At 58.8% G+C, this 67,090-nt stretch overlaps 5 protein-coding genes, 1 non-coding gene and 1 pseudogene across 6 annotated transcripts; 6 read left to right on the top strand and 1 right to left on the bottom strand.

The window, feature by feature from the left end:
* The first annotated feature begins 13,293 nt into the window (after window positions 1–13,293).
* LOC124507921 (lymphocyte antigen 6E-like) lies at window positions 13,294–17,947 on the top strand. The gene is made up of 3 exons (XM_047074391.1): window positions 13,294–13,345; window positions 15,268–15,366; window positions 17,736–17,947. Exons 1-3 carry the CDS (start codon window positions 13,294–13,296, stop codon window positions 17,945–17,947), a joined length of 363 nt encoding a protein of 120 aa, XP_046930347.1.
* An 8,679-nt stretch (window positions 17,948–26,626) lies between these two features.
* Window positions 26,627–27,967, top strand: LY6D (lymphocyte antigen 6 family member D). Its single transcript, XM_047073895.1, has 3 exons — window positions 26,627–26,678; window positions 27,388–27,486; window positions 27,726–27,967. The coding sequence occupies exons 1-3, from the start codon at window positions 26,627–26,629 to the stop codon at window positions 27,965–27,967; spliced, it is 393 nt and encodes a 130-aa protein (XP_046929851.1).
* A 4,823-nt stretch (window positions 27,968–32,790) lies between these two features.
* Window positions 32,791–32,897, bottom strand: LOC124507960 (U6 spliceosomal RNA). The gene has a single exon (XR_006961175.1). It is a non-coding gene; the product is annotated as a U6 spliceosomal RNA (small nuclear RNA).
* A 3,716-nt stretch (window positions 32,898–36,613) lies between these two features.
* On the top strand, window positions 36,614–37,820 carry LOC124507498 (heterogeneous nuclear ribonucleoprotein A1-like; annotated as a pseudogene).
* Window positions 37,821–48,898: 11,078 nt separating this feature from the next.
* Window positions 48,899–50,110, top strand: LYNX1 (Ly6/neurotoxin 1). The gene is made up of 3 exons (XM_047073832.1): window positions 48,899–49,025; window positions 49,245–49,346; window positions 49,553–50,110. The coding sequence occupies exons 1-3, from the start codon at window positions 48,974–48,976 to the stop codon at window positions 49,747–49,749; spliced, it is 351 nt and encodes a 116-aa protein (XP_046929788.1). The 5' UTR covers window positions 48,899–48,973; the 3' UTR covers window positions 49,750–50,110.
* Window positions 50,111–54,633: 4,523 nt separating this feature from the next.
* Window positions 54,634–59,242, top strand: SLURP2 (secreted LY6/PLAUR domain containing 2). The gene is made up of 3 exons (XM_047073834.1): window positions 54,634–54,683; window positions 58,769–58,875; window positions 59,106–59,242. Exons 1-3 carry the CDS (start codon window positions 54,634–54,636, stop codon window positions 59,240–59,242), a joined length of 294 nt encoding a protein of 97 aa, XP_046929790.1.
* Window positions 59,243–64,346: 5,104 nt separating this feature from the next.
* LYPD2 (LY6/PLAUR domain containing 2) lies at window positions 64,347–66,126 on the top strand. The gene is made up of 3 exons (XM_047073891.1): window positions 64,347–64,407; window positions 65,375–65,494; window positions 65,921–66,126. The coding sequence occupies exons 1-3, from the start codon at window positions 64,347–64,349 to the stop codon at window positions 66,124–66,126; spliced, it is 387 nt and encodes a 128-aa protein (XP_046929847.1).
* The last annotated feature ends 964 nt before the right edge of the window (window positions 66,127–67,090 follow it).

Here is a 67,090-nt window from a genome sequence, read left to right as displayed (position 1 = left end):
GGAGCTTCCACTCCTAGCGGTGGAGTTACAGTGAAGTTGGGGTGAATACAAATTAAAAGCTCCAGGGAGTGGGTGGCCCTATGGAGCTCCTACAAAGATTCCCGGGGAAGGGCCGAATCTGGGGCCGGGCCGGGCCCACACCCCGTGAGGGGTGTCTCTGGCTGGGGTCTCGGGGGGGGGGGGCGATTACACTAGTCGCGACGCCAGAAGAACGGCAAAACAGGACGGCAGTGGTGGAGAAGAGGCCTCCACCAAGCGAAACAGCGCCCCCCCCAACCCGGAAGCCACTGAACCGGAAGTCGCGAAGAGCAAGCCGGAAGTGCACCGACAGGAGCCTGCCGCGTCCGGCGCCCCTAGCGGCGGAGCCTCGCATGGCGGCACCGGGGAGGGGAAGCCGGGCGTGCGGGGCTGGGGCCGGGGCCGGGGCCGGGGCCCGGGCCGGGGCCGGGGCCGGGGCCGGGGCCGGGGCCGGGGCCGGGGCGGGGGGTGGGGCGCGTTTGGGAGCTCGTGGGGCTGAGCTGTTTTTAGTAATTGGCACACGGTGCGAACTGTAAACAAAGGAAGGCTGGTAGAGCTTGTAGTGTCCGAGGTGATGCCAACCCAAGAAGCATTGCTATAATGGAGAGCTTTTCCCAACTGGGAAGGGCGGCTCCAACGGGCCGCCAGAACTCTAAATTTGTAGGCATCCGTTCACATGGCCTCAACATCTCTGAAGCGAACAGTAACAGAAAGAAAAGATGTGGTGGTAGATTTCAGGGCTCCTCCCCGTGTATGATAAAACAAGCCAGCAAATTAATAGAGAGACCCTCTGAACATCAGGATTAACAATCTCAGTGGAATGCCATAGAGAGCCCTGCATCCAACAACTGAAAAGTTTGTTTTTCAAGTGGACATGAAATGTTTACCAAGTTTTTGTCCCCTATGCTGGGTGTTCAGCAATTCTCAACAATTTCAGGGATTGAAACCATCTTGAGTGGGTTTTCCACCATAGTGAAATTGAGTGACGAAAACTAATAACGAAAATCAAAATATCCCCAAGTCTTTGGAAATGAAGCAGTAAATTTCTAAATATCCTAAGATGAAAGAAAGAAAGAAAGAAAGAAAGAAAGAAAGAAAGAAAGAAAGAAATCACGATGGAAGTTAGAACATATTTATATTAAATTCAATGTGTACATTATGTGAAAGTGGAAAAAGGGAAACTTTATTTAGAATGCGGGGGCGGGGGGGGTGGGGGGGAAGGCCAGCTTGGAGTGCTCGCTCACCACCTCCCCTTCCTTGTCAACTGCAGATTCTCCAGCAGAGGAACCCACACCTTGCAGGCGGATATAGCTTCACTCCGCCAGGCGAGACAGAAGGTTCCCTCACGAACGACCCAGCCAATGAGCAGCCACTAGGCATCCAGTTTCTTCTGTTTTGGGGAGCCCCCCCCATCCCCAGCTCCCCCTTTCCTCCATAAAAGAGCCTTCCAATGCTTTTGACTTAGCTTGCTCGTCCTGGGTTGCAATTTTTTGCTCTTCTCAAATAAGCCCTCCTTTTTTTTAATTAAAAAAAGTTTTTAATGTTAATTTATTTTTGAGAGAGAGAGAGTGCACAAGTAAGGGAGGGACAGAGACAGAGGGAGACACAGAATCCGAGGCAGGCTCCAGGCTCCGAGCTGTCAGCACACGGCCCCACATGGTCCATATCGGGAATGAAAACGATGGTATGTTCACTGATCCTACAAACATTAGAAAGATTTGGGAAAGATACCATCCAGGGCCCCGGCCGAGTGCTCGCAGCTTGACACTATGGCACAACCCGTGGCAGGAACAATGGATAAATTGGACTTCCCCACAATTAAAATGTTTTGCTTTGCTAAAGACCCTGTGAAGACGATGGGAAGATGAGGTACAGACGCGGAGGCCGTCTCTGCAAGCCACAGAATCCTACAAAGAAGTATCGTCTACAGTCTAGAGAACTCTCAACACTCTGCATTCGAAAGACGAAAATGCAATTAGAAAATGGACCAGAACATACGAACAGACACTTCACCAACAAGCACTCAGAGATGCTCAACATCTGGGGCATCTGGGAGCGCCCGGGTGGCTCAGTTGGTTGAGCGTCCGACTTTGGCCCAGGTCATGATCTCACGGCTCGAAGGCTTGTGGGTTCAAGCCCCGCATCGGGCACTGTGCCGACAGCTCGGAGCCTGGAGCCTGCTTCGGATTCTGTGTCTCCCTCTCTCTCTGCCCCTCCCCCGCTTGTGCTCTGTCTCTCTCTCTCTCTCAAAAATGAATAAACATTAAAAAAAAAAAAGATACTCAACATCACCGTCCGTAGTGGAAATGCGACTTGAGCGTTAGTCACAATGAGATGTCACCTGTCAGAAAGGCCACAATAAAAAAATAGAGACCACACCACATGCTGGTGAGGACGCAGAGAAACTGGGTTGCCCACACGCGGCTGGCGAGGATGTCAAGCGGTCAGTCACAAAGGAACACGGTCCGGCAGCTTCTTCTAAAGCAGAACACGCAAGCTCCGCATGGCCCAGCTGTCGCTCGAGGGCGCTTCTCCCGGCGATGAAGACATGTGCCCGTGCAAACACCCCCCGCAGCCTCGTTCAAAACAGTCAGGGCTGGAAACAACCTAGATGCCCTTGGGCGGGCGAGCGCGGACACCGGCCGTGCTCCGTCCACGCCATGGAACACTTCTCAGCAATCAAAGGGACCAACTAGTGACACGGGCAACAGCCTGAACAAAACCCGAGGGAATCAGGCCGAGTGAGAAGAAGTCAAGCCTCCCTTCATACGACAGCGTTCCATGTGTATAATATTCCCCCAAACGGCACAGGCTTTGTCACACCATCCAGAAAAACCCAGAGCTTTTTGTGGGGAACCCTTACGGCGGACCCCTGAGGGGTGGAAAGGCAGCGGCTTCTCTGTGGCAGGTGATGATGGTGATGAATGAATGAGTGAAGGAAAGAATGATATGTGGTGAGTTCTCATTCCTCACTCACGCCCCCATCTTTTTTTTAAATTTTATTTTGAATGTTTATTTTTATTTTTGAGAGAGAGAGGGGGGGGGAGACAGAGTGGGAGTGGGAGAGGGGCAGAGAGAGAGGGAGACACGGGATCCGAAGCAGGCTCCAGGCTCCGAGCTGTCGGCACAGAGCCCGACGCCGGGCTCGAACCCACGGACCTCGAAATCATGACCCGAGCCGAAGTCGGCCGCTTAACCGACGGAGCCCCGACTCACATCCCATCCCGCAGATAAGGAAATGAAAGCACGGGCAAATGAGTATTTCAAACTTGCCACAAGGGTAAAAGCCAAGTCAGACACCTCCCTTCTCTTCAGGACACTTTATAGAAAAAGGACATGGTTAGGTCAGCTCCGGTGCCCTCCTGCTGGGAAGTTCCTGGTCTCGTCAGGTGCACGGGAGGTGCGTGCGGTGCTTCGGAAGGAGCAGAGAAAGCAGGCGGGACCGGGTAGAACGTTCTGTGGCAGGTCAGTGCTGGCTCCTGTCTCTGTCAGAGCCTCACGGCTGGCTCTGGGTTCTTCTCTATGGCAAACGGAGGGAGACGGGGTTGTGGTCATCCCCACGGGGCCACTTAGACAAGTGGAACTTATGAGACACGTCTGGTTTTCAGGCGGACGAACCACTTTTCCTGAGAAGTCCAGATAATCTAAATAACGTTGGTTTGCGTGGAGTTGGGGAAACGGGACAAGGAAAACTTTTGTGATCCAAAGACACACTGCTCAGACTTTGCTGGGCACTGCACTCCACGTGGGGCCGGTTAAGATGCCACCAGTCCCTTGCCCTAGGTAGTCGCTGAGTGCTTAAAAGGCTGCGAGTGTGGTAGGGGAGCCGAATTTTATTTTAGTATTTTTTTTAATGTTTTTTATTTATTTTTGAGACAGAGAGAGACAGAGCATGAGCAGCGGGGGGGGGGGGGGGGGCAGGGAGAGAGAGGGAGACACAGAATCTGAAGCAGGCTCCAGGCTCTGAGCCGTCAGCCCAGAGCCCGACGCGGGGCTCGAACTCACGGACTGTGAGATCATGACCTGAGCTGAAGTCGGATGCTTAACCGACTGAGCCACCCAGGCGCCCCAGAGAAGCTGAATTTTAAATGTTCTCTAATTTACAGCCTCGGCGGCCGTGATGTGCTTGGGGGGCTTCTGGTCGGGGGCCCCAGCGTGCAAACAGCCCTGGGCTCCCTGTGTGGCCCCAGCGCCACCTGCCCGGCCTGCCCTTTCCACTGACCGCTCTGGGTCTGGGCCCAGCCCACCGCACAGCCCCTCTCCCTCCCTTTGCTCCCGCCTCACTTTCCCACTTAATGCTTTCTCTCCGCGTTCTTTCTTCCCTTCTCCCCACTCTGCCTGCTGTTCCTAGCCGGTGGCGACGGTAGACACGCGCCGTGGCGGGGCTACTGTGCGCCCCTTCCCCGCTCGCCGTGCACCCCTTCGGCGGACGGAAATCGGCAGGAGACAAAGTCGCGTCTGGGTTTATCGTGTTGTCCGTTGCTTGGACTTCAGAAAATGAGAGAGACCGTTGCCCACGCGGAAGCGATCGTAGCCGTTAGCCTTGTGAGTGGCCCAAGACCGGGGGTTTGACAACCGCGATCGGGAGCCCCCAGGTGGCATCTCTGCGGAGGCAAGTGCCTCTTGCTCTCCAACACGGACACAACTCTCAGTCAGCCGCCCAGGCAGAATGGGCGCCTCGCTTCGGCTGCGAGCAAACGCGTCTGCTGGCCGCGTGGGACGCCCCACAGAGAGTCCGGTGTATTTCCTTCTCCTCTGTGACTGGTGCCCCACGTATCTTTCATGAGCATATAACCGGTAGTAAACTTAGGCCCAGATACAGCCGCACGGTTTTGTGGGTGAGCTGCTTGCTGAACCTTCCCCGCGCACCCCCGAGGGGCTCCCTCCCTGCCCCCGCGTCTCTCTGTCTCGTCTCTGCCTCTCCCTTCTTCCCCCTTTCTCTCTCTCATCTCCCCTCCGTAAGAATCCCTCTCCCTACCCTTGGATCGGTCCTTCCAATTAACGGCATCTGAGATCACAATCTCTGTCACATTTCGACCCTCCTCGGAGGTCACGATGCCTGTGTAGACACACCTTTCCTGGACCGTCTGGGCTCCGAGGGGTCTAGGAGGATGGCCGGGCTCTGCAGGTAACAGAGCACTCCACCCCTGTCTGACTCTCAGGGCCAGCCTGGAGGAAGGCCCCCAAACCCAACTCGGGAGACGGAGGCTCTAAGCCTCGGTGCCACGCACGCCCCACCCCCTCCACCGCCCCAGCTACAACACGGAGCCAGACTCTGGCCCAGCGCCTGTGGTTCTCGGCCCAGGCCTGCCTCCCCACGGCCGCTGCCAGAGACAGGGCTCCCTTGGTGGGGAGACATCCCGTTCAGCTACCACTTGGGCATGTGTTCCTGGACTCAGTAGCCCAGGGAACATCAAACCACAGACGCAGATAGAAGTCTGGTCTACTGTGCGGATGCCCGCAGCCTGCCCAAGGGTTCCCGCAACAACTGAGGTCCTCGTTATCACTGCCACGGCTGCCGGTTGATCGACCACAGGCCGGCTACCGAGGGTGCCAGGTTTGAGCTCCCCTAGAAGCAGCCCCTGAGCTGAGGATCGGAGAGCAAGTGACTCATTCAGGCCACGAAGGGCCATCTCTAGGGCACACGGGAAAGAGAAGGCATCGTCCAGCCAGTCACCCCTGCAGGCCACGGGCTTCATCCCAGGGGAATCGCCTGGTGTTTGCATAGATCCCTCACCCCGGAGCCGTCCCACCCGGGTGAAGGAGTGAGGTGGACGGACTCCTCAACCCCAGCTGTCATTGCTGGGGGCCTTGGGCACTGAAGGGGGCACCAATTTGCTGGCGTTGCTAAGATCCAGGGTTGGAGGCCAAGAGTGAGCCCCAGGCCAGGAAGTCCAGTGTCAGCCCTGGGAACCGCGCACGAGGCAGAGGGTACAGGTGAGCACGGATGGTGCCCGTTGGCATCATCTCATTAGATGCGCATCAGTGCCTTTCAAGGTTGGCCACATGGAGGTCCCTGTGGTGAAGACGAGGGAAGCGAGGCAGGAAGCTTGCCCGAGGCCTCGCTGCCGGGAGGACCCAGCCAGGTGTGGGAGCCTCGCCGGCACTCGGTGCCCCCGATGCCCCCGGGGCCCGCCTTCCTGTGAAAACCACTGGCCCTCCCACTCCCAGCCGAGGCCGCGTGGGCCAAAGCCAGGCACGGTGCCCGAGACACGGGAGACAGGAGAGGTGTTTGTGGACTGAACGAATGACTGCATGACCAGTGTGGGGGAGGGGGGGACCCTCCCATCTCCAGCTGGACAAGTCCTCTCTCACCCGGCTCCTGTTTGCAGACCGAGGGTCCAGGTGGCTGAGGCACCAAGCCCCTGTCTGCCCACCGGCCGGGCTTCTGGAGCACGGCCAACAAGGTGGTGCCACCAGCAGGGTGTCCCAGCCTCCAGGCCAGCCAGCTGGCCTCTCCGGGTCCCAGACACGATCCTGCCACAGCGACACAGGGCCTTCCAGGTGGCAGGTGCCAAGCTGGGCCCGGCAGATGCTCCCTTCCTGTAGAGGGGCCTCGGCGGACGCACAAACAGGGTAGCGTGGAGAATGAGGTAGAGGGGGAACCTGGGCTCGTCTGCGCAGGGCTTTGGGAATGGAGGGCCGCGGAGCAGCGCTGGGGACGCGACGTTCCCCTTCAAAGCCACCTCGCCTGGTGCCCACCCGGCTGGGGGAAAGGTGGCCGTGGCCGCCCCGCCTGGACCCTGACCTACCTGGCAAAAGGGTGTGAGCTCGAGGTCTGGACCCGGCGAGGAAGGCCCAGGCTCCCCACTCAGCGTGGCCTCGGCCGTCCCCTGCTGTCTCCCGGTGAGGAGAGTGGCCCCGAAGTCACCCTGCTCCACGGCCGTCTGGCAGCCTCGCTCTCTGGAGCCCTAGAAGCTTCCTGGGTCCCTTCTCCTGTTGCACGGGGCCCTCCCGACCCTTCTGCGGTCTGTCCCCTTTCACCCCCGTCTTCCCAATGGCTGGAAGCAACCCCACGCCTTGGAGCCCCGACCTTACCACCCTCCTCTTCGCCGGCACATCGTCTCCTGATTCCGGGCTGTTCCAGACGCGTCACACACTTTATCCCCTTCCATTTTCACCCCAGGGGAGGACACCATTACCACCAGCTTACGACAGGATGTCAAGCTGCAGAAGGAGAGGCCGCCCAGCCAAGACCAGGCCAGCCGGTCCGCAGACCCCAGAGCCCGGCCTCCCCGACACAGCCCCGCCACCTGGGAAGGAGAGCCAGCCCCGTGACGGGCCGAGGCCCTGCGCAGCGACGCCTCATGACGGCCGAGAGGCTGGGCCAGGCCGGGGGCCTGTGAGCACGTGTGCACGTGCGTGTGAGTGGGGTGGGTCAGGGCACACGCGCACGTGTGCGTGTGAGCCCGCGCGCGTGCACGGCAGGGCGGCGCGGGGCAGGCAGGGGCGTGGGCCGCTGCTCGGTGCGTGAGTTCACACCCGGCTGGGGCCCGAAAGGTGGTGGGAGGGAGTCGGAGCGGCCGAGGCTGCCCTCTTGCAGCCGGGAGGGGGGAGGATGCTGTGAGATGCCGGCGAGGCCCCGGCTCCCCGCTCGTCGCCCTTGGCTGGAGCGTCGCCCGCCCTGCTCTGTGGGGCTTGAGGGAGGCTTGGGGGTGCGGCCTCAGTGGCGGAGGGTGCTGGCCAAGCCAGGGCTCAGGTCCATGCCGCTGCCGCTCCGCGTGGCCAGTAGGAGGCGCTAGATAGCGCTGGATGCCGGAGGGCAGGGGCCGTCCGCAGACAGCAAGGTGGAGCCGCTCGGGTCCAGCGGGGGCCTGTGCCAAGCAGCGACACAGGCGGTGAAGGACACCGCCGCCACGAGACCTCGGCCAGACCGGCATCAGCGGACACCCCGGAACTGACGACAAGCAGAAGCAGAGGAGGTCCGCTGGGGCCCCGGGACCAACTGAACCCCCTTCAAAGGGGCAGGCTTTTGCAGCAAACCGTCAGACTCTTCAGACACGACCCCTCTATGTGTGACCACCTCAAAAGGGCAGCTGCGGCCGAGGCCTCTGCCCGACCGGTCTCCGAACAGCCCCGAGACCCTTCAGGGCTTGAACGTGACGAGCAGTGAGTGCCGAGAGCCGGCTCGGACGGGACCGAGGCTTCCTCTCCACTGTGCGCCCGCAGACTGACTTGGCGTTTGTCCCCCTTCCGTTGCCTGGTCTGTCGTGTGGCCTGTCTCGCGTTCTGCTCCGGGTGCCGTGGGAGAAGCCAAGTTAATCACGTGGCGAAACGTCCCTGCGTTTGGAACCCAGAACCTGCTCTATGATGGCGTCAGCCTTGTTGGGTGACCGAATAAAGCCGTCACTGCGGAAGGACACAACCCGTGTGTGCGCCTTCACAGCGTGCTCGTGACACGATCCCTGGGCACCAGGACGACGGAACACAGAACTCCACGGCCAGCCTCTGCCCGGAGAGTGCCGTGACTTCCGAACCAAGTTGCTGGGACAGAACTCAAGAGCGCCCTGAGAGGCAGAGGCACACGCTCCCTGAGACAGCCTCCTGGTCCGCCTCGGCCCCTGCCCCGGCCAGCGGGCGCCCGCGCACCCTTCCTGGCTCACTGGCAGCGCCTGTCCTCTGGGAAGCTGGCTGTGGGGCCCCACCTGCAGGGGAGGGCAGGCCGGGCCATCAGGTGTGCCCCGCGGGGCGCCAGCAGGGGGCACATCCTTGTTTATCCAGTTTGCCGTCTTGTGGCTCCTGGGAAGGACCAGCTGCCCGGGCTTGGCATCGGGCACCCCTGCATCCCGGCTCCGTGCTGTCCAGACGGCCCAGAACTGGAGCAGCAGACACCCCACCCCCGGGCACCCAGAGGGAATTTCCACCCCCAGCCACCACCACCCCCCCCCCCCCCCGCCACAGTCTGACCTCTCAGAGAGGCCATCCGGGGCATGTCCCGACAAGCAGCCCCTTGTGCTTGTGCGTGCACTCGCAGAGCACCCCAAACCCTGAGGCTGGGGTCCCTCGGGGTGGATACCGAGAAGCTGGGATTCTCCCTGCTGTAGGAAAGCGGAAGGCAGTGGGGCCAGGGCCAGGGAGGGAAGAGGACAGAATGACCCAAAACACCAAACTTTCTGCTCAGAGCACTCAGTCTCACCAGCCAGCCCCCTCCAGCTGCTGTTAAAGGCCTTTGTGGGGTCCCCTCCGCCCCAGACAAACCGGCCTTTCTTTGCTTCTTCCCATGCCCTGGTTGCAGGTCCCAAGACCAGAGAAGCTTCTCCTCTCTGTGGCCAGGGCTAGGGCTCAGCCCGTGAAGGGGGTCAAGGCTCAGAGTGTGGCCAGGTTCTGGGCTCAGTATGTGACCAGCGTCAGGGAGCGAGAATGCCTCACCCCTTCACGGAGAGCAAGAACTCCTGTTCCCTTCAGGGTCCTTTTAGCTGCATTGGGAATCAAATCTACCTGAGACAGATGAACAGGAGAAAATCGAGTTTCACAGGGAGAATCCACAAAGACACGGAAATTCCAAAGGCGGATGTCACTCTGACCTGAGGAGAAGGGGGTCTGGGATTTCAGAAGGAAAGAATGCGTTTCACAGGGTGATGTTTGGTAACCAGATGTTTGTCTTACCATCCAGATGGGTCGCTCAGATAAAACGTATGTCTGCTAATAACCCTTATTTTGGGAAAGACGCCCAATTTACATTCCTCTCTGTAGTTAAGGGAGGGGCAAAAGTGCTCGCGAGCCCTCAGGGTCTCAAGTTCCTTTAGCTCAAAATAATCCAGGGGCCAGAGTGATACGAATGGCTGGGGAGGAGGGGGTGGGGACTGTCCTGAACCCCTTCGTCAGGGTCAGGGCGTGAACATGATGAGGGCTTAGGGTGTGACCAGGGTCAGAGCACAGGAGTCCCCTCTGGCTAATGGAGGCACACGAGCCCCCCTTTCCCGGCCCCTGCCCAACAGGGAGGGGCCTCCGTTCGAATTCTGGGTCCTCTTCCCTTCCTTCCCAGCACGGGAGGGAAGAGGGGTAAGAGGCAGGGTAGAAAGAAGGGGCCAAGGGCGGGGTAGGAGAGAGGGAGGGGGCGGCAGGGGCAGGACTCTGCCTCTGGTTCGTGGGGAGGTCTGGGGGTTCCTAACGGGGGCCAAGGTCTCTCCCTGGAAGGTGGGATGAAGTTCTTCTGTCCTGGCAAGTCCACGGCCTCACCTGCTGCCCCAGTTCCCTCACCTGCCTACGCACCTGTGGGACAGGAAGCCCCACGTCTCTCTCTCAGCCACTCTGAGGAGTGGAGTTCTACACCAGGCGAGGGAAGCCATGCATCCCTGCCGTCGGGGGTGGGAGTCTGGACCTTAATTGGAGAACACCCAGCTTGTAAAGTTTCAGGAGCCCAATTAGTTCAATGAGGGGGTAGGTCCACCCCCCCCCCCACCTCGCTCCGTCCTTGAAGGATGGCTCCCCAGATAGGCAGGCCCTTCCCAGGGCTCCCACCCCTTGAGCTGCAGAACCTCTGCCCCAAAGACTTTTTGAGATGCACGAGGTTCCGCGTTCCCCAGGTGGCCCTATGGGAGGGGAAAGTACTCACAGATCCCCAGGAATACGGACCCCAGTTTGAGCCACGCTGTGCCCGCTGGGGAGGGTGCAGCCCACTTTGCTTGCGCGGAGAGTTTGGGGCCCTGGCGCCCTGGCTCAGCCAGCTCCTCTGCATTGGCTTTTCCTCTAGTTTCAAGGGTCCCCTCCCTTCAGCCCTACTTCAAAACGCAGCTCTCACCTGGTACCTCTCCGGGTAGCGGCCACTGGCATTGGTAGAACCAGGCCGGGCACGGGGTGCCCACCACCTGAGCCAGCTGATCTCTCTTAGTGTGGGTCCACCAGCCCACGCTCGGCCCCGCATTCCTGTACCCCTGCGCCAAGGGCCCGAGCCTGACACTCAGTGGGAATCAGAGCCGTGGAACCAACGATCGTCTGTGACCTGGGGCAGGGGGATCCCAGAGTCCCAGGCTCCCTCCCCGCCCACAGCTGTCCAGCTGCACACTCAGACAAGCACAGAGGCCCAGGCAGGGTTACCCGGGGCCTGGGGGTGCCACAAAGGTGACAAGCAGGTCTGAGTTCAGTGAGAGGAGGGGCTGGCCGTGGTCGGCGTCACCCAAAGAGCGCTGGCAGCTGGCACTCGTAGGGAGGGGATCCCCCTCCCTGGAACGCAGACTGGGCCCTGCTAGAAGACTAAAGGATGCTATTGGCCGTTGGGCGCTCACCTGGCGTCTCCCCGCTGACCTCTAGCTGGATCTAGGGCCAGCCACCTGCCTTACGCTCTGATATCCTGGCACCAGTCTGGGCTCTATCGCACCCTTCCCAGTCCCGTAACCCTCGCAGCAGAGGAGAGAACTTTCTCAGGCCTGAGGTCAGGATGAGGTGAAATCTGGCAAGGAGCTCGGTCCTCGGAGTCCGGTGTCTATCTCATGACCGCTTCACGCAGGGCAGGGGTTCAGACCAAGGAAGCCAGGTGCTGCTGGGCAAAGCCCAGCTAACCGTCACGGGCCATGGCCACAGAAAGTGACCCAGCTCTGACGGCAGATGAAGGTGGGAGGAGTACGGTAGATGCCGTGCAGCGTATTAGAGGGTATGGGAGGCGTGGATGGGGTAGAGCAGACGGGGCGAGATGCACGGAATCAACCCCGGGATCGCGCGGGCCTTACCCCTCCCTTCTCAGCACACTGATGTGCCCTCGTTCCGGACGCAGCGACTGCAGCTCGTGCGTTTGCTGCGCCCTCGCGACACTCTCAGCAGGTTCCTGCTAAGGGTGAGCCCACCCCGGTCCTTTGGGGGCCGTGGCAGATGGGACCCCACACACCATACCTCTAAAACTGAGAAAGTTCTACACAAAGTTTAAAAACAGCCAATATGAAATATCAGTGTTCCAGGCTCCTTGACGCTTTGCTAGGCGGCGACGGTGTGGAGAGAGCTTGTCCCAGCGCGGATCTGACCCCTGCTGCACCGCCAGGGCCCCACGTCCATGCACGTGGCTCCCGACCTGTGCACCTGGTTCTAGGGGTGAGCAGCTGGCCCAGCCTCCGTGGGTGACGGAGCAGAGGCCCTGCGGGGGACCTGGGGAAGGACACGGGCTCCAGGCAGGCGCCGCCAGGGCACAGGCAGGAATAGTGGGTCTAAGAATGTTCCGGACAAAGACAATGATTCTGCCGCGGAAGGAAAGGAGGGAAGGGTGTTCCGGGCATCAGGCCGGGCCCGGGTGAGGGCATGGAGGCATGTGGCTTCACTCTGGAGGCCGAGGGGAGGGCGGGGAGGCTGGAGGACACAGGGGAGGCCAGGCGAGGCAGGCTTATGCGGACGACGTGTGCCTGCAGAGCTCTTGGCGGACTGTGACACGGTCGGAACTGCATCTGGAAGGGAGGCTCTGGTCGCTGGGGAGGGGACTCCAGCCGCCAGAAGAGAGAGGCCGGTGGCCCTCGGAAGGGACGCAGTGGAAACACCAGGAGGTGTGAGCTCCAACCTTCAGCCTCTGGAACCCTAGCCAGACCCCAAAACAGCAACTGGGGGCAGCCCACTGTGCCCAGGCTGGTCCCTGCATCCTCCCAGGGCACCCTTGTCATTCAGGGTCCCCCAAGCCCGGCCTGGAGGCCAATGGGCGGTGGCTCAGTGCCATCTGAGATGCTGGGCCCCTCTGGCCCTGCCCACCCCTGCTCGGTCATCCCTGCAGCCCAGCAGCACCAGCCTCTCCGGGAGCTTGTCAGGGATGCAGGGTCCAGGGCCTCAGACTCAGCATCTTGCCAGGGTCCCTGTGATGTGTGCGCACACAAAGATTGAGACGCGCTGGTCCAAAGCCAGCCTTCAGCCTGCAGTGTCTCAGTGTCCCCACTCAAATGGGCTTGGCGCCTCCCTGATTGGCCTGGCCTGGCCAGGGGAGAGACACAAGAGAAATGGCTGTGCTTACCCGGAAGACCCAGGCAGGGCTGTGTCCCCCAGGCCCCAAGCGTGGGCTGTCACCCATAGACCATCGAGACCTTCCCTTGTCCCCAGCCGGGCCTGGGGCCTCACGATACCTCGAGGGACCGGGAGGCCAAAGGCTCAGGACAGGGAGGCAGGCAGAGAGAGGGCACAGGTGACCTGAGAGCCCCTGGAGCCCTGGGGGTGGGGCAGAGGGGAGCCCAGGCAGCGTGAGTCAGGCTGGCCCTGCCGTCCCAAGTTCAGCTCCAGCTAAATTACTAGGTCTGACCCGGCGAAGAAGCCAGTCATATAAAGGCACCTGGTGCCGGCCGCTCCCCAGTCCCAGCCGGTGGATGCCCCACGATGAGGCCACTCCTGCTGTTTCTGCTTCTGGCCGCTCTGTGCACTGACCTGGGTAAGAACCACTGACCCGGGTGGGAGGGTTGGGGACAGACAGCTGCTGGGCGTGGCTTCCCCCTGAGGAGTGTGTGTGTGTGTTGGGGGGGAGACCTGGAGACCTTTGTGTCCCTTTGGGCATAGTTTCTAGTATATCTGCCTCTCGTGGGTGAAAGAGCCGGTGACAGGCCTGAGTCTGCAGAGCTCTGGGCCGACAGGGGGACCAGCTACCAGCCAGGAGGCCAGTGTCCTGTTTTCCTGGACAAAGGGGATTCTTGGGAGGCAGGACTCTCGGTGCTGGAATCAGGGGAATGAGTTGGTCACTCCCACCCCCTCTTGCTGGCTGTGTGACCTTGAACGAGAGCACCTGTTGCTTTGGGGCCACCGGAAATGGGGCCCCGGGGAGGGGGTGATCCAGCCTGTGATTAGCAGCTGAATAATTACCACCCAGGGATAATAGCCCCCTCCACATGCCCCGAGTGGAGGTGGGAGAGCTGGGGCCTCCGGCCTGCCTGGGGAACCGCCTGGGGGGAAGGCAGAGACAGAGGCGTCTCCGAGACCAGGCCCATCCCGAGGAGGCCGGAAACACAGATGGAGGGGACACTTGGGCAAAGGTTCGAGGCTGGCTCTGGGGACGGGGCAGGGGACAAGGTGTTTGTCAGAAGAGAGGCTGGCACAACGGTGAGGGGCGGCTGCCCGGAGGCCCCAGTGAGGCCTCCCCAGTGTGGAGATCCCCCCACACAGGGACTCTCCGACCCCTGAGGGCGAAACAGAGGCTATGTGAGTTTCTAGTTCAGAGGAAGCTGGGAGTGTCCCCCCCACCCAACCAGACTCAGTTGCAGACAGGAGCAGAGGAACAGCCAGGGGTCACCCGCAGAGATGCCTCTTTTTCCTGGGGGTGTTCCAGAGTCCTATCCTGGGAAGAAAGCCTCTGAGCCTGGGGTCTGTCTGAGCTTGACCTCACCACCCGTGGTTCAGCCACAAGTGTCCCCACTTCCCCAGGGGAAGGGGTCCCTGATGTCTGCTGAGCCGTGTGTGCAAGATGCTGTCACTCCCCTCCACAGGTGCCCGCTTTGATGTCGGAGCGGGCACACCACAGCCCCCAGGCCTGGCATAGACGTGCCCTTTCTCGCAGCACGTGCCCCTCCACCCTGGTTCTCCCACCTGCCCAATGGCCCCTTCGCAGTTCCAGGGGCACCCCCTCCAGGAAACCCTCCCAGATGGCCCCCTCCCTCTATGAAGACACCTGGGCCAGGTGTCCCACAAAGTGTCACTCTATCTCACTCACCCCACTCCATCCCAACCTCAGCTGGCCGCCCCCACCCCCCGGGCAGCCTGCAGGCTCCTCCAGGCCAGGAGCCTTGTCCTGCATCCTTGTGGTCGGGGCCTGGGGCCGGTCACAGTGCACGGGGCGGGGGTCACCAGGGCCTTTTGCTGTGGACTGTCCGCTGATCAGTCTGGGGTAGGGGCCGCTGGCAGGCCCCGGGCAGGGAGGGCAGGGCTGTTCCCTCCTGTTAACTAAGCAGCCCTTGGTGCCCACGGTGAGCAAAACCCTCCCAGCCCTCGCTGTCCTCCGGCCCAGGCCGCGGTGCAGGCCGGGAGCCCCAGCACAGGAGGGTGGGGCAGGGGCCAAGAGCCTGTGACTTGTCATCCGGGCAGCCTCAGGCTGTGCTCGGTCCCATCTCATAGGGAGGACTCTGTCGCTCAGAGAGGGGCAGCGGCAGTGAGAAGCAGAGCCCAGATCCCCCCCGAAGTTAACCCTCCTCCGTCCCAGGGCCCCCTCGCTCCTGCTGACCGGCCTGCCGAGTCTCTAGCCCCGTCCCCGGGGACCGGGAGCACCTCCGGAGGGAGGGGGGGTGGCGGAGGCTCAGAGAGGGCCAGACATGGCCCCCAGGCTCTCCCCAGCCCACGCTGACAGGGGTCCCTGCTTCCTCCCCCCAGCCCGGGCCCTTCACTGTCACGTGTGCTGTGGCCACAAGGACTGCGAGTCTCTGGTGGAGTGCGCCCCAACTGACAAGTACTGTGTGATCACGCAGGCCAGTGAGTACCCCCGCACGCACCCCCACAGCCCGGCCAGGGGCCCCCCTGCGGTGCCGGAGGTGGTAGGGACCCGCCCACTCTGCCGGACCCCGCCTCCGTGTTGGTGGGAGGTGGGCTAGGAGCAGCCCAGCGACACCCCGACACGACACCGACACCGCAGAGCAAGGCCAGATGTGGCCTTCCCGCTTGAGTCAGAGGGAGTCCGTGTGAGAGATGCGGGAGGAAGCAGGCCGCACAGGGATTCGGCAAGACTGGGCCTGGAGGGAGGCCGGCGCCTGGAGGACAGGGCGGGGTACAGGGCTGCGGGGCAGCCCGGCCCATGGCATCATGACAGGACCCACGGCCTCGGCCCCGAGGCCCGTCACCATCACCCTGCCTTTCCCGGCCGCACCTGTAGCCTGCCTCCAACAGACGACCCCCCCGCCCCCGTGCCCGGACCCCCAGGACAGGCTCCCTCCTTCCTCTGACCTCCCAAGTCCCTCTGTGGGTCTGGTTCTTCCCTGAGCCGTCAAGGGCTGGGCTGGGGCCCCGAGCTCTCGAGTGGTGCTTGATGGTGACCTTGGCAGGCGGGGTCAGGGTGCGAGGGGGGGCCACAGAAGGTCACATGGTGGGAGTTTGAGCACGGCAGGGAGGTGAGGGGCCCGGTCGCTGTGGTGGCCCCGAGGGGTGGGAAGCCTGACCGGGTCACTAGACAGGGCAGTGGGGAAGTTGGCCTGCAGGGGCAGCAGGCACAGGGTGGGACCCTGAAGTGAGGGGTGGGGGGGGGGGTTGGAAGATTCTGCAGAGACACTGGGTCCCTGAGCGGCCCCGAGAGAGGCGGGAGGCATGTGTGCTGAGGTTTGGCCGCAGGTGGCCGCGCGGGGTCCAGGAGGCAGGAGCGACTGCTTCTGGGAGGGGGTGAGGAGCCCCCTCCCCCCACCGGTCCCTGTCCCCGTTGGTGTCCTGTCTGTGGAGGTCCCGGCAGCACGTCAGATGCCCTGGATGAGCCAGGCAGCCTCGCTGGGGCCCCAGCTCCCTGTGAACCTCGATGATTACAAAGGCCCTCCCACATGGGACGCAGAGCCCCCTTATTACGGGGAGACATGGTGTCTGGCTGGACCCCACCCCTCCTTGGTGCAGGGACGCTGTGAGGAGGCAGCACAAACCCCTCGATGCCTCCCGGACCTGCTCCCGTCAGGCGGAGGAGGACCCTGCCCAAGGACCAGGTCACTTTCTCAGGGCCTAGGGGACGCTCCCCCACTTCTGGCCAAGTCCTGGGCGTGTGGGGCACAGGCAGGTCGTGTTCTCTTTCAGTCACCTGGCCGATGGTCCCTGAGCACCCGCTGTGCTCTGCGGCTCTGGCTGTGGCACAAGGAGGGGTGGGTGGGAGGGCTGGGGAGGAGCTGGTCCCGGTGGTCCCCCCCATGCCGGGACCCCCCCCCCCCGTGGGTGCCTTTTGCCGCTGAAGCATCAGTTCTTACACCCGGACAGGACCCAACACCCTGAGGGCCCCCGTTCCCTCCCCGGGGTGGGGCTTCCTTTAGACCCCCATGCCCCCCCCTTATCCCACCTCCTGTTCGCTCCTCACTGCCCATTTGCTGAGTCTGTCTGTCCACCCGTGTGTCCTGCCAGGCGGTGTTCCCCGAGCGGTCATGGCCCTGGATGACAATGGGAGGGTGCTCCTCAGAGGGAGCCCTGAGCAGAGGCCCCCCAAGTGGGGAGGGTGCTGATGCGTGAGGGGGAACAGGAGGGATCCCGGAGCAGGAACTGGGGGACGGGACCCGCGGCCGCCGAGAGGCCGGTCGGTGGTCACGCCCGTGTGCTCCCAGCATCACCAGCAGGTGGAGGTGTCTCCTGGCCCCCTGCTGGCAATCCTGGGGGAGGGGCGGGGGCTCAGCCAGGGAGGAGGCGGCCACGCTGGGTCAGTGTCCCGGGCAGCACCTGCCCCCATCCTTCCCCTCTCCTCGGCGATAGCTCAGGACAGGGTTCGTGGACACTGCCCTGTTCTGTAATAGCTGAGCGCGGTCGTGACCACTCATCACGTGTGACCGGAGAATTTGCTCCTCGGGCGTCTGGTGTCCCCCCCCCCCCCGCCGTGGGCCCACGTGCGGGCGGGGGGACTGTGCACAGAGGTGGGTCCTGAGCGGGTGGGGACCGGCCCCCGACACCCTCCTCGTCCCGCTGCAGCCTGCCTGTCCCTCTGCTCTGCCCGGGCTGGCTACTGTCACCCGGCCACCCCACCCCTGCTCTAACCACCTCCCACGAGAACGGAGCCCCCGGGAGCCCTGGAAGCGGACGGGGCCTGCGGTGCCGGCAGCCCCGGGCCGCGGCGGGCCGCGCGGGGGACGCACAGAGCCCTCCACCCACGGCCCTCGCCCCTCTCTCCACAGCAAACCCTGGCGGCATCCTGGTCATGAAGTCCTGCTCCCCGGTGTGCCCCAACAGCACAATGTCCTCGGACGGCCGCACCCTCTCTGTCTCCTGCTGCCAAGGCAGCCAGTGCAACCGCAACGCGGCCGCGGGCCTGGCGGGCAGCCACGGGGCTCTGTGGCTCAGTGCCTCCGTCAGCCTGCTGTGGGCGCTGCTCCGGGCGGCCTGCTGAGCCCACGCTCCACGGGCGGGCCCGGCTCTCACCCGGCCCCTCGCAGGCCGTCGCCAGCCTGCCCCGCTCCCCGCACTCGGCCACGCAGGCGGGAAGGGTCCCTGTCTCTCCTGTGCTCCTCCCTGCTTCCCCCGGGGCCGCCCGGCCCCCTCCTCGGGCTCCCACCCCGGGGCGGGAAGCCCCCCTACCGCAGGGGACCCGCCTCTGAGGGACCCTCGGCCCTCTCCCGGGGTCCCGGCCACCCGGTCCTCCCCGACACCCTCCACCCCGTTGCGGGGCCTCCCACGGGGGCTCCTCCCACTCTGGCCTCGAGAGCCCGGATCCACCACGCACGGGGCAGGCGGGTCAGAGGTCTGGGCGTCCCCTGCACCAGCCACGCCTGTGCTCCCCTGCGCACCGACCCGCCACTCCTTCCACGGCTCGCTCACACCTCAGGGGCGAATTCACTCCGCACAAGCACCCACCCCCGGGCCTCCTGGGAGCCAGGCACCCCGAGAGAGCCCACAGGGCCACCCCAGGTCAGCACATGGGATGAGGGCTTCCAGGAGGCCGCCTCGCCCCCACCCCCAGTCCCTGCCAGCGAAGGCAGGCCTGTTCATGGTCCCCTGGCTGCCGCTGTGGGGGCAGAATCCGTGTGGGGCCTGTGTTCTCACTGGGCACGGGGGCTGGCCCGCCCCCCGCCAGAGGCGCCCACGGCAAGGCCTCCTCCCAGGAGCTCGTGGAGGAGAATAAAGCTGTACATCCTGTCCCCATTGCCTGAGATGTTGAAGTTTTGGGGGGTCCCCCGTGCCTCGGGGCCAGGCAGGGGCACTTTACGGAGGGCGGTGGCATTCTCCAGGCATAAACTCAGAGAGCAGGAGGCACTCTCCTCAGAATCCAAAAAGCCAGCACCCCTTCCCAGCCCTCAGCCTGGGGGCTCCCGTGGGGTTCCCCAGCATCTGTGGTCCGCCCTGCGGGGTGCCCCACAACTCCTACCGCCCTGCACCCCCAGTCAGGGCCCAGCCGGGCACCCGGGGCTCTTCTTGGGGGGCAAGGGGCCAGAGGCTCCAGCTCTCCTCCCTCACCTCTGCCCGGGGCCTCTCCCCAGGACCGCATGCAGGTCCCGGGCCCACAGCTCTCTCTCGGGGCCTCCCTGCTCCTAGCCCCGGGGCCCTGCCCTGGCCCACCCGCCTCCTCCCCTCGCAGGCCCTGGTAATTTCCCTCCCCCGACATCGCTGTCCCTCACATCCCTTCCGGGGGCCCCAGAGGCCAACGTCCTGCCTGCCTGGCAGAGCGCGGCTCCCACAGCCCAAGTGCCAAGGTGACGGGACGCCGTGATGGCCGGGGCCTTCCCTGGTGGGGCCTGGGCCTCGATTCTGGGAACCAAGGGACAGATTGCAGCCGGGACAGCCGGTCTCCCACTGCCTTCCTCTCAGCCTCCACCTCCGCAACTCGGCCGGACACTAGTGTCCCCGGAGTTCCCAGAGTACCCAAAAGGGACAAAGGTCCTCCCGTTCCCAGCAGCCGCCTCTCTGGCCTCACAGGGCCGCCACCCCCCCACCCAGTGCCCGCAAGCCCAGCCTGCTGTCCGTCCCCCGTGCCTGTGACGCTGCCGTGGCCGCCATTCTACCCGGGAGTGCTCCTGAAGCGTGTGGGGAAGCGGGGCAGGGGCAGGGACTTGTGTTCTCGCAGGCTTTCTGTGCTTCTGTCCACACCCTGGAGGACAAGGTGGGCTGAGGGGGCCCTGCCTCGAAACACGGATGTCAGGATTCCCTTGGGGCCCCTCTGAGTCACTAGTACAGTTCCCTTCGTGGCCAGGCCTGCTGGGCTCCGGGGACCCAGGAGCAGGTTGGCACAAAGTCCACGTGAAGTGGCCTTCTCGGGAACAAACTTGGGGCTCAGGGTTGGGCCACCCCACCCAGCCTTTGAAGTTTGGGGTTTCTTTCTCAAAGAGAGTGGAAATTCCCTCTCTTGACTCCTGTCCGACCAGCTTCCCCGCTAGGGCAGGCCCTACTTGTACAAGTCCCAAGGGAAAGCCACATTGGGTGCCACGGGACGACCGGTGGTCTCCTGCGAGACTTCGACATTCAGAAGTCGAGGTGCGGCCAAGAGACATTTCCAATGAGGACATTAATTGCCCTTGCTACAGATGAGGACGCTGAGGCACAAACTGCTTTTTGGATTTAATCCCTGGCTGGCAGATTGGTCTGCCCCAAAGCCTGAATTCTCTCTGCCTCCTCCCCGCCCCCACGGCTTCCCCACAGTCATTAAGTCAGGGGACTCTCAGAGACCGCGCCCACCGCATACCAGGATCGTGTGGGCCCTGGGGCACCACAGACCTGTGGGGGTGGGGTGCTGGAGGGCTCACCGGACTCTCAGAGGGCTGCGATCCCAGCCCTGGGAAGGCAGTGAGGACAACAGGTGCAAAGGCCCAGAGGTAAGAAAGGGCCGGAGGGGCTGCACGGAGACCCAGGCGGTGGGGGAACACTAAAGGTGGGTCGGCTGAGCAGGGCTTGTGGGAAGCTGGGCTTGATCCTCAGGGAGGGGCATTCTGGGGCTGTGTGGGCGTGGGGCCACAGCCAGGCCACAGGCTTTGACCTGTTCCCCCCGGCAGGAAGGCAGGGAGGCCGCTGGAGCTCAGAGAGCTTGGCTGATACTCGGAGCACAGCAGAGCTGTGGCCTTTCTCCCGGTTCTGCATCCCCCAGGGTCACAGTCGGAAGCTGGGCCTCTGCCCTGCGCTCAGCCCTGGGCGGGTCCTGGGTCTCCCTGTGTCACCTTCCTTCCACCCGGCCTCTCCTCCTCCCCAAGTAGCAGCACTTGTCCAATCTTACGTAATGTTCCCGGGCAAAGATGACACAGGCCTCTGATCCCCTGAGTTCTTGTAGGCAGAGCATTCAGCTCCCTGCCAGGCCCAGCTGGGGCCCCACTCCCTGTCCCCACACCCAGAGCAGTTGCCACAGCATGCAAACCCCCTGCACCGGGGCCGGGTGCCAAAGCTGAGCCCCCGAGGCCACCAGGCTGAGCAGGGAGTGGCTGAGCGGGGCTGCTGCAGATTCAAAGCTCAGCAGCTGCCTGAGGCCCAGAGGAGCAGGGACTGGGTGTCCTCGGCATCTAGGCCGCGTGAGGACAATGCACCCCTCGCTCCCAGGCCACCTGCTGATGCAGATGTGGTGCTGCCAGCTCCTGTTATCTTGTCCCCAACAAGAGTCCGGAACCTCGTCTATAAAGTGCAGAGTTGGAAAGAGGCTGTCCGCCTCTGAAATCTGGGTCTCACTGGAAGATTGAAGCCCTCCCCCACACGCACTGGGGAGGACAGTAGTCCCCATCCGAGCACTTCATCCGCTGTTGCCAAAAATCTGTTTTTTAAAGGTTTATATATTTATTCTGAGAGAGAGAGAGAGACTGAGAGCATGGGGGAGGGGAAGAGAGAAAGAGGGGGAGAGAGATAATCCCAAGCAGTCTCCACACCTAGCGCAGAACCTGATGCAGGGCCGGATCCCATGAACTGTAAGATCATGACCTGAGTGAAAACCAAGAGTTGGACACTCAACCAACTGAGCCACCCAGGCACTCCCCCCAAATCTTTTTTTTTTTTTTAATTTGGTTGTCCTGGCAGGGGTTTAGTGCGGCTTAAAGGGTGGCGGGATCCAACAGGGGTCCATTTCCTGTTCCCAAGGGACAAGGGACAAATGGGGGAGGGGTCGTTAAGGAAAGGAACTTACACTGCTCTGTGTAAGACGTACCAGGGCCAAAGACACACAGACAGACTGACAGGGCACATGTCCACGTAAGATGTTTATTTCTCTCTTAAGTGTTAGGATCAATGATGTCCTCTCAAAGCCACCCCCAAATCATATATAATCTTAAGTAAAAGGAACGTGTGTGCATGTTGGGTGTCGCAAATCCCAGAGCTGCTTGCCAACCAGTTGTAGATCTAGGGCCTCTCAGAGGCCCCACTGGGTTTCACTCCACAGTCTTTGAGAATTACTGTTTTCTCTTGTCAGGCGGTAAGTGTGTATGTGAATGAGAAAGGGACGAGGGGACAGGAGAAAGAGACATCACTGTAACTATCTCCTACAGGATACATAAGTTGTATGAGTGGATGAGTGGATGGATGGACAGATAATGGGTGGATGATGGAGGAATGGATGGGTGGATGGATGGATGATGAGTATATGATGGATGGATGAACGGATGTTGGATGAATGGATGAATGGATGGATGGATGGATGGATGGATGGGTAAGCTACAGATGTGTGGATTATGTAGGTGGTAGGTGTTCACTACCCTGGAACCTACACCCAATGCCATCACGGAGCTCAAGGGTTTAAGGCCGCAAGCTCAGGCTACAGCAGGAGGAGCAGTGAGCAGTGGCACAGCAGAAGGGAGAACCTAGGGGTAGAACATGAGCACATTCTCTTTTTCTCAAACCCTAGAGGGAGCTTATCCTAACATGCGGAGAATAAACCCCCTCCAGGGCACCTGGATCTCAGGTGCTTTAGCTTCTGCAGTTCCAGGTTTGCGTGTTCTGCAAGCCCACACTGCTAAGAGCCTGCAGCCATGGAACTCCGAGGTCCCCAGGTTGCTGTGGCTCTGTGGCTCGGTGCCCGTGCCCTTCGGCAAGCTCTCTTCCTCTACTTCATGGAAGGACACAGCCCTCACTCCCCACTCTGAGAGCTTCCCCCATCACCCGGTCCCCTGAATCCCAGTGCCTCTCACAGACACAGCCGGAGACGCCGATTGGCAGGGCCCACGTCAGACCTCTGCTGGGGGACCCGGGGCTGGTCCTAGGAGCCGTGCGGGGCCTCTTGCAGGGGAGCGGCCCACCAGGCCTGAGAACTGGCATGTCTCTCCTGGTCTACGGGAGCCTAGGGCTCCAGTCCAGGCATTCCTGGGGGACAGGCTGCACCCCAAGGCAGGGAAGGGCTGCCCATGTGGCTGCTCCCCGGATTTGCACTCTGGCAGAGCGGGAAAGGGAGGCCCCACACCGGTGGCCATGGTCCCAGGAGATGATGAAGAACAGGCGGGGCCATGCCAGGCCCTGGGAAGCAGGTGAGAGGGACCCATGTCTAGGCCTGTGGCCCTGTGTGTAAGGGTGAGTCTCCTGCACATGAGGGAGGAGCAGGGAGGCCTGGGTGTGGGGTAAGAGCCCCAGGCCAGCAGGGACAGAGTGGAGGGTGGGCCCAGTTTTGGTTCCCACTTGCTGACTGGGTGACCACGGACAAGGCCCTCTCTGTGTCATCCGAGGGAGGCCCCATGCGTGTGTGCAGGCGTGTGAAGGAGGCGCAAAGGCCGCAGGGGGCACCGTATCCCTCCACTGGCTGACTCACAAGGGAGTCACCTCAGCCCTACTGGGGAGGAAGGGGCAGAGACAGGAAAGGGCTACGGCGTGCCAGAGGCCACCGGGGACCAGATCCAGGCCCTGACCCCCTTGTCCTTGCTCTATCCTCAGGAGACCCCCCCTCCCTTGGCCTCCTTGACCTCCCACTCACATGGGGTACGCTTGTCTGTGCACCGTCTCCCTAGCTCATCCAGGGGTCCCAAGGGCTGGGCCTGTCTCTCCTGTCTGTCCCTGTCGTGCCCAGAGCGCAGGGTCTATGATGGGCACTGCTAGCCAAGGGAGTGAGTGGGTAGGGGCGGTGTCCCCCTGTGTGCAGCCGTGGGACCCGCCTGTAATGCAACTTGAAACTGAAGGAGGCTTGTCCCCAGGCCCCAAGGCTTGGGGGTGCACCCAGTGGGGGAAACTGACTTGCCCACGCGGAAGCTCACCTTCAGCCCAAGGCAGGGCCCCAGGGCCTCCCCGGCTGCATTTTCAGAACGCCTGGAGTGGCCCCTGTGCCGCGCTGCTTCCCTCTCTGGGCCACTCACCCCTTTGTGCGACCCCAGGGACCCCCATGGCCTGGTGGTCTAGGCCTTGATTCCTGTCTTTCCCCGCACTCCAAGGCTGAGACGTGGGGAGCAGTGGAAGGCAGGGTGTGGGGCCTGTGGGGCAGGGGGCATGAGCAGGAAAGGCACACTGCAGGCGTAGGTCTGGGCTTGTCCCGGCGCCTGGCCTCCTGGCCCGCTGTGTTCAGGAAGCAGGCAGGGCTGAGGGTGGGGGCTGGTAGCACCCTCTGCCTGTGCCCCTCCACGACCTCTTCTAGCCGTTGTTGCTGTTGGCTCCAGGGACTGGGTGAGAGGGCTTGAGTTCTGGAAAGTAGCAGTTTTCTCCAGAGGATGAGGGGGACAGGAGGAGAGGCCATGGACACAGGAGTGTCCGGGTTCACGCCACTGCCAGGGTGACCTGGCTGGAGCCCGCAGGGCCCTCTTGGGACCTCACTTCCTCACCAGTAGAAGGATGCTGGAAGGGGGCCAACTTAAAGGGCCATGACGACTCCTCTCTCCCCTGAAATGTGCCTCCAAGATCAAGGCAATCAGGTCACCACCTGCAGGAAGTCCTCCCTGACTGCCCCTCCAATGACTCCCAGTTCTCAGAAAGCTCCCGCCATGGGAATTGCCCACTTTTTCCCCCAAGCAAACTGTGACTGAGGCTGCTGTTGATAGTTGTGCTAGGAGGCCCCCAGGACAGGCGGCTCACACCCTGGTGGGCAGCCCCTGTCCTCACTGGCCGCCTCACCAGAGACAAAGGCTTTCTCCCCATGGAACCAGGGCCTAGCTGCCACGTCTGCTCCCATAGGTGTCTGTCCCTGCTTCCAGAGCACACGGCCACAGTGAAGCCTGAGGTGCCCTGTGCGGATGGGCCAGGTGGGCAGGGTCCCCTCCAGCCCCAGGGGAGGGGACCCTGCTGCCCACGGGCCTCACATCCAAACTTCCAGTCCTGGTCTGCCCGACACCCCTGGACCCCGTAGCTCTACCAGGCCCTACAGGAAATCCAAGCCCCCAAACTTGTTTTTCCAGTAGCTTCCGTGCCCCTTGGCCTCAGTGAGTCACCCCTCCCCATCTGCCAGTCACCACCCCCCCTCCCCAAGCCCTATATCCTGCTTCCCAGGACCCTGCCTTCCATCTGCCCATGAATGGCTGTGGAATGAATTCGGGAAGGCCTCAGAGCTTGGGGTGACTTTCTCTCTCGGGATGTGGGCATGGGGCCCCCCGCATCACCTGCCTTGTCAGGGGACACCCCAGCTGCGCTAAACAAGGCTCAGGGAGGCTGGGACCAGCTTGTGGGACCGCGTCAGGGGCCTCCCTCCCGGAGTCCCCCAGGGTCCTGGAAGGAAGCCACACCACCCCCCACCCTTGGCCACTCCCACCAGGTCCAGTAACGTCTTTAGGGAGCGCAGCACAGAGTGTCAGGCGGCACGTCCTTGGACCCCTGGCACCGGATGTAACCCCGACTTTACCCCACGTGGCAGGGGAGAGGGGAGGCCCAGCTCCGGAGCTGGCCCGCCCAGGGCCACGCTGGGAGGAAGGGCCAAGGGGTCCCAGACCTCCCCAGCCTGAACCCTGTCCTCCCTCCAGCCTCGCCTCCCCTCCCTGCAGCAGGCCCTCCAGTACTTGCGGGATGGGGGCTGCGGCAGGGGGAGGGCTCACCTCCGCCTGTGCTCTGGCCCTACCCGCACCCACGGTCGGCTCCGCCTGCCAGGGCAGGGACAGGGTGAGGCCTCGGAGGGCCCACCGGCACCACCCAGCAGGGTCCAGCTGGCCTAGCAGAGCAGCAGCGGGGGCCCAGGGCCGGCAAGGAGACCTACAGGGGCGGGGGGAGGGCGGCCCCTGTGCCTAGGGCCAAGCCCCTCCGCCCCGCGTCCCCGCGAGCACTGTGAGGTGAAGTTAGGGGGATCTGCCAGTCACCCACAGCCCCTGGCCTGGAAGAGCTCACTGCCCTCGGGACCAGAGCAAGAGACGGACAGCCACGGGTCCCGGAGCAGGGTGAAGGCTGGGGCTCCGCCGGGAGGGCCGGGGCCCAGGGCACGGTGGACAGAGTCCTTGGTGGGAGGGTGGAAGGAAGGGCTGTTGGAGACTTGAGGGGCCCTCGGTTTCTCCCAGTTGGAGAGCGAGTTGAATCTCTGCCTCGGCACCGTCCCCTCCCCCATCAGCCCTGCCCCTGCCCCTCCCCCAGTGCCCCAGGTCCTGCCCCTGGTCCCACGCTCACCTCTCTGCAGGCACATCCAGCCTCCACACGCCGAGCCCGCGGCCCACCCTGTTCCTCTTCCTGTCACTACCCCGAGGTCCTGGCATCTCAGCAAGGTGCCTTCCTTCCGTGGGGTCCTTTGCCCAGGGCTCCGTGGGTGGGCCTGGCGATCCTGAGCCCCAAGCCCAGGAAGGCAGGGCCAGCGCGGGGGGCACAGCCCTGGGCGCCCACAGGGCACCTGCATAGGCTTGTGACCCTGTTGACCTTATCTGAGGGTGGGGGTCGCAAGGGAGGAGGTGACAAGTCTGAGACAAAATGATCCGGGGGTCGGACAGAGAGCCGGAGAGAGGAAGAGGACGCAGTGAGCTGCAGAGCCAGCGGAGGCCTCTGTCCCTCGCCCGAAGGTGGGCGGAGGGAAGCCCCCTGCCCTGGGGGGCAGGCAGCCAGGGGCAGAGGTCCCTCCAGGTGGCAGGGGAGGCCGCACTGGGCGGGTGGGTGTGGGCCAGCCAGGGTGGGGCGGGTGGAACGCTACTGCCTGGCCACCTGCCCGCCTTGGTCCCTCCCACCAGCACCTGCCCCAGCTATAAGGCCTCCAGAGAGGAGGGGCCCCCACTGCTCCCGGAGACACCCCAAGATGAAGCCAGGTCTGCTGCTCCTCGTCGCACTGGCGGTAGCCGCGGGGCCAGGTGGGTGAAGGGCAGGGTGCAGGGCTGGGGCGGGTGGGCAGCTTGGGTCTGTGGGACACACTCTGGAAGCCTGAGGTTACCGGCCTTTGGGCTCAGGGAATCCTGGACTGAATTTCAAACAAAATGAACCCATGTCTTAGTGGAAGCAGACTTAAAATATCGCAGCATCTTCGAATCGGCCCGTGGGATCAGACACGCAGAGGGAGAGAGGCTGGGAGCGGTGCTGAGATGCCTCCCCTGGGGAAAGACCAATGTTCCGATCACCCAGCCCCTGACTGGTCCCCGGGAAGCCCCTCCTCCCACAGGCTCAGCGTGGTCGGCTGAAGCCCTGGGCCTTGACTCAGGTCCACACGACCACTTTCGCCCGCTGGGGGCAGCCTCTGGCGGCGGCGGCGGCGGGGGGGGGGGGGGGCAGCAATCGTGTCTTGTGAGCTGCTCTTAGCAAGTCTCAGAGCTCTGTGACGTTCCTGGGGAAGGGTCCCCCGTGTACCCAGCACCGCCAGCTCTCTAGACAGGCCCAGCACGGCCCCTCCTCCCGGCACAAGGGGTCTCGGTGTCCCAGGCTCTGGGCAGCCAAGGACTGCCGCCTCCTGCCTCCGGGGAGACAGGAGCCCTGGCAGGGCCTGGGGTGTAGGAGGGGCCTGGCGCGGGTCAGGGGCGGCAGAGGGCTCGGTCCAGACAGTGACCCCTGTGCCCCTCGCCCCCCCAGCCCTTGCTCTCCGCTGTCACGTGTGCTCCAGCTCCACCAACTGCGAGAAAGCTCAGGACTGTGTGGCCAGCGCACGCTACTGCAGGACCATAACCAAGCGTGAGTGACCCGGGAGCACGGAGCCAGGGAAGGGGGCCCCGCAGGGCACCCCAGAGCTCTGCTCAGGGGCCCCGACGCCAGCAGGCTGGTGGGGACGGGTCGGTGATGGGTCGGCCGGGGAGCGGTGGGGGCCGGGAGCTGGGACTTGGGGTGCTGGGGAGGCCAGACGCGGGGCGGGGGGGGGGGAGGCGGGGGGCTCAGAGGCAGCTGCCCAGCCTGACTGTGCCCATCCGTTCCAGTGGAGCCCCTGCGGGGGAACCTGGTGGAGAAGGACTGCGTGGAGTCGTGCACGCCCACGCACAACCTTCAGGGCCAGGTCAGCAGTGGCGCGACGGCCACCCGGTGCTGTCAGGGCGACCTGTGCAACAAGAGCCTGCAGAGCAGCGCCCCCGCCCGCAGCCGGCTCAGCGGCCCCGCCCCCGGCCTGGCGCTGGCCCTCGGCCTCCTCCTCGCCGCCCTCCTCTCGGCCCCCAGCCTGTGACCTGCCCATCCCCTTCCCCCCGGGGACTTCCAGGCCCCCCGTCGCTTCCTCTCCCGGACTGGGAGATTCCGCAGCCCCTCCCTCGCCACGACGGGGGAGGTTCCCGCGTCCTGGGCTGGGGGCCCCCTCGGAGGGTCTGGGGCCGCAGCCAGGGAGCTGATGGCCTGGAGCCCCGCCCCCCAGACGAGAGGATGCACGTGTCCCTTCTGACTTTACATTCATTCTGTTGGGTTTCCATTTATTTTTCTACTTGAACCTCTGCACAGGAATAAATGATCGAAAACCAGTGTGGTTGTGTCTTCCTGTTTCAGGAGCGCAGGGGGGAGGGAGGAGGCCATCCCGCCTCACAGGCCCCCAGGGCCTGGGACTTGTCACCCAGGGCCCGTCTTGGCCTCGCGCAGGACTCCTGAAATACTAGTGTCACCCCCCCCCCCACCTCAGAGGAGACACAGCCCTCCCCAGGCATCTTCTCTGCAGCCCCAGGAGAGGACGCTCCTGGAGGAGGCTTGGGTGGGGGGCACAGGGCAGAAGGCCTGTGACCCAAATGGTCAGAACACACACACACACACACACACACACACACACACACACACACCGCCTCCACCCTAGGGAGGCTGGCAAAGGGGGCTGTTGAGCTCACCTGGATGCGGTCAACCCAATGTGGGTAAACTTACCTTGGCCCAACTGCCTGGATCTGGGCCCCGCTGCCCGGGTTCCAGGTTTGCTGCCCCGATCTGGGCAACTGGATCATTGTGTCCCTGTGAGTTCTCAGCACCCCCGCAGATGCCCAAGCAAGCAGCCTGCCCCTTCCTAGGAGGACCAGAGGCTTCGGAGGCCTGCACCCCCTGCCGGGCGGCCGCCACCTTCTGAGGCCTCACCTTGGGCCGGACAGAGCCCCGACTCGGGTGCCGGCAAGGAGGAGCCCTGGCTGGCGGGGCCCCCGCAGGGTGCTTGGCTGAGGGACCAGCGGGAGCAGGGCCCGGGGAGCCTGAGGGCCCTGGCGCCCAGACCTGCTGGGGGGGCGACGCCCGCTCGGCCTGCCTCTGTGTCTCCATCACATCACCTAAATTAGGAGCTTCACACGGGTGCCACCATCAGCTACACCCACGTCCCCAGCTTTGCCCACGTGTGTCCCGCCCCAACCCCCATGGCTTCGTCACCATCCAACATCCTCTGTCTTTGCTCAGCTCGGTCAGGGCACACCTGAAGTAACGATAGAGTGGACACACCCAGGGTGCACACCGTGATGAGACTTAAACGCTCTGTGCCCCTGAAGTCACCACTAGGACCAAGACAGTGAGCAGCCCATCACCCGCAAAGCTGCCTGCAACCCCTTTGCGCACCCCCTCCGTCCTCCCCTGCACGCCCCGCCCCTGGCAACCACCGCGTGCGCTGTTTGTAACAGAGCTATTCGCCGCCCCCCCCCCCCAAGCCTGGAAACGCCCCATGTGCATCAGCCCACGTTTTCTAGAATTGGATAAAATGGAATCTCACAGCACGTACTCTTTGGTCTCGGGTTTCTTTCCTCAGCAGGATTCAGAGACACATCCCTGCTGGGGGGGGGGGGGTCTCTGTCATTCACTCCTGCTGCCCACAGGACTCCGCTATACGGCCACATCATGGTCCCTCCGCCCACGCACCTGTTGATGGACATCTGGGAGGTTCCCAGGCCTGAGGCCTCATGAGGAATGTCGCTGTGGGCAATCGCCTCTGGTCTTTGCGTGGACAGATGTTTATACCTCGCTTGGGTACAACCCAGGAGTGGAATCCAGGGGCATGTGATAGGGGGATTCTTCCGTCGGAGGGGCCACCAAACTGCTCTCCAAAGAGGCTGCTCTCCCCCATCCCCGCCGGCAGCGGAAGAGGGCTCCGGCCACTCCACACGCTCGCCGACACAAGGTGCTGTGGGTCCTTAACCGTGGACACTCCGACGGGTGCGTCCGTCTGTATGTCCGTCTTGACGCCCTTACCACACTGTTGTGAGTATATTAAGGCCGAAACTCGGGTCGTGTGACACCTCTACCTTTCACCTTCATTTTCAAAATGGTCTTAGCGATTTTAGATCCTTCGCATTTCCATATGCATTTCAGAGTTAGCCTCCTAGTTTCTTCATGAACAATGCCCTTGGGATATGGGCTGGGACTGCACCTAATCCATAGATCAGTTCAAGGAGAATTTACATCTCATTATTTTTTAATGTTTATTTTTGAGAAAGAGAGAGACAGAGAGAGGGAGAGAGAGAGAGAGAGAGACCGCACACGAGCACGCATGGGGGAGGGGCAGAGAAAAGAGGGGAGGACAGAGGATCTAAAGCAGGTTCCATGCTAACAGCAGAGACTCCGATGGGGGGCTTGAACTCACAGTCCGTGAGATCATGACCTGAGCCAAAGCTGGACACTCAACCAACTGAGCCCCCAGGCACCCCTACATCGTATTATTAAGTCTGCTCATCAATGAGGACGGCGTACCTCTCCATCTGCTGACGCCCTTAGCAATGTATTTCAGCAGTGTTTTGCAGCTTTCAGAGCAAACAGGCTTTGCACATCTTTTGTCAACATCATCCCTAAGTATTGCACGGGATGCTCTTTATAAATGGTATTTTCAATGATCAATTGTTGGTTGTAAGAATACAGAAATACAATGAATTTTTTGCTCATTAACCTTTTATTCTGCAACCTTGCTAAACCAACATAGTTTTAGAAGGGTTTTCTTGAGTTGTTTTTTTTTTTAATATTTTAAATTATTTATTTTTTTAAATTTACATCCAAGTTAGTTAGCATAGAGTGTAAAATGATTTCAGGAGTAGATTCCAGTGATCTATCCCCTGTGTGTAAAACCCAGTGCTCATCCCCAAAAGTGTCCTCCTTAATGCCCCTCACCCATTTAGCCCATCCCCCCTCCCACAACCCCTCCAGCAACCCTCAGTTTGTTTTCTGTATTTAAGAGTCTCTTATGGTTTGTTCCCCTCCCTGATTTTATATTATTTTTGCTTCCTTTTCCTTATGTTCATCTGTTTTGTATCTTAAATTCCACCTATGAGTGAAGTCATATGATTTTTGTCTTTCTCTGACTAATTTCACTTAGCATAATACCCTCCAGTTCCATCCACATAGTTGCAAATGGCAAGATTTCATTCATTTTGATTGCCGAGTAATACTCCATTGTATATATAAACCACATCTTCTTTATCCATTCATCCATCAATGGACATTTGGGCTCTTTCCATACCTTGGCTATTGTTGATAGTGCTGCTATAAACACTGGGGTACATGTGTCCCTTCAAAACAGCACACCTGTATCCCTTGGATAAATGCCTAGCAGTGCAATTGCTGGGTCATAGGGTAGTTCTATATTTTTTTTTCAATATATGACGTTTATTGTCAAATTGGTTTCCATACAACACCCAGTGCTCATCCCAAAAGGTGCCCTTCTCAATACCCATCACCCACCCTCCCCCCCCCCACTCCCCATCAACCCTCAGTTTGTTTTCAGTTTTTAAGAGTCTCTTATGCTTTGGCTCTCTTCCACTCTAACCTCTTTTTTTTTTTTCCTTCCCCTCCCCCATGGGTTTCTGTTAAATATCTTAGGATCCACATAAGAGTGAAACCATATGGTATCTGTCTTTCTCTGTATGGCTTATTTCACTTAGCATAACACTCTCCAGTTCCATCCATGTTGCTACAAAGGGCCATATTTCATTCTTTCTCATTGCCACGTAGTACTCCATTGTGTATATAAACCACAATTTCTTTATCCATTCATCAGTTGGTGGACATTTAGGCTCTTTCCATAATTTGGCTATTGTTGAGAGTGCTGCTATAAACATTGGGGTACAAGTGCTCCTATGCATCAGTACTCCTGTATCCCTTGGGTAAATTCCTAGCAGTGCTATTGCTGGGTCATAGGGTAGGTCTATTTTTAATTTTTTGAGGAACCTCCACACTGTTTCCCAGAGTGGCTGCACCAATTTGCATTCCCACCAACAGTGCAAGAGGGTTCCCGTTTCTCACATCCTCGCCAGCATCTATAGTCTCCTGATTTGTTCATTTTGGCCACTCTGACTGGCGTGAGGTGATATCTGAGTGTGGTTTTGATCTGTATTTCCCTGATGAAGAGTGACATTGAGCATCTTTTCATGTGCCTGTTGACCATCTGGATGTCTTCTTTAGAGAAGTGTCTATTCATGTTTTCTGCCCATTTCTTCACTGGATTATTTGTTTTTCGGGTGTGGAGTTTGGTGAGCTCTTTATAGATTTTGGATACTAGCCCTTTGTCCGATATGTCATTTGCAAATATCTTTTCCCATTCCATTGGTTGCCTTTTAGTTTTGTTGGTTGTTTCCTTTGCTGTGCAGAAGCTTTTTATCTTCATAAGGTCCCAGTAGTTCATTTTTGCTTTTAATTCCCTTGCCTTTGGGGATGTGTCAAGTAAGAAATTGCTACGGCTGAGGTCAGAGAGGTCTTTTCCTGCTTTCTCCTCTAGGGTTTTGATGGTTTCCTGTCTCACATTCAGGTCCTTTATCCATTTTGAGGTTATTTTTGTGAATGGTGTGAGAAAGTGGTCTAGTTTCAATCTTCTGCATGTTGCTGTCCAGTTCTCCCAGCACCATTTGTTAAAGAGACTTTTTTCCATTGGATATTCTTTCCTGCTTTGTCAAAGAAGAGTTGGCCATACATCTGTGGGTCTAGTTCTGGGGTTTCTATTCTATTCCATTGGTCTATGTGTCTGTTTTTGTGCCAATACCATGCTGTCTTGATGATTACAGCTTTGTTGTAGAGGCTAAAGTCTGGGATTGTGATGCCTCCTGCTTTGGTCTTCTTCAAAAAAATATGGAACGCTTCACGAATTTGCGTGTCATCCTTGCGCAGGGGCCATGCTAATCTTCTCTGTATCGTTCCAATTTTAGTATATGTGCTGCCGAAGCTAGCACAGGGTAGTTCTATTTTTAATTTCTTGAGGAGCCTGCATACTCTTTTCCAGAGTGGCTATACCAGTTTGTATTCCCACCAGAAGTGCAAAGGAGATCCTCTTTCTCTGCATCCTTGCCAACATCTGTTGTTTCCTGAGTTGTTAATTTTAGACATTCTGACAGGTGTGAGGTGGTATCTCAATGTGGTTTTGATTTGTATTTCCCTGATGATGAATGATGTTGATTATTTTTTGATGTGTCTTTTGGCCATCTGGATGTCTTCTTTGGAAAAGAGTCTATTCATGTCTTTTGCCCATTTCTTCACTGGATTATTTCGGTTTTGGGGGGGGGTGTTGAGTTTGATAAGTTCTTTGTAGATTTTGGATACTAACTCTTTATTTGCTATGTCATTTGCAAATATCTTCTCCCATTATGTCGGTTGCCTTTTAGTTTTGCTAATTGTTTCCTTTGCTGTGCAGAAGGTTTTTATTTTGATGAGGTCCCAGTAGTTCATTTTTGCTTTTGTTTCCCTTGCCTCCAGAGACGTGTTGAGTAAGAAGTTGCTGCGGCCAAGGTCAAAGAGGTTTTTGCCTGCTTTCTCCTCGAGGATTTTGATGGCTTCCTGTCTTACATTTAGGCCTTTCATCCATTTTGAGTTTATTTTTGTGTCTGCTGTAGGGAAAGTGGTCCAGGTTCGTTCTTCTGCATGTTGCTGCCCAGTTTTCCCAACACCACTTGCTGAAGAGACTGTCTTTATTCCATCGGATATTCTTTCCTGCTTTGTCAAAGATTAGTTGGTCATATGTTTGTGGGTCCATCTCTGGGTTCTCTATTCTGTTCCATTGATCTGAGTGTCTGTTCTTGTGCCGGTACCATACTGTCTTGATGATGACAGCTTTGTAGTACAGCTTGAAGTCCGGGATTGTGATGCCTACAACTTTGGTTTTCTTTTTCAGGATTGCTTTGGCTATTCGGGGTCTTTTGTGGTTCCATACAAATCTTAGGATTGTTTGTTCTAGCTCCGTGAAGAATGCTGGTGTTATTTTGATAGGGATTGCATGAATATGTAGATTGCTTTGGGTAGTGTCGACATTTTCACAATATTTCTTCTTCCAATCCATGAGCATGGATGTTTTTCATTGTGTGTGTGTGTGTTTGTGTGTGTGTGTGTGTGTGTGTCTTCTTCAATTCTCTCATAAGTTTTCTATAGTTTTCAATGTAAAGATTTTTCACTTCTTTGGTTAGGTTTATTTCCAGGTATTTTATGGGTTTGGGTGCAATTGTAAATTGGACCAATTCCTTGATTTCTCTTTCTGCTGCTTCATTATTGGTGTATTCGAATGCAACTGATTTCTGTGCATTGATTTTATATCCTGTGACTTCGCTGAATTCATGGATTGGGTCTAGCAGTTTTTTGGTGGAGTCTTTTAGGTTTTCCACATAAAGTATCATGTCATTGGTAAAGAATGAATGTTTGGGGGCGCCTGGGTGGCGCAGTCGGTTAAGCGTCCGACTTCAGCCAGGTCACGATCTCGCGGTCCGTGAGTTCGAGCCCCGCGTCGGGCTCTGGGCTGATGGCTCAGAGCCTGGAGCCTGTTTCCGACTCTATGACTCCCTCTCTCTCTGCCCCTCCCCCGTTCATGCTCTGTCTCTCTCTGTCCCAAAAATAAATAAACGTTGAAAAAAAAAATTAAAAAAGAATGAATGTTTGACTTCCTCCTTGCTGATTTGGATGCTTTTTATTTCTTTGTGTTGTCGATCGCTGAGGCTAAGACTTCCAATACTCAGTTGAATAACAGTGGCGAGAATGGACATCCCTGTCTTGTTCCTGACCTTAGGGGGGAAAGCTCTCAGTTTTTCCCCATTGAGGATAATATTAGCGTTGGGTCTTTCGTATATGGCTTTTATGATCTTGAGGTATGATCCTTCTATCCCTACTCTCTTGAGGGTTTTTATCAAGAAAGGATGGTGTATTTTGTCAAATGCTTTCTCTGCATCTATTGAGAGGATCATGTGGTTCTTAATCTTTCTTTTATTAATGTGATGTATCACACTGATTGATTTGTGGATATTGAACCAGCCCTGCATCCCAGGAATAAATCCCACTTGGTCATGGTGAATAATTATTTTAGTGTATTGTTGTATCCAGTTGGCTAGTATCTTGTTGAGAATTTTTGCATCCATGTTCATCAGGGAAATTGGTGTGTAGTTCTTTTTAGTGGGGTCTTTGGTTTTGGAATCAAGGTAATGCTGGCCTTATAGAATGTGGTTGGAAGCTTTCCTTCCATTTCTGTTTTTTGCAACAGCTTCAAAAGAATAGGTGTTAACCCTTCTTTAAATATTTGATAGCATTCCCCTGGAAAGCCATCTGACCCTGGACTCTTGTTTGTTGGGAGATTTTTGGTTACTGATTGAATTTCTTCACTGGTTATGGGTTTGCTCAAATTTGCTATTTCTTCCTGTTTCAGTTTTGGTAGTTTACATGTTTCTATGGATTTGTCCCTTTCTTCCAGATTTCCCAATTTGTTGGCATATAATTGCTCATAATATTCCCTTATTAGTGTTTGTGTTTCTGTAGTGTTGGTTAGGATCTCTCCTCTTTCATTCGTGATTTTATTTATCTGGGTCCTTTCCATTATCTTTTTGATCAGTCTGGCTAGGGGGTTATCAATTTCATTAATTCTTTAAAGCACCAGCTCCTGGTTTCATTGATCTGTTCTGTTCTGTTTGTTTATTTGTCTTCGATAGCATTGATTTCTGCTCTAATCTTTATTATTTCCTGTGTTCTGCTGCTTTAGGACTTTATTTGCTGTTCTTTTTCCAGCTCCTTTAGGTGTAAGGTTAGGTTGTGTATCTGAGACCTTTCTTTCTTCTTTAGGAAGGCCTGGATTGCTGTATACTTTCCTCTTATGACTGCCTTTGCTGGATCCCAGAGGTTTTGGCCTGTTGTGTTTTCATGTTCATTGGCTTCCATGTACTTTTAAATTTCCTCTTTAATTTCTTGGTTCACCCATTCATTGTTTAGTAGGATGTTCTTTAATCTCCAAGTATTCGTTGTCTTTCCAAGTTTTTTCTTGTGGTTGATTTCAAGTTTCATAGTGTTGTGGTCTGAAAATATGCACAGTATGATCTTGGTCTTTTTGTACTTGTTGGGGGCTGATTTGTATCCCAGTATCTGATCTATTCTAGAGAACGTTCCACATGCACTCGAGAAGAATGTGTGACCACTGCTTTAGGATGAAATGCTCTGAATATATCTGTTAAGTCCATCTGGTTCAGTGTGTCAATCAAAGCCATTGTTTCCTTGTTGTTTTTCTGCTTAGGTAATCTGTCCATTGTTGTAAGTGGGGTGTTGAAGTCCCCTACTATAATGTTATTATTATCAATGAGTTTCTTTATGTTTGTGATTAATTGATTTATATATTTGGGTGTTCCACGTTGGGGGGATAAATGTTTACAATTGTTAGATCTTTTGGTGGCTAGACCCCTTAATTATGATATAATTATGATATAATGCCTTTCTTCATCACTTGTTAGAGTCTTTGCTTTAAAATCTAGTTTGTCTGATTTGAGTATGGCTACTTCAGCTTTATTTGTTGACCATTAGCATGACAGGTGGTTCTCCATCCTCTTACTTTCAATCTGAAGGTGCTTTAGGTCTAAAATGGGTCTCTTGGATTTCTGCCTGTGGACGCCACGGAGTAATCATCGTGAAAGTCTCCTCTCCCACCACCGTCATGTCTAAGTCAGAGTCTCCCAAAGAGCCTGAACAGCTGCGGAAGCTTTTCGTCGGAGGTTTGAGCTTTGAAACAACCGATGAGAGTCTGAGGAGCCATTTTGAGCAATGGGGAACACTTATGAACTGTGTGGTAATGAGAGATCCAAACACCAAGTGTTCCAGAGGCTTTGGATTTGTCACCTATGCCACTGTGGAAGAGGTGGATGCAGCCATGAATGCAGGGCCACACAAGGTGGATGGAAGAGTTGTAGAACCAAAGAGGGCTGTCTCATCTCAAGAGAAGATTCTCAAAGACCTGGTGCCCACTTCACTGTGAAAAAGATTTATGTCAGTGGCATTAAAGAAGACACTGAAGAACGTGATCTAAGAGATTATTTCGAACAGTATGGGAAAATGGAAAGTGATTGAAATCATGACTGACCGAGGCGTGGCAAAAAGAGAGGCTTTGCTTTTGTAACATTTGACGACCAAGACTCTGTAGACAAGACTGTCATTCAGAAATTCCATACTGTGAATGACTACAACTGTGAAGTAAGGAAAGCTTTATCTAAACAAGAGATGGCTCATGCTTCCTCCAGCCAAAGAGGTCGAAGTGGTTCTGGGAACTTTGGTGGTGGTCGTGGAGGTGATTTTGGTGGGAGTGACAACTTTGGCTGTGGAGGAAACTTCAGTGGGCGAGGTGGCTTTGGTGGCAGTTGAGATGGTGGTGGATATGGTGGCAGTGGGGATGGCTATAATGGATTTGGTAACAATGAAAGCAGCTTTGGAGGTGGTGGAAGCTGTAATGATTTTGGCAACTACAACAATCAATCTTCAAGTTTTGGGCCCATGAAAAGAGGAAATTTTGGAGGCAGAAGCTCTGGCCCCTAAGGTGGTGGAGGCCAATACTTTGCCAAACCACAAAACCAAGGTATCTATGGCGGTTCCAGCAGCAGCAGTAGCTATGGCAATGGTAGAAGGTTTTAATTACTGCCAGGAAACAAAGCTTAGCAGGAGAGGAGAGTCAGAGAAGTGACAGGGAGGCTACAGGTTACAACAGATTTGTGAACTCAGCCAAGCACAGTGGTGGCAGGGCCTAGCTGCTACAAAGAAGACACGTTTTAGACAACACTCATGTATATGGGCAAAAAACTCGAGGACTGTATTTGTGACTAATTGTATAACAGGTTATTTTAGTTTCTGTTCTGTGGAAAGTGTAAAGCATTCCAACAAAGGCTTTTAATGTAGTTTTTTTTTTTTTTGCACCCATGCTGTTGATTGCTAAATGTAATAGTCTGATCATGATGCTGAATAAATGTGTCTTTAAAAAAATAATAATAATAAATAAAATGTGTCTCTTGTAAGCAGCTTATAGATGGGTCTTGATTTCTTATCCATTCTGATACCCTATGTCTTTTGATTGGAGCCCTTAGTCCATTGACATTTAGAGTGATTACTGAGAGATATGAATTTAGTGTCATTGTATTGCCTGTAGAGTTGGAGCTTCTGGAAATGTTCTCTGGTCCTTTCTAGTCTTTGTTGATTTCAGTCTTTTTTGTTTTGTTTTGTCTTTTCTCCACCCAGCAAATTCCCCTTAAAATTTCTTGCAGGACTGGTTTAGATTTCCTTTAGTTTTTGTTTGTCTGGGAAACACTTTCTCTCTCCTTCTATTTTGAATGAGAGCCCTTTGTGGACAAATAATTCTTGGCCGTATATTTTTCCAATTCAACACGTTGAATGTACCTGCCACTCCTTTCTGGCCCGCCAAGTTTCTGTGGATAGGTCTGCTGCAAACCTGACCTGCCTTCCATTATAGGTTAAGGACTTTTTTTCCCCTTGCTGCTCTCATAATTCTTTCCTTGTCTATGTATTTTGTGACTTTGACTATGATGTGCTTTTATGATTGTCAGTTTTTGTTGAATCTAATAGGAGTTCTCTGTGCTTTTTGGATTTTGATGTCTGTGTCTTTCCCCAGATTAGGAAAGTTTTCTGCTATAATTTGCTCACATAAACCTTCTGCCCCTTTTTCTCTCTCTTCATCGTCTGTGACTCCTATGATTTGTATGTTATTCTTTTTTTTAAGAGAGAGAGAGAGAGAGAGAACAAGCACATAAGCTAGGAGACGGCAGAGGGAGAAAGAGACAGAATCTTTTTTATTTTATTTTTAACGTTTATTTATTTTTGAGAGATGGGGGAGAGGAGCAGAGAGAGAGAGTGAGACACAGCACAGAGCCAGACGTGGGGTTTGAACTCATGAACCAGGAGATCATGACCTGAGTCGAAGTTGGAAGTTTAACCTACTGAGCCACCCAGGTGCCCCTGGATGTTATTCCTTTTTAATGAGTCACTGAGTTCTCTAATTCTTTTATTGTGCTCTTTTGCCTTAGTTTTCCTCTTTTTTTTCTGCTTCATTATTCTCCATAATTTTGTCTTCTATATTGCAGATTTGCTGTTCTGCTTCATCCATACTTGCCACTGTGGCATCCATTCAAGATTGCATCTCAGTTATAGCATTTTTAGTTTCTTCCTGACTAGATTTTATTTCTCTTATCTCCACAGAAAGGGATTCTATGCCTGTTTCAACCTCAGCTAGTATTCTTATTATCATGTTTCTAAATTCTAGTTCAGACATCTTGCTTATATCTGTGTTGATTAAGCCCCTGGCTGTCATTTCTTCCTGTTCTTTCTTTTGGGGTGAATTCCTTCATTTTGTCATTTTGGCAGAAGAAAAAGAAGTAATAAAATAAAAAATTAAAATAAAAAAATTAAAAACAACACAAAAAGTCAAATAAAGGAAGCTAGATCCTAGGTGTGTTTTGGTCTGGTTGTTGAAAGAAGCTTGTTAGAATAGAGAAAAAAGGAAAGAAAAGAAAGAAAAGAACAAAAAGAAAGAAAAATGTAAGAAAACGTTTAAAATTTAAAAAGTATATAATAAAATAGAATAAAATGAAATGAAGAAAGTGAAATAGAATAAAAAATTTACAAAAAAATTAAAAACAGTAAAAAGAATTTTAAAAAAATTAAAGAAAACAAAAAATGATTTTTCTCTTTCTATATCCAAGAAAAAGAAAAGACAAAGAAAAAACCCAATTTAAACAAAGACAGAAACAAAAAACAAACAAACAAAAACAGATAGATGAACCAGCAAACAGAATGAACCCCAAATGATGTTGTATCCAGTTTCCCCTAGAACTGAAAACATGAAGCACTCTATAGTCCGTACACTAAGCAGGTGGAGAGACTCGTTCTGGTCCTCTAGGGCATGTGCTTGGAGGTCGCATTTGGGTGGGACTTGGTGTAATGGCTCCATTCTCCACTAGGTGGCACTGCTTAGCTTACTGGGGTGGATCAGGTTGTGCATGCATATGTGCATGGGCTGGAGGGGTGGAAATGGCTTCACCCAGCTTCCTAGTCTCTGGCACAGTAACTCTGTGCTCTCACTGACCCTCAATCAAGCACCCCTCTTTTGTCTTTGGCTTCCATCTACTCCTCACTTCTATTTTGTCCACGTCCAAGCCATCAGCTTGCTAGGTGGCACCTCCCTCCTGAATTTTATCTCAGATGGGGCTGTGTTTCCCAATCCCTCACTTCTGAGAACCTTGCGGCTTGGACCTGGTCCAACCCTCTCATTGAGCAATGGCCGGGTGCCAGCTTGCCCCAGAGAACGTTTGTGCAGAGGTTCAGAGGTGATGGTAACCACAACACATGGCAGGCACCAGGTTTCACTGCACCCTGGCGTCTTCGTGCCAGTACCAGCAAAGGTGGCTGTTCTCCGAGTCCACTGGGACCCTTGCCTGTGGGGAGGCTGTATGGCCTCTACCAAATGCCCTCCAAGCAGGGGAACCTCTTCTCCCCATGTGGCCCAAGGACCCCGAGGACCTCAAGGACCTCGCTGCCTGCTCCTGGGGATTCGGCCTTCTGGCCAGAGCACCCTCAGATATTGAGCTGTGGAATTTCTGACTCTGCTCTCCCCTGTTTATGGAGTTTAACAGTATTAAAACCCTCTCCTTTCTCCCTTTCTTCTTCAGTCACTTATGGGTGTTTCCACTCTTTCTCTCCAGCTACTTTTGGGGGGAGTGCTTTTCCTGTACTCTCCCCCATTTTTCTGTCCTCTCTCCACAAATACAGCTCCCTACCCTCCAGGGCTTCTCTCTCCCCCATTTCACCTCTTTGCGCCGTGTCCCTGCTGAGTTCTGTGGCTCAAGTTATGCGGAGTGTTGTGTTAATCCTCAGATCAATTTCCTAAGTGTGCAAAATGGTTTGGTGCTGATCTAGCTGTGTTTCAGGGACCAGACAAGCTGAAAACGTCTATGCTGCTCCGCCATCTTGAAAAACTGGGTCCCTAAAATTTTCTATGTTGAACAGGCCTGTCATCTGAAAAATAGGGGCAGTTTTATTTCCCTTCAAATCTTTGTGTTTTTTATCTCTTTGTCTTGCCTCATTTCACGGATGGGCTTCCAGTACGCAGCTGAATAAGAACCATCAGAGGCCCCCACTCTGCTCCTGCTGTTGGAGGATAGAGTTCAGTCTTTCCAAACTGAATATATTAGCTGTAGGATTTCCGTAGATGCCTTTATCAGGCTAGGGCAGTTCCCTCCTATTCCTAGTTTGTTGAGAGGTTGGTTTGTTTAATCAGAAATGGATGTTAGATTTTGTCAAATGTTTTTCCCAAATCTATGCAGATGGTCGTCTTGTGGATATCGTGAATCACACTCATCGATATTCAGATGTTAAACCAGCATTGTGCTTTGTCATTTTGTATTTCCTTTTCTCTATTATTGGATTCATTTGCCATACTTTTGTTCCTAACTTTTACAGCTAAGTCTGTAAGAGATGCCGGTCTATAGTTTTTTTTCTTATAATGTCTGTGTCAGGTTTGGTTATCAGGGCCATGGTGGCCTCCTAATCAGTGGGTCCTGATTTTCCAGAAATGGTTGTGGAGAATCAGTATTATTCTTCCTTTAAATGCTTTGTAGAATTCACTGGAGTTTTGTTGGGGGAGGGAGCTTTTAAACTACAAATCCCATTTCTTCAAAAGATAGAGGGATAATAAGTTATGTCTTTCCTCTTGAGTGAGCACTGCTGGCTTGTGCCTGTGAGGGGGCTGTTCCATGTCACCTAAGTTGTAAGATGTATTGGCATAATGTGGTTATGACTTGTCACGATGCCCCCTTTCTCATTCCTGCTCTGTGCTTGGCCTTATCTCTTTCTTTTTGATCAGTCTGGCCAGAGGTTTAAAAATTGTAGTGACATTCTCAAGGAATCAGTTTTTGGTTTGCTTGATCTTCCCCATAGTTTTTCTTTCTCTCTGTCATCGATTTGTGCGTGTGGGCTCTTACTGTTGTTATTTCCTTTATTTTGCTTCCTTGGGCTTTGCTTTGCTCTTCTCATTCTGGTTTCTGAAGGTGGGGTGGAGGTCGTCCTGTTGGGACCTTTCTGGTTTTCTAATGTGAGCGCTGGTGCTGACACTTCCCTTCCGAAGCTGCTGTAGCTGCACCCGACTTTGCTGTATTGTGTTCTCACTTTTGTTGGACTGGAAATTTTTCTAATTTCCTTTCAAATTTCTCCTTCGACCCACAGGTTATTTATTTATTTATTTATTTATTTAATGAACATAATTTATTGTCAAATTGGCTTACATACAACACCCAGTGGTCATCCCAAGTGCCCTCCTCAATGCCCATCACCCATTTTCCCTTCTCCCCCACCCACCCCCCATCCACCCTGGGTTTGTTCTCTATATTTAATAGTCTCTTGTGGTTTGCCTCCTCCTTCTCTGTTCGTATCTATTTTTTCTCCTTCCCCTTCCCCTTCTCCCATGGTCTTCTGTTAAGTTTCTCAAGTTCCACATATCAGTGAAAACCTATGATATCTGTCCTTCTCTGACTAACTTATTTCACTTAGCATAATACCCTCCAGTTCCATCCATGTTGCTGCTGGCAGGATTTCATTCTTTCTCAAGGCCAAGTAGTATTCCATTGTATGTATAAACCACATCTTCTTTATCCATTCATCAGTTGATGGACACTTAGGCTCTTTCCGTATTTGGCTATTGTTGAAAACGTTGTTATAAACATTGGGGTACATGTGTCCCTAGGCATCAGCACTCCTGTATCCCTCGGGTAGATTCCTAGCAGTGTTATTGCTGGGCCATAGGGTAGTTCTATTTTTAATTTTTTGAGAAAGCTCCACTCTGTTTCCCAGAGCAGTTGCACCAGTTTGCATTCCCATCAGCAGGGCAAGAGGGTTCCTGCTTCTCCACATCCTCGCCAGCATCTGTTGTTTCCTGATTTGTTCATTTTAGCCACTTTGATTGGTGTGAGGTGGTATCTCAGTGTGGCTTTGATTATTTATTTCCCTGATGATGAGTGACGTTGAGCATCTTTTCATGTGTCTGTTGGCCACCTGGATGTCTTCTTTGGAAAAGTGTCTATTCGTGTCTTCAGCCCATTTCCTCACTGGATTATTTGTTTTTTGGGTGTTGAGTTTGGTAAGTTCTTTATAGATTTTGGATACTAGCCCTTTATCCGATATGTCATTTGCAAATATCTTCTCCTATTCCATTGGTTGCCTTTTAGTTTTGCTGGTTGTTTCCTTCTCTGTGCAGAAGGTTTTTATTTTGATGAGGCCAATTGTTCATTTTTGCTTTGGTTTCCCTTGCCTTTGGAGATCTGTCGAGTAAGAAGTTGCTGTGGCTGAGGTCAAAGAGGTTGTTGTCTGCTTTCTCCTCTAAGGTTTTGATGGTTTCCTGTCTTAGGTTTAGGTCTTTCATCCATTTTGAGTTTATTTTTGTGTATGGTGTAAGAAGGTGGTCTAGTGTCATTCCTCTGCACTTTGCTGTTCAGTTCTCCCAGCAACCCCATAGATTAGTTAGAAATGTGTTGCCCAGTTTCTAAATATTTGAGGGAGCTTACAAATATTTTTCTGTTCTCAGGATCTAATTGAATCCCACTGTTGTCTAAAGAAACGTTCGTATGGTTTCAATCCTTGTAAATGCATTGAGCTGTGTCTCACGGCCCAGAGCACAGGTCATTTTGGCAAATGCTCTGTGCACACTCCGAAAGGTGTGTACCCCCAGCAGGACATCAACCAGGCCACGCTGGGTGGTCGTGCTGCTCACTTCCCCTCTGTCCTTAAGATTGTGTCCACTTCTGCCCTGGGACGTTGAGAAAGGAGTGTTGAAACCTCTGTAATCCCAATCTTCCTCTGCTCTCTTCAGTTCTGCCAGGCTACTGTACTTCATGTGTTTGAAGTTCAATTGTTAGGGTCATAAACACTTAGGATGCTCTGTCCCCTACATAACCCATCAAGGTTATGTAGTGTCCCCATTCCTTGCTGGTTATATTCTCCACTCCAAAACCCACTTTGATATCAATATGGCCACTCTTGCTTTCTTTTAATCAGCGTTAACATTGGTGCCTCTTTCTCTTTGACTTCAGCCTGTTCGTGTCTGTATACATACAGCAGGCTCCTTGAGGAGAGCACATACGTGGCTCTGTCTCTGTTCCTCACTGAGAGTTTCGACCACAGAGTGGGGTTCGGGCGCAGGTGGCTTTGAGTCTCTTCTCCCATTGTCTTCTCCTTGACCCCATGCTTTTTCCCTCTCCCCCTTCCTCTGCCTTCTCTTTGACGAACAGATTACTTTTTTCTGATTCCATTTTATCTCCTTGTTCTCTCTCTCTCTCTTTCTCTCTCTCTCTCTCTGCAGTTGCTTTAGTGTTCATAGTGCACATCTTTAATTTATTACAGTCTGTGTTCAAGAACTGTGCCGTTTCACATGCAGGCAATAAACTCACAACAGTGCACTTCCCTCTCCCGTCTGGGGCTGTGAGTGCTACCACTGTCACGCAATTTACTTCAACATTTGCTAAAGATCTCTTAATACATTGTTACTACTTGTGCTCTAAGCAGCCAATTATCTTCTAAAGTCATTTAAAAATAAGACAGGGTCACCTGGGTGGCTCAGTCGGTTGAGTGTCCAATTTCAGCTGAGGCCATGATCTCACCATTCATGGGTTCGAGCCCCACATCAGGCTCTGTGCTGACAGCTCAGAGCCTGGAACCTGCTGCAGATTCTGTGTCTTCCTCGATCTCTGTGCCTCCCCCACTCACGCTCTGTGTCTTTCTCAAAAATAATAAACATTAATAATAATAATAATGATAATAATGATAAAGTCATTTAAAAATAAGACGAATACCTTCTTTTTCCCATTTCTGGTGTTCTCCATTCCTCCGTGTGGATGTGTGTGGGCGCCGCATAATTTCCCTCTGCCTGCGGGACCCTCCCCTCCACTGCCCTGCAGGAGGGCTCTGCAGCCACCCCTCTGGCATTTCCAGGTGGGCGATGCTGCTCTGTCTGCTTTGGGTTTTCTGTCTTCTTCGCTCGAGGGCTGGTCACCCTGGCCGTTGCGCACAGTCTGCCGGGCCCCCAGTGTTTCCTCTTTGTCGCTGCCACGGCACCTGCACAGGGGATGTTTTGGCCTAGTTTTCTTCATATTTCTTGTGCTTGGGGTTCATTGAGTTTCTGGGTTCCATGGGTGTACAGTTTTTAACGAATTCAGAAAAATTTGGCCATTGTTTCTTTGAAAACCTTTTTCTCTTCCTCGCCTCTCCTGGGACTCCAGCGACACACAGGCCCCCACTGTGCTGTCCCTTTTCCTTCTTTGTGTCCTGGGACCCTCTTCCTCATGCTTAGTCTTCAAGTCCACTGATCTTTGCCCCGCAGACCCAAGTGGGCTGTTAACCCTACCCGGCTATTTTTCCATCTTTAGAAGCTCCGTTTGTGTTTTCTCTGTTTCCCGAGGCTCCCCGACACAGCCGTGCCCTCCTCTGTCTGCTTGAATATGGGAAATACAGTGTCTCTTTTCATGTGCTTGCCCATGGACACGACCAGCGGTGGCGCTCATGGCTCTAAGGACTGTCTTCTCCCCACCACGAGTCACCTTTCCCTCCTTTCTGGCATGCCTGCTGGGGTTTTCAATTGAGTGTCAGGTATTTAATTAGATGAAATTTACATTGTAAGATGCTGGCTTATTTTCTCTTTTAAATAATGTTGGGTTCTGTCTCAGGATGCAATCAAGTTAGTGGAGACGATTGGACCCTTTCAAAACTTGCTCTTATGCTCGGTCAGGTGGAACTCAGTGTGATCTGTGATCACTCAGTGTGATCTAGGCCCAAGCAGGTCCCACAATTAGGGCAGTTTCCTTCTGAGCACTCTGTCCGGTGGCCCCAAATTTCAAGGTCTGTGCTCCCCACTCACGCAGGTGACCCCCAGGACCTGTGTGACTCTGGGGACTGTTTGCCCGCCCCCTCTCAGCGGCTTCTTCTTAAGTTCCTCAAATGTGTGCATGGAGCCCTCTGCCCACCTCCTAGCTCTCTCCTGGGCAGTTCTCCATCCTGGCTCTGCCCTGGAAATTCCAGCTGCCTCGGCCTCCCCGCCTCTCCACTTGTTTCCTCCATCAGGGAGACCGTGGGCTCTCTTTGGTTCCCCTAGTGCTGCGGCCTGCAGCCCCTCCCTTCACCGGAGTCCCTTTCCTCCAGAATCACCGTGTCTGTCTGCCTGTCACACCATGTCCGAAAAGCAGTGCTTTGTTTACACTCTGTGTTTCAGTCGTTTAAGGCGGGGCCATAAACCAGTTCTTATCAATTCATCACGGCCTCATGCTGAAACCAGTGACATGCTCTGGTTTTGACCCATGTGTTTATTCTCTACTCCGTTAGAGTGTGAGCCTCGTGAGGATGAGAATATTTATGGGACATGGGGCCTCTCGGAGACTATTGGCAAATAGGGGGACCAAACACCCAATCTGCCCAGAGAGGTGGCCTGCTTGGATCCAGAGGTACTCCATCTCCTTCAAATGAAGAAAGAAAAAAAAAACTTTTATGGTCAAAAAAACCGTGTGTGTGTGTGTGTGTGTTTCACATTAGAAAAAAATGGAAAAGGGCGCCTGGGTGGCTCAGTCGGTTATGCCTGTGTCTCTTGATTTCGGCTCAGGTCACGATCTCATGGTTCATGAGGTTGAGCCCCGTGTTGGGCTCTGCACTGACACCGTGGAGTCTACTTGGGATTCTCTGTCTCCTTCTCTCTCTGCACCTCCCCTGCTCGTGCTCTGTCTCTCTCTATCTCAAAATAAATAAACACGAAAACAAAACAAAACAAAAATTAAAGAAAAAAACGAAAAGTTTAGGGCCCATGAAAATCCTAAATTTTGCCCAAAACAGAAGAAAACTAAGTGTTGAGAAAGTTGTATATTAAAAAAAAAAAAACACCACAATTATTTAATACTGATATTATTATGGTGGGAGGGGTCCGTGAAATAATGGGATCCTTTCAAGGCTTGATTTTTCACTTTTCTAGATGGGACCAGGTGTGGGGACGGAAGCCCAGAAATGCTAGGTAAAACGCAGAAGTCACTCAACAGGGAAGGCAGGGCCAGGTGGGGACGCAGGCAGACTGAATAGGGAGCCGGGTCCGGGGGTCACTGCGCTCCTGGGGCGGGGGGGGGGGAGGGGCGGGCGGTTGTTCCACGCAGCAGCTCGGTTGAACTGGGCTCAAGGAATGAGGGGCCCGGTGATGGCGGGGGTGAGCAGGCGAAGACAAGCTGCCAGAAGCAGGGAGAAGCCCAAGATTTGGGTGGGTGACAGCGGCCAGATCCCATGGAGGTAGTCCCTGATTGGTGCGCGTGCATCTGAGGGGATCGCGTGGATGTCACTGGGGGGCAGCATACATATCTGGGCGTGGCTGGCTCTCCGCGATGCCAGGGCTGGGTGGGGTTCGAGTCCACGGGGAAAGAGGAACCCGGAGGCGGCGGGAGGGACGAAGCTGGCCAGGACCTTGGACCGAGCCTGAGCGGAGAGGCGGCGGGCCTAGGGCGGAGTCGGGACTGGGCGGGGCTGAGGGCGGGACCGAGGCGGGGCTAAGGCGGGGCAGGAAAAGGGGATAGGCGGAGCCTGGGCGGACCTAGGGCGCGGGGGAGGGGAGATGGGCGGGGCCTGGGCGGGGCCTAGATGAAGTAGAGTTGGGGGCGGAGTCGGGAGGTTCCAAAGCCGGCCGGGAGCGGACCGGGGCGGGGCTGGGGCCGGTCCGAAGCCGGCCGGGGGCGGACCGGGGCGGGGCCCAGGGTCGGGGAGGGTCCAAAGCCGGCCGGGGGCGGACCGGGGCGGGGCTGGGGCCGGTCCAAAGCAGGCCGGGGGCGGACCGGGGCGGGGCCTCCTGCGGGGATGTCAGGCCTGGCTGGCAGCTTCTGGAGGCCGCAGAGGGGCATTCCGGCGTGGTCACTGCGGGGCGCCCGTCCGGTCGCGCCTTCAGACCCAGGGAAGAGCTGGCGAGCGGCCGCGGGTGAGTCCTGGGCGCAGCGGAGGCTCAGCGTGCTGAAGGTCACGGTTTAGGTTATCCCGAAACCTCCCCCACTCCGCTTGGGACCGCAGTCTTCGGGGCGGGGCTCGCGGGCAAGGGGCGGGAAGCGGAGCAGCCAGGCCAGTCCTCACTCCGCCGCACCCTGAGGGTGACTCTTGGGAACTGGGTTGACGGGTTGGTTTGCTGTTCTCCGGAGGGGCGGAGGCTTGGCCCCCTGGGACGGGACGCTGGGCCCCGAGAATCCCCGCAGGGGGAGGGGAGGGAAGTCGTAGTCCAGACTCCCCCCACCCCCCAGCCGGGGGTTGGACGTGTCCATCCCGAGCACCATGTAGGGACCGGGAAGTTCCTCCTGCTCTCCTGCCCGCGTGGACGCCCCAAGCGCATTTCCCCGCAGGCTGATCAGAGCCTGTTCCTGCCAGGAGCTCCCGCCGGGCCAGGACTCAGACCTGAAGCCCAAGTAAGACTGGGCTCCGGAGGTCTTCCCGGGAGAGCGGCCCCCGCCTTGGCCCTGAAAGTAGCGGAAGTGGGGGACCCACGCAAGGACACCCCAGGGGCAAAGCAGAGGGGAAGCAGTGAGGAGAGGCCCACCCTGGGGCCTAGTGGTGCCCTGGCCGCTCACCTGTACTCAGGGCCCTCGGTGAGGAGGAGCTGTGTGGCAGGCTCCGTGGGGCCCCTGCATGAACCCTCCTCCCCGCACCACCCCTTCAGCCTGCACGACAGATCTGTTTGTAGACACCAGTCTCTCCACTTGGACTGTCCCCCCCGCCCCCCGCCTCCTTCTTTTTTTGTGTCCCCTTCTTCAGGAAACCTTCCCACCAGCACCCCTGCCCGGGTCCCCTTGGGTGACCACCCTCTCTTGTCCTCCTGTGTGCAGGGCCGCAGTGCCTCCAGTAAACCAGGAGCCGGGGAGGGCAGGGGCTGTCTGGCCCGCTCTGTGCCCCGCCCCTGACCCAGCCTGAGTTGAAATCAAGGACCAGCTGCCATTCAACTCCCCACTGCCACTCTGTCCTCTCGCCTCCATCCATGGCGCCCCTGCTCACCCTGTTCCTCGTGGCCCTGGTGGGCCTCCCTCGGGGTAAGACGGATGGAGAACAGACGGATGGACAGACCCTTGTTGGGGGCAGGACGGCTGGGAGTGGGGAGGGAGGCCAGGCTTCCTAAAAACCACCTCTGCCTCCAGCTGTGCCTGGGGGGGGGGAGGGGATGGGACCTGGGGCCTGCCGGGCTGGAGGAGGGGCCTCCCCCCTGTTGTGCGACCCCCATCCAGCTCCCACCCCATCCCCCCGGCCCCCAGCCCAGGCTCTGGACTGCCACGTGTGCGCCTACAACGGCGAGAACTGCTTCAATCCCATGCGCTGCCCGGCCATGGTCACCTACTGCATGACCACACGCACTTGTGAGTCACTGGGGTGCCCCCGGGGAGCAGGAGGGGGTGTTCTGCCTGCCCCTAGGAGCGGCGGGGGGGGGGGAGGACTGAGGAGGGAGGCCCCACCTGCCCTGGGGTTCTTTCTGGGAGCACCTGGCTGAGGGAGAGCCTGCCCTAAAGGCCCTGCATGTCAGAGTCGGGCCAACGTGGGGTCCTAGCCCAGCTCCCCCGTGCAGACTACACGCCGACCAGGATGAAGGTGAGCAAGTCGTGTGTGCCCAGCTGCTTCGAGACCGTGTACGACGGTTACTCCAAACATGCCTCCACCACATCTTGCTGCCAGTATGACCTCTGCAACAGCGCTGGCCTCGCCGTGCCGGGGGCCCTGGCCCTGGCCCCCATCCTCCTGGCTACTGTCTGGGGTCTGCTCTAAATCCCTGCCCCCCACCAAGACCCACTCAAGCACCGAGTTCTGAGAGGCACAGCCCTACCTTTTCACCCTGCGTCCCCCACCCACCTGGTGCCCTCCCCCCAGCCACACCAAGGACCGTCAGCCTCAGGACTCGGGGGGCTCGCGTCCTGGGGCCTCCTCCCAGACCAGGACTTTCATTCTCAAAAGGTTGATGTGGGACCAGCCCTCCCAAAGTTGTCTGGCCTTGGTGGGAGAGCTCGCCCCTCCTCTGCCCAAGGAGGGGGGTGTCTGGCAAAATGTGCTGCTCAGTTGGGGTTCTCAGTTGGCTGAGGAACACTGATTTGAGGGGAGACTTGGCCCACCTTCCTGGCAGCTGCCGCAGTCTGCCCAGTAAGGGTGCGGAGGGGTGGGGGACAGTAGGGACCCAGGATGGGTGGGGGGCACCCTAGGAAGAAGGGCTTTCTGGAGGCGCATGAGGGCTGTCTCTGTGGGCATGTGAGGAAGGCCTTGTCCCTGTCAGCCGTCCCAGGGAGTAGTGCAGGGAAGTTCTGTGTCTCCAGGCGGCCCTGGGCAGGGGAGGGGGCGGGCCCGTCCTGAAGAGAGCCCTGAGGCCCCCAGCCCCAGAAGCCTGGTGAGAGGTTCTTCCCCTTCTTGCCAGGCCAAACCCTTGACCTGCCGCATGCCCCACCCTGGCCTGACGCTGCAGGCACTTGGCAGGGCAGGCAGGCTATATTTGGTGGAGCCTGAGAGCCGACCGGGGGCTATTTTTGGCAAGGAGAAGGTGGGGCCAAACAGCTTGGTCTTTCAGCCCTCGCCTGCCCCTTCACGGAGTGGGTTGAGCAGCAGCACGCATCCCGGTTGGCCTGGGGTGGAGGGGTGAGTGGGGCGGGGGGGGGGTGCGTGTTCCTAAGATGAGAAAGAGGAGGTCTGGGGACAGAGGCTGGAGGAGGCAGGGTCTGAGATTCAGACGACCAGGCTCCCTCCAGAATCCCGGAAGTCCCTCTGCACCTTCCAGTCCAAAGCACCACTGTCCACACCCACTCGTGGCTGGTCCCCACCTGCTCTGGCCCGTGGGCCTGGTTGAATGAGAGCCGGCGAGCCGGCCCCGGCCCAGAGGCTGAGCCCACCAGCCTGAGGGTCTCCATGGGACCCTTCACCCTCTGACTCTGCCCAAGGGGAGAAAGAGAAGTCCTCCCCGGGCTAAAGAGCTCCCTCCTTGATTTAGGGAATGGTCTCCAGGTGCCCCCAACCCAGTGGGGTATTGGGGACTCTCGGGGGCCCAAGAATTGGCATTATTTAAAGGGTACCCAGCCTAGGTGAACCCCATCCCTGGCCTGGTTTAGGAAACAAGAGTCACCCAGCAACAACAATCCTGGATAAGGGTGGCCCAGGAGACATTGGCCCTCCTTCCAGTGAAGTCAGACTGGACATGCGACATTGTGGCCCAGGTCACACGGGGCCTGAGCGTCCTTACCTAACCAGTGTCCCCAGCTCAGCATCTCTGGAGGGGCCCAGGAGTCCCTTCAAAGCTGGCTGGGCCCAAGTTGGCAGCATTACAACAAATGCCTGTGTGGTGGGACAGTCCCCGGGACTCAGAAGCCCTTGCCCCGAAGCATGGCCCTGATCGGGGAGCCTGTGCTAGAGATTCAACCTGGGGAGCTCCAAGCTGTGATTCCAGATCTCAAGGGATCAGGATACCCTAGGAGAGCCTGGGCCAGCCTGGGTAGGGGTCCTCAGGCCGACCTGGTTGGACCTCCCAGAAGGTCTGGGAAGATGGGTCTCATCCTGGGCCAAGAGGCAGGAAGGAGCTGTACCCCAAGGAGTGTGAGGTCAAGAGCTCAGCCCCCACAGGAGACTTGGGTGTCTCCTCCCCCCGAGGACCGATCCTGTGTGAGCCCTTCCCTGGGGAGGCTGGGAGCAAGCCAGACTCCCGCCCTGAGCTCCCACAGATCCAAAGAACCCCCGGGAGTGGTCAGCCTCCTGGAAGTGACAGCACTGCCCCCACAGAGCTGGCTGGAGGACCAGCACAGGCCTCTGGATGTGGAAGGGGTGGACATGGGCCTCCAGCCCTAGCCAGCCTTGACCTCCTGACTCAGTGGGAGAGGCTTGGGAGCCGTCGTTAAATCGCTTGTGTAAGACCTTCGTCCTGGGCCAGCTGGCATCGTAGGCCAGAGCTGGGAGGGGCACGGGATCAGTCCTCCCTCCTCCATCACAGTGGGGATGAAGTTACAGCCTCGCGTGTCCCCCTGTGGGCTCCGGGGTCACTGAGAGCAAGAATCCAGCGAGCTGGGCTTGCCATGGTATGGGGGTGCCCACACCTGCCCTCTGCACCCCTCTGCCCATGCTCCGTCGCGACCTGGTCCAAGGCCAACACCCACAACATTGCACCAGGTCCCCCAGGACCATGCCACCCCCTCCACCGCCACAGACAGGGCTCTGCCTGGCCCGGATGTCTCTGAAACCCAGCACAGAGCCCCCGGAAGGCCCTCAACCAATACTGGGCCAGGCCTCCAGTGGGAAATGCCAGTGGGATGTCGCCGACGAGGATGCTAACCCACATCTGTCTGGTTTCCCTGTGGTCGTGGCTCTGAGCGCCCCACGACCACCCTGCAAGGTGGAAGCCATTATCGTGCCCCCTTTGCAGGTGAGGAAACTGAGGCATGGAGCAATGATGTGGCGGTCCGCCCGGCAGGCTGGCTGGCCACCTCGCCGACCCCCACAGGCCTGCCCCGCTGCGCACTGTCTTCTCCCAGCAGCTGGGAGCTTGAGAGGGCGAAGCCCAGGAGGTGGGTTTGTAAACGGAAAACAATCTTAGCCTGTGAAGTCATTACAAGAGTTTAGGGTCAGGAAAGCTTCGCAGGAGAAAAGTGGAACCAGAGATCTGAGAAGCCGTGAGGACCAGCGGCAGGGCGACCGGCCCGCCGTCTGTGTCCCGGGCCGTGGGCTGGCGTCGCCGACGGGGGAGAGCGCAGGGGCGCCAACGTGACTCCGGGATCCTTCCGACAGAATCGAGCACCCCCTGGATGTGAACAGATGCTCGGGCTCCTCAGAGGTCTTTGTGGCGTCTCAAAGCGGCCTGGGGGTCCCTCGTGCTGGCTGTGCTGTGCCCCCTCCTGTGGCCGTTTTGTGCCTTGTCCTGGGGCACAGCTGAGAAGCTGGGGCTGTGGGTGCCCCCCTAGAGACACCGGCCCGCGCGGAGAGAAGGCGTCAGGAAGGTGTGCGTCCAGGGCTGAGGTGCCCTGCTGGGCGGGGGGCAGGGGGCGGCACCAACCGCGTCGTCATCCCCTTTACAGCGGCCGGTTTGTTCCGTGAGCGTGTATGTTGTTCTTGCTTCTAAACCTCTGGAAAGGGTACAAAGAAAGGGAGAGGCCTCTTTCTGCCTCGTGCCCTCTCGGTGCGTTTTGTTAGCTCCCACCACTGAACTTGCCGGGAGTTCCCCGTTCACATCTCTGAGCCTCCGTTGTCTCACTGATAAAATGGGAACGACCGTCCCCGCCGAGCTGAGGCCTCGTGGGGGTTAACGAGGCTGTGGGTGTAAGAGACCGGCACACAGGAGGCCTCAGACGGACAGACGGATGGATTGACGGGTGGCGTCCCTTCCCTTCGTCACACTTCCCGGGGCCGTGTCCCTGTCAGACGCTAATGCTAACTCCTAGCCCTGACCTTGACCCTGACCCTGACCCCGACCGGCACAAGCATCCGCCTTCACCCCAGAGCTCCCTCCTCTGCTTACACTCTGCACCCGAGGGGTCCTCTCCGTATCTCATGGGGTGAGCGAATAAATGGATGAATAAATGTGTCTGCCCTGCTCTCTGTCCTCACCAGCCACCTTGGTCTGAGCTCAGGTCCACCTTTTGGGTCTGGCATGGCCGGTCACGCCGGCTCTGTCTGTCCCAGACTCCTGTTCACCCTGGCTCATCCAGTCGACGTCGGAGCCCGGACGGGCGCAGGCAAGGGGACGACCCGCGGGAGGGGACCAAGCAGGACGGGAAGGAGGCGGGCCCAGCGACTCACCCAGCCCACCCTTTGAGAGGGGCCCCTAGAGAACGCCGGTGGGGGAGGCGGGACCCCAGTCTTGTGGCTCCTTCTCCAGCCCTCCAGCCCCCAGCCCTAAGGAGCCCACCAGCTAGAGCGGTGGACAGAAGCCACCCGGGGGCCAGAGCAGACGCACGGGGATCCCCGGACGGTGGGGCCGGCTCCCCGCGGACAGCCGCCTGCACTGCCCCCGTGGTGCCCCAGCCCCGACAGCTCTCAGCAGAGCGGTGTGGCTCGTGGGTCACCCTGGCATGTCTGGCTGCTGTCGGGTGTCACCCGTCACGGGACCCTTTCAAATACCTTTCTGCGCTCCCCCCACGGCGGGGGAAAACAGCCGCAGGTCTCGGGCCCCGCGGCGTGACCACGGCAGCGAACGCGAGCCCTCGGCACTCTGGCCAGGCGGGCGGCTCCCAGCCGCCACTCGTGGGCAGAGGCCCACCGGACAGGCGGCCGGCTGAGGAGGCGCACGCTCCGGCCCTTCGGAGGGAAGCTGGTCACCTGACACCCCGGGGGCAGCGCCGGTCAGGGCTCCGGCTTCCTCGGCGTGTCTGGGGGGAGGGGCGACCCTCCCGCGGGACACGAGAGGCCGCGTGCTGCCCGTGCCTCCTTGCCGGGTGGGCCGGCGTGATCCCCGCCCTACGACCGGGATTACCCTACCTGCTGGACAGGGAAGGGTTGATGCGGTAAACCGGGCTCGCCCTCCAGCCTGGGGGCCGGGTGGCCCGGCGCCGCGTGGGCCCCGGCCTGGCTCCCTGGCTGAGTCAGCCGGCAGGCGAGTCAGACGGCGGAGGCCGGCCGGTGCAGGGGGGGAGCGGCAGGTATAAGATGCCAGCCTGGCTGCCCGGGGCACCAGCCTCTCTCCGGGACACCATGCGGCTGCTCCTCGGGCTCCTGCTGGCTGCCGCCCTGAGCCTGGAGCTCGGTGAGTCCCGGGTGCCGCCTCCACCCCCCACCATTGCTCTAAGCCGGTCCCCCAGCCTCAGCCACCACCGAGCCCCCGGCTGTGGCTTCCTACCTCAGAGGACCCCGCTTCCTGCCCCCTTGACCCCCTTCTCTGGGGCACCGGCCCCGCCCCACCAGCCAGCTCCTACCCTCCGCCCGTGGGCAGCACCCGGTAGTTCCCCCGGCCCCTTCCGGGACCCACAGGCCCGTCAGCCGAGCCCCGAGCGCTGTCCTTGTGCCCTGTAAGAACCTCTCTGTGCCCTGCCCCAGCTCGACGCCCCTCCCCCGCCGACCTCCCCCACAGGCCTCTCCAACTCAGCAGCGATCCCCCCCCCCCCACCCGCACTGAGTCTGCCGCCCTCCTCCCTGGCCGGCACTGTCTCCTGGGCCCACCCTCTCCGGGCCCCCTCCTAAGTCCCTCCTGCTGGGACCCCCGGCCTCCGCTCCCTCGCTCTGGCTTCCACCTGGGTCCAGTCACCTCACTCGGGCCATTTCCGCACTCGGCTGGGCCCACCTCCGCCATCGCTGGCCCCGGCTGGTCGGCTCCAGGCCCTTCGGGCCGGATGCCTGCCTCAGGGCTCCTTGGGGACATCTCCCTCAAATGGGGCTGCGCACACCCGGCCTCATCATCTTTCCTCCCGGCCGAGGTGGATGGCATCTCCGCTCACCCACCCAGATGCCCGAACGAACCCTGCTGGGCCCCTGACCCAACCCCGACCGGCCCCCGGCCCCCGGCCCTCACCTGGCCAGGCCTCTGTTTCCACATCTGGGCTGGCACCCTCCTCGCGGCCATGGCCCTAAATGAGATGGACAGAGGGAGTGTCCGGACAGCCCCTGGCGTGGGCACAGGGCTCCACCCACCACCCTCTGGGGTCTGCCAGTGTCTCTACTTGCTGGGACCCCCCCGACCACGCCCGGGCCCTGTGCAGGCCCTCTGTCCGGCGGGGAACGCGTGTGAGGCTCGGGGCCCGGGTCTCATCGATGACCCCTAAGAACTGCTCCTGGGTCACCAGTGCCGACGGACAGGGGTTTGGGGACCTGAGCTCCACACGGGGAAAGTCTTTGTCACCGCCGGGACTAGGTCACCGGGTCGGGTGGCATCTGGGAGGGGCCACCCACAGGCCCCTCCTCCCTCCCCTGGCTTAGCCCAGGTCCAGTGGATCACAGGAGCCCCACAGGCCACATCATCATCGGCGCTCTCTCCCTGCTACCCCTGGGAAGTGCACTCCCCCCAGTCCGCGCGCCAGTCCCGGTTTAGAGCCAACAGGGGCAGGGTGGGAGGTGTCCTGCCTGCGGCACCGATCAGGAGACGGGAGACGACACGAGCCCCCCGGAAGCCTGCACACCTGGCCACCCTTCCCCCTCCCTCCGCCCTCCCTTCCCCCTTCCTTCCTCCCCTCCTTCCTCCCTCCCTTCCCTCCCTCCCTCCTTACTTTCTTCCTCCCTCCTTCCCTCCTTCCTTCCTCCCTCTTTCCTTCCTCCCTCCCTCCCTTCACCTTCCTTCCTTCCTTCCTTCCCTCCTTGCCTCCTTCCTTCCTTTCCTCCTTCCTCCCTCCCTTCCGTCTTTCCTTTCTCCCCTCCTTCCTTCCTTCCCTCCTTGCCTCCTCCCTCCCTTCCCTCCTTCCTTCCTCCCCTCCTTCCTTCCTCCCTCCCTCCCTCACTTCCTTCCTTCCTCCCTCCTTCCTTTCTCCCTCCCTTCCTTCTTCCCTTCCTCCCTTCCTTCCCTCCTCCCTTCCTTCTCCCCTTCCCTCCTTCCTTCCTTCTGTCCTCCCTCCCTCTCTCCCTCCCTTCCTTCCTTCCCTCCTTCCTCCCTTCCCTCCTTCCTTCCTTCCTTCCCTCCTGCTTTCCTTCCCTCCTCCCTCCCTCCCTCCCTCCTTCCCTCCCTCCCTCTCTCCCTTCCCTCCTTCCTTCCTTCTGTCCTCCCTCCCTCCTCTCCTTCCTTCATTCCCTCCTTCCTTCCTCCCTCCCTCCCTCCCTCCCTTCACCTTCCTTCCCCCTTTCTTCCCTCCTTCCTTCCTCCCTCCCTCCCTTCCTTCTTTCCTTCCTTCCTTCCTTCCTTCCTTCCTTCCTTCCTTCCTTTCCTTTTTCATTCTTTCCCTCCCTCCACAAAGTTCTCCTCAGTCCCACTAGGTACAGAGGAGGGGTGCTATGTGAGGGATGCTCTGGGTTGGAAGAGTGGACGAAATGCCCGCTCGTGTCCGTCACGTCGGAGGCAGCAGGGATGGGGAGCCAGCCCTGAGTGAGACCACGTGGGGGCAGGGACCCCATCACCAGGCTGGGGCAGAGGCGTCAGCAGATCGTGGTGGGCATGTCAGACGAGGAGCCATCAACTCTGCCCAGAACCGCAGGAGACCTCCCTAGCGGAGTGGCATATGAGCTGGGCCTGTTTTGCCGGAGAGCAGAAGGCACAGCATGGGCAGCGTAGGGAGGCACCTGGGGGTAGGGGGTGAGCAGAGGAGAACAGGAGGCAGGAGCTGCTTCTCTCTCACTGACGCCCTGGAGACCCAGACTGCCCCGGTCTGCCGGTGACACTCCCCTGTCTGTCCACTAGGTGGCGGCGTATGCAACGTACCACACCGTCCTCAGGCCTGATGTGAGGGTGGCTTCAAGCAGCTTTGCTGGGCTTTGTGACGGGAACCGTCACCTCTCCTGGTCACATGTGGGGTCTCGGATTGCTCTGTGGGGCTGGCGGGCGAGTCTAGGCTGACGGTGGGCGCCCCGCCACGGTGGACACGTCCTGTCTCCACCTCGGGCTCTGTGGCTCTGGGAGGGCACCGCCCACAGCCCCCGGGGTGGGGGGGGGGGAAGGGAGCAGAGGGTGAGGCCGGGAGGGGGCCGGGAGCCCCTGCCTGGGTGTGCGTGCGAGTGCCCGTGCGTATGTGGTTTGGCTCAAGTGTGCCGTGCACCATCACGGTCAAGGACCCGGGCCTGAAAGTGTGCCGACCCGGGGCAGAGCCAGGGCGATGGGGGGGCGAGGCCGGAAGGGCTGACCAGGGAGTGAGGGGGGCGGTGAGCGTGTTTTCCTGGACTCTGGTGTGAGCGTCCTGGGGCTCCGAGCCTGCACACGGCGAGTGGGGGCAGTGCGGGCCTTGCGGCTCGCCCCGCTGGCCCTGCGTTTGTGCCCAGACGCGCGGGCAGCCAAGGCAGGGCCGGGCGCCGTGGCTCGACCTCCTGCACAGAAGCTCAGGAACCAGAGAAGGACAGGCGGGGAGGGGGGGGGAATGAGAAGTGTGGGGAGGAGGGGGACAGAAGGACAGACAGCCAGGCAGGCAGAGCGGGTGTGGGGCCCCACACAGTACCCACGTGGGAGGGCAGAGCCGGCAGACATTGATGGAGTGAACTCAGTGTTCCAGAAGAATCAGTGATGTCCTCACAGAATGGGACACGGAAAAGAGCCGTGCTGGCTTCCCTCCCGCCTCCCTCCGGCCTCCCTCTGGCCCTTCACTGCCCAGCACACCTGCCACCCTTGGTCCCCACTCCCCACGGAGGCGGGCAAGGCCCCGTGACTTTAGCCACCTGAACTAAGGTGCCGGTGGGCCTAAGGGGGCCTGCCCAGGCTGCCCCCCCCGAGGTGAAAATGGGCACGGTCGTGTCTTGGGGAGCCCTCACCACCTTCCCTCCATCCCAGACTCCCCCCAACTCTCAACTCCTTCAGGGTGCGGCCCTGCTCCGCTCCCCTGGGATGTCACAGAGCAAGCCCAGAGGACCCCATCCTGCCCCCACCCCGGGCCAGCGCTCTCCTGGCTGGGGGACTCAGAAGAGCGGCCTCCAGTCGTAGCACCCGCCCAGTCGTGGTCCCAGGCCTGGCCCCCGCTTCCCGTGAAGAGCGCGGTCTCACAGGCTGGAGCCTCGGGACCTTGCCCGGCCCTGGGCTGATGCTTCGTACATGGTGACCTTCCCCCACCCCCCCATCTGGGAGGTCTTGGGGGATCGGCACCCCAGGATGCGGGGCTAGGGCCCTGAGAATGACAGTGGGGCGCTGGGTGGGAGTAGCGGGTGCTATTAGGCAGGACTTGCCCACACCTGTGTCCCCGTCTGTCCATCCACCTGTCCCTCCGCCCGCGGCTGCAGCCCAAGCCTTGATGTGTCACCAGTGCAAGGACTTCGGAGGGTGCACCCGTGCGTTCAGATGCCCACGGAACTCCAACTACTGCGTCACCATCGCCACCCGTGAGTGGGGCGCGTGTGGGGTGGGCCAGCCGTGGCCCCTTGGCCCAGAAGAGAGCCAGGCTCAGAGGGGGCGGAGCTGGTCCAGGCTCCCAGCAAGTCAGGAGCAGGGCGGGGGGAGCACCCCCTGGCCTCAGCCCCGGAGAGGGCCCGAGGGAGGGGGGCTGCGCTGGTGGCCGGTGGGGCAGGGGGCGCGCAGTGCAGAGGCTCAGGGAGCCTTCCGTCCACCCCAGGGGTCCCCTTAAGCCTCATCGACCTGCCTATGGTGACCAAGTCGTGCCAGACCGGCTGCCCCGACGTCTCTACCCTGGGCCTCGGCCCCCACGTGTCCATTGTCTGCTGCCAGTTCAGCCTCTGCAACCATGACTGAGCGCCCCTCCACCCGCAGCCGCTGCCCCTGCTCACAGAGCCGATGCCGCACCCCGGTCCCCAGGCAGACCCTGCTCCGCCCGCAGCTGAGATGGGGCCCCGGGGCCGGGGGGCGCTCCAGGAGCATCCCGGGCCGCGCAGGGGGGTCAGGGGGCCCAAGGGTGGCGCTGCGTGGGTCTGAGGAAGGGGGAGGGGCCCTTGGCAGGGGGCGGGGACTTTGGGGGAAGCAGGGGAGAGGATGGAAGGGACAGAGCAGCCGGGTGAGAGGGTGAGGCTGGAATCAGCCCCCACCACAGGTGCACACGTGCACACTAACCCACACCCCCACGTGCACACACACCCAGACACACGCACGCACACAGAGACACACACTGGCACACTTTTAATCATGGCTCCCACCGGCCTCGGGCCGCAAAGTGGAGCACGGGTCCCCCTACCTCCCCCGGGCTCGCCGCCCGGCCCTTTCCTTGTTCTTACCCCGGCCACGTTCTCCCACGTTCTCGAGAAGACGTGGAAAAGCCGGTGCAGCGCGGCGACGGCGTCCTAGCAGAGCGAGCGACCCCACACGGAGGCGCGAGGAGGGCCCTCGGCCCACGGGAGAGGCCCCTACGAGCCCCCAGGCGGGACTGACCGTGGCCACCACGGCGGTCACAGGCCGGAGGTGGGGAAGCTGACCCCGCGGGAGAGAACCACGCTGGCTCCCGGCCTCCGCTCCCCTCCTATCGAGAGGCGGTCCCACTGAACCCGAGCTTTAAATGTCAAAAGAGAGATTGTCAACACGATAGACGGCTCAGCATAGAAAATCAAGACGCGTTCTTCGAGCAGTTACACGCGGTCACAACACGCCCCGCAACTCCATCCCCGGGGCACACACCCGGAGAGATGAACACTCACACGTTCACACCGCGCTCACGGCAGCGTCGTCACAAGAGCCAGACGGGGAAGCCGCGCCCAGCGCCTCAGCGGACGAGGGGACAGACAGACTGGACTCTCCAGGCGCGGGGATGTTTCCAGAGGCACCGCCACGGCGGGGACGGGCCCCAGGGCGTCAGGCTGAGGGAAAGAGGCCGGATGCAGAAGACCACCTCCTCTGTGAGTCCATTTCCACAAAATGCCCACAGCAGGCAAGTAGGCCAGGAGGCGGGTGGGTCCCTTTCTGAGGTGAGGAAAGTCTTACACTGACGGGGGGCGGTTGCACAAATCTGGGAGCACACCGAAAACGCTTGCAGTGGGTGAGTCGCGTGCCATCAGAAGCACATGCATTGAAAGCTCTTAGAAATTAACAAGAGAAGGAGGATTTCGGAAATCAAAACAAGATTGAAAATCCAGACTGAGAAAGAGTCATGATTCCACACAAATCTAAACAGAACGACACGAGGGGCTCCTGGGCGGCTCAGTCAGTCAAGCGTCCGACTTCAGCTCAGGTCATGATCTCGCGGTTCATGGGATCCAGCCCCGCGTCGGGCTCTGTGCCGACAGCTCGGAGCCTGAAGCCTGCTTCGGATTCTGCGTCTCCCTCTCTCTCTGCCCGTCCCCCGCTTGCCCTCTGTCTCTCTCTCTCTCTCAAAAATAAAGATTTAAAAATTTTTTTTTAATTAAAAAAAAAAAAAAGAAAGGGACAACGTAAGAGCAAGTGGCACTTTAAATGCAGGGGAGAAACAGAGAGAGGCGGGAGGAGAGGGAAAGGCTGGAAGCCAGCCCCGTGCGCGCGCCGTGCAGGGTGCTCCCCGGGGCAAGTCGGCCGCGTGCATGAAACTCTAAGATGCCCCAAGAATGTTGCTGAATGCTGGCCCCTGAAATGTCACCCAGACGCCTGTGGACGGGAGGGAGTGCCCGCCCCCACAGAGCCACCGCCTCCCGTGGTTGGTTTAAGGCAGGTGCCCCAACGTGGGGGCCCGCCGAGGGCTGGGTAAGCACCCGACAAGACCTTCAGGCTTCCCAGGCAGGGGTTCTGAGTCTGGAGGTACAACCGATGTCTAACGGTTTTCGTCGGAGAGCGGATGGGTCATTCACCAATGCCTGCAATGGACAGTGGCCATTTGCCAGCTCTGCCTTCCTGCGAATCTCCTGGAAGGGTCAGTGGTGACGGAGAGCGGGGAGAAGAGAGCCCGACCAGGGGGACAAGGAGCCCCGTGGCGCGGGGGGGACACGAAGGTTCCCAGCTCTGTGCCTCCGAGCACACGACCCACAGGGTGTGGCTGCAGTGGAAGGTCCCCGCCGCGGCGTGGACGCGTGCTGGTGCCTCCAGCACGTGTGCCCACACGTCAGGGCACCTCCCCCGGGGGCCTCAGGAAGGGCACGGCACCGAGGGTTCCCGGGCCTGCCTTGGGGAGAACTGCACCCTGTGCACTCCCTTCACGGTGTAGAAACATCGGCTTACAGGGGAACCGCTGAGCGGGAGCCCGGGCCAGCACACCCCTCTGCCTTCCTGGGGCCCGAAGACACTGCCCAGAGGAGGTCACCCACAGGCAGGCCGGAAGGGAGGCCATGCCGTAGATGGGGCAACAGCAGAGGGGCCCTGACTCCGGTCACACGCTCACCCTGACCCCGGTCACACCCTCAGCCCTGACCCTGGTGACACTCTGAGCCCTGACCCTGGTCACGCTCTGAGCCCCGACTCTGGTCACACCCTGAGCCCTGACGCTGGTCACGCCCAGAACCCTGACCCCGGTCACACACCGGGCCCTGACCTGGAGGCTCCTGGTAGAACGGAGGGGTGGCTGGAGGCCTCTCGGCTGGCATCCTAGACAGAGCCCACCCAGACCCTGCCCGGGTCACATCCCTCCCCGACCTAGGTGGACAGCTGACACTTCGCAGCCGGCTTCAGCCTGGCTGCCCAGGGATCAGGGGGAAACCGCGGGAGGAGCGAATACCGGGGGCCACGGGTGTGTTCAGGAGGGAGGGCACAGGCGGGGCCCTCGGGTCCGAGGCCGAGGGGTTGGGCTGGCGTGGCTGCGGCGAAGGAACTGGGCTAGACCAGGAGGAGCCTAGGGTGTGTGCGGCCAGTGTCTAATCCGGTTAGCCGCATCCAACATCAGCGCCGAGCTGCAGCTGTGCGGTGTGGTGAAGTGTCAAATCAGACAAGCCCGGTCGCCGTCTCGGCTTCCCCAGCCCACGCTAGGTGACCCGCCCAGGGCAGCTCCCGCCAAGGCCGGGAGCCCTGACCCTGTGTCCCGAGTACAGGCGGTGGTGGCGTGTGCCTGGAGGGCCGCAGCGAGGACGCTACGACCCGGCAGGTGAAGTGGCCGACACGCGCCCGGTGCTAAGGGTCACCACGCACCTCTCCTCAGGCCCCGCCAGTCCCCGCCAGGGACACACAAGCGCCTCCAGCTCCCTGGAGCCGATCTCAAAGGAAAGTCCAGAGACCATAGAAAGGCGGTGGGGTGGGGGCGGGGGGAGTCCCCAGACAGAGGATTTCAACCACAGGAGAGCAGGGGGGAGGGGAGGGGAGGGAGAGGCGTCTCTGGCGGCAGGAAGAAGAGCAGGGGCAGAGTCTAGGAGGGACCGAGGTTTGGACCCTGTGGGAGAAGACGGAGGAGGTGGGTGGGGTTGCAGCGTGGCCCCAGTGAGTCTGGGCACCACGGCCTTGACCGCCCGGCAAGAGGCCGAGGAACCTGTCAGCAACCCTCCCCACCCCACCCCAGCGTTCCCCGTAGCCGCTGTGGGCTTGGTGGAGGGTGTGACGGGGTCCCAGGCGGAGTACATCCTGTGGAGGCTGACGTGCAGGCACCCTCGGGGGTGCACGTGTGCACGTGCGTACGCGCGTGAGTCTGCACGTATGTATATGTGTGCAAGTTTGCACGTGTGTGCGGGCTTGTGAGTGTGCACGTGTGTGCGCGCGGGAGTGCACACGAGTGTGGGCATGTGAGTGTGCACGGTGCATGTGTGCGGGTTTGTGAGTGCATGTGTGTGCGCGTGAGAGTGCACACGAATGTGTGTGTGTCTGGCACGCGTGTGTGCACGTGAGTGTGCACTGTGTATGTGAGTGTGCACGCGTGTGCGGGTTTGTGAGTGCATGTGTGCGCGTGCGAGAGTGCACACAAGTGTGTGTCTGGCACGCGTGTGTGCACGTGAGTGTGCACTGTGTATGTGAGTGTGCACGCGTGTGCGGGTTTGTGAGTGCATGTGTGTGCGTGCGAGAGTGCACACTAGTGTGTGTGTCTGGCACGCGTGTGTGCATGTGAGTGTGCACCGTATGTGAGCGTGCACACATGTGCGGGTTTGTGAGTGCATGTGTGCGCGTGCGAGAGTGCACAAGAGTGTGTGCGTGTGCATGTGTCTGGCACGCGTGTGTGCATGTGAGTATACGGGGGGGTGGGGGGGGGGAGCAGTGGCTGGAGCCACACTTGAGTCCTGTCCGAGCCTTGGGCAAGGCCCTTCCCATCAACTTCCTGACCTGCGCTGGGGCCCCGTGAGCCCTGCCCGAGGGGCAGACCCTTTGGCCCCATTAGAGATCAAGGTGTGCCCGCCCCTCCAGTGGACACCGGGATTAGCGTCCCCAAGGCGACCCTGGCCCTTCCCCACCTCCAACCTCCGTCCAGGACCTTTCTGTTGACCCGGCACCTTCCTGTCTTTGTCCCCTTAAGCCTCCGAGTACACCGTGGCTGGTTGCCCAGGCGGCAGTCAGCCCCCATCACTGTGCCCCACGAGGGGGCGTCCCAGGGCACCCTGGTAGCATTCGAACCCAGAGCCACTAGACCCGGACTCTGCCCTGGAGATAGGCATGGGGACCCAAGGCGGAAAGGGTGCCGGGCAGAGGCAGGAATGGGGGAGGAAGGAGAAGATGGGGGGCCCAGGTAAGGGAGTCACAGGGAGATGAGGGCCCCCAAACGGCAGGGAGGGGTCATCAGGGGCAGGGAGGGGCCCCAGGCTGTGGGAGGTACTGGAGTGGGGAAGGGGACAGGGAGGGCGGGAGGAGTGGGGTGTCGGGTGGAGGCGGGAGGGGCCCCAGGGGGCGGGGGTGGGTCTCCACGCCCCAGCCGCCCACAGGAAACCCAATCGCACTAATCTGCTCGGCTGACCGGTCGGGTGGCTGCGCCGGTGTCTGCTACCCCTCGGGCAGGCCGAGGGTGAGGGAGCAGTGGCTGCGGCGTGAGGACTGGACCATGAGGGGGGCACGGCCGGTGCTGCTGGTGCTGGTGCTGGCGGCCTGCAGCGGCGAGCTCGGTGAGGGGTGCAGGCAGAGGGGCCCGAGCAGGGGCGAGGCGGGGCGGGGAGGGGGGTGAGCGCGGAGGGAAGGGCAGGGCCCTCAGCCCAAGCGAGGGAGAGGTGGGTGCAGTACCAAAGGGCCTGTGCCCAGGGCTGGGACTGGCTGGGTGGGCTGGGGCGGCAGCAGAGGCCCCGGGTGCCAGCTGGGGACCTGCCTGTCACTGGGGGCCTCGGGCCGCAGAGGGCACCGTCAGAATCGTGCTCCCTGGTTCCGGGGCCACGGTGGAGGCGGGCCTTGGGAGGCGTCTTGGGAAGACCAGGAAGGCTCTGCGAGGTCCGAGACACCAGCTAGGGGAGACACCCCAGCCCCTCGGGGCCCCCACACCCAACCAGGAAAGGAGCTGGGCGGAGGGGAAACTGAGGTCAACCTGAAGACAGAGGGCCACACGGTGGGGGGGAGGGCCCCGCGGCCTCACTGGGCTGGGCGGCCAGGCCCAGCTGGGCTCCTGCGGTGGGACGGGACCCGGCAGAGGAGGGGAGGGCAGCACACCCGGGGGCCCCCCCGGCCTGACCTGCCTGGCCCCTGGGGCCATGGCTCTCCCCGCCTCTGCTAAGCCGATGCCTGTGGACGCACGCAGCCCGCACCCCTCCTCACTTGTTCCCGAGGCCCCACTGCACCCCTCGGTCGGGTGCTGCTCTCTGCTGATGAGGACCCCGAGGGGGTGTCCTGCCGCACCAAGGCCCTCCCTGACCCCGCAGGCCCCCCCTCAATGCCTCCAGAGCTGCCCGGTCCCCACCTCGGCCCGCCTCCCCTGGGAGGGCACCTTGTCCCCAACCTCCTGCCCAAACCTCCTGAATCCTCCCAGAGTTTCGGTGGGCGGGCACCCCCCGGGTGGCGTCATCCCCCTCGAACCCGGGCCTCCAGGACAGAGGGCTGGGGAGGGGCAGGGCCTGCCTGACGTGTCCTTTGCCGCTTCTCACCCAGTGGGGGCCCTGAGATGCTACACCTGTCACGAGCCCACCAGTGTGTCCAGCTGTGTCACCATCGCCACCTGCGGTGTCAACGAAACCATGTGCAAGACCACCCTCTACTCCTTGGAGATAGGTCAGCGGGTGCTGGGCGGGGCAGGGCTGGGGTCCCAGGGTCAGAGCTGCCTCCCGGGTGTCACCACTGGCCAGCTGTGGGGGCCCCGTGCACAGCGCGCAGCCATGGCCCCAGCCGTTTTGCAAAAAGGGCTTTCGGTGGAAGCATTTCGGCCCCCCCCCGCCCCTGCCCCCCTCTTTCCTTTAACGGAAACGCACCTTCAGCCTTGCTCGAGGCACCTGGAGAGGAACTGCCTCATCCAGCCGGGAATCCCCGTGTCAGCCGCTGTGTCCCTGGCACGTAGGATTCCCACGGTGGCGGAAGGAAAGAGGAGGGGGACTGAGGTGCAGCAGTGACCCCCACCCCCACCCCCACCCTGGGGTCACGGGGCCAGGCCTGGGGGCCCTGGGGTTCGGGAGCTGACCGGGCACCCAATGTGGCCCACAGTGTACCCCTTCCTGGGGGACTCCACGGTGACCAAGTCCTGCTCCAGCAAGTGCGTGCCCTCGGACGTGGACGGCATCGGCCAGACGCGGCCCGTGTCCTGCTGTAACAACGACCTGTGCAACGTGGGCGGGGCGCCCGCCCTGGACGGCCGCCGCAGCCTGGCCTTCGTGCTGGCGCTCCTCCTGCTCTGGAGCTTTGGACCCTAGAGCCCTCCCCCCCACCCACACCCCTGCAAGCCAGCCCCAACCGCTCTCGAAGAAGCACCACCCCTGCACCAGGCGTCCTGTGTCTGCTTTTGGGTGCCCTGCCCACGGGGGGCCGGGGGGCCTACAGCTGCGTCTCTGGCTCCGTCAGCCTCATCCTGTGTCCCCCGCGGTCCCTCCCCAGCCCCTCCCCTCCCCTCCCGGTCTGCCTCTGGGCTGTCTCTAGGGGCCTCCTCTCCAAGTCCCATGACGTGGTAAGCGAGGACAGTCACTAGGCCCGTGACACCCACGCAAACCCTGTGGGGGAGGGGGCCTGACTGGGATGGGGCAGAGAGGGGACCCCGCAGGCAGGGCAGCACCTGCCTGCCAGGGCCGGGTCACCGGTGGCTTCTCGGAGGAGGGGCCCTTAAGGCCAGGCTTTGGATGACTGAGACATTGGTTGGGTAGAGGAGGGCAGGCCAGGCGGAAGGAAGCCCCGGGCAGGAAGAGTAACCTGGGATCGGGGATCAGTCCACGAAGCACCCACCGCCCGCTCACCTGGCCCCCGGGCAGGGCCCTTCCCTGCCCGTGCTGACACGGTCCCCTATGTTGGGTGGCGGAGAGGGCCACCAGGCACGTTCTGCCTTCTCCAGGCTCGCCAGGCCCCGCTCCCTGGGTGCCCAGGGTGGCCCAACTCCAACGCGGAGGGGACCTTCCTTCCACTGCGGCCTCGGGCCAGCACAGAATCCTCCAGACATCTTCCCAGGAGTCACCTGTCTGGCAGGCCTCTGGTCCCCAGGGACCCCCAGGCCTGCACCTGTGATGGGACTCGATGCTCTCACGTACACACACACGTTTGTGCGCACACGTGCGGTCCTGGGGCACACACGGCAAGGGCCCCGTGCCTGAGGAAGGCAGGCCCCAGCACCCCCTGCCCAGTGCTGACCTGCCCCCAGGGCCACCTGAGGGAGGTGAGAAGGGGAGGGGA

The sequence above is a fragment of the Lynx rufus genome, unplaced genomic scaffold (assembly GCF_022079265.1).
Source record: "Lynx rufus isolate CCGP_SWC_20201006 ecotype Redwood Valley unplaced genomic scaffold, mLynRuf1.p SCAF_12, whole genome shotgun sequence".
In the NCBI taxonomy this organism is placed as follows: Eukaryota; Metazoa; Chordata; class Mammalia; order Carnivora; family Felidae; genus Lynx; species Lynx rufus.
This window is presented reverse-complemented; position numbering and strand designations above follow the sequence as displayed.

Bases quoted from the DNA above. Each gene is read 5' to 3' on its own strand.
- LYPD2 (XM_047073891.1), top strand. From the start codon at position 64,347: ATGAGGGGGGCACGGCCGGTGCTGCTGGTGCTGGTGCTGGCGGCCTGC. The intron at 64,408-65,374 runs GTGAGGGGTGCA...CTTCTCACCCAG, and splicing joins GGCCTGCAGCGGCGAGCTCG to TGGGGGCCCTGAGATGCTAC. The intron at 65,495-65,920 runs GTCAGCGGGTGC...TGTGGCCCACAG, and splicing joins CCTCTACTCCTTGGAGATAG to TGTACCCCTTCCTGGGGGAC.
- LOC124507921 (XM_047074391.1), top strand. From the start codon at position 13,294: ATGAGGCCACTCCTGCTGTTTCTGCTTCTGGCCGCTCTGTGCACTGAC. The intron at 13,346-15,267 runs GTAAGAACCACT...TCCTCCCCCCAG, and splicing joins CGCTCTGTGCACTGACCTGG to CCCGGGCCCTTCACTGTCAC. The intron at 15,367-17,735 runs GTGAGTACCCCC...CTCTCTCCACAG, and splicing joins CTGTGTGATCACGCAGGCCA to CAAACCCTGGCGGCATCCTG.
- LYNX1 (XM_047073832.1), top strand. From the start codon at position 48,974: ATGGCGCCCCTGCTCACCCTGTTCCTCGTGGCCCTGGTGGGCCTCCCT. The intron at 49,026-49,244 runs GTAAGACGGATG...CCCGGCCCCCAG, and splicing joins CCTGGTGGGCCTCCCTCGGG to CCCAGGCTCTGGACTGCCAC. The intron at 49,347-49,552 runs GTGAGTCACTGG...TCCCCCGTGCAG, and splicing joins CTGCATGACCACACGCACTT to ACTACACGCCGACCAGGATG.
- SLURP2 (XM_047073834.1), top strand. From the start codon at position 54,634: ATGCGGCTGCTCCTCGGGCTCCTGCTGGCTGCCGCCCTGAGCCTGGAG. The intron at 54,684-58,768 runs CGGTGAGTCCCG...CCCTCCGCCCGC, and splicing joins GCCGCCCTGAGCCTGGAGCT to GGCTGCAGCCCAAGCCTTGA. The intron at 58,876-59,105 runs GTGAGTGGGGCG...CGTCCACCCCAG, and splicing joins CTGCGTCACCATCGCCACCC to GGGTCCCCTTAAGCCTCATC.
- LY6D (XM_047073895.1), top strand. From the start codon at position 26,627: ATGAAGCCAGGTCTGCTGCTCCTCGTCGCACTGGCGGTAGCCGCGGGG. The intron at 26,679-27,387 runs GTGGGTGAAGGG...TCGCCCCCCCAG, and splicing joins GGCGGTAGCCGCGGGGCCAG to CCCTTGCTCTCCGCTGTCAC. The intron at 27,487-27,725 runs GTGAGTGACCCG...CATCCGTTCCAG, and splicing joins CTGCAGGACCATAACCAAGC to TGGAGCCCCTGCGGGGGAAC.